This window comes from Mercurialis annua, linkage group LG7, assembly GCF_937616625.2.
Source record: "Mercurialis annua linkage group LG7, ddMerAnnu1.2, whole genome shotgun sequence".
NCBI classification, from domain to species: domain Eukaryota; kingdom Viridiplantae; phylum Streptophyta; class Magnoliopsida; order Malpighiales; family Euphorbiaceae; genus Mercurialis; species Mercurialis annua.
In genome coordinates this window covers 6657992-6726935 of record NC_065576.1, presented here as the reverse complement: position 1 = coordinate 6726935, position 68944 = coordinate 6657992, and the positions used below count along the sequence as shown (strand labels likewise).

General features: G+C 32.5%; 11 protein-coding genes across 16 annotated transcripts; 7 read left to right on the top strand and 4 right to left on the bottom strand.

Moving 5' to 3' along the window:
- Positions 1-700: 700 nt before the first annotated feature.
- Positions 701-8551, bottom strand: LOC126655388 (uncharacterized). 5 transcript variants are annotated; one of them, XM_050349557.2, is made up of 9 exons: positions 8461-8551; positions 8286-8391; positions 4764-4902; positions 4295-4403; positions 4061-4197; positions 2643-2779; positions 2275-2381; positions 1816-1943; positions 701-1139 (listed from the first exon to the last, which is right to left on the bottom strand). In XM_050349557.2, exons 1-9 carry the CDS (start codon positions 8503-8505, stop codon positions 1055-1057), a joined length of 993 nt encoding a protein of 330 aa, XP_050205514.1. In that variant the 5' UTR covers positions 8506-8551; the 3' UTR covers positions 701-1054. The 5 variants fall into 5 exon arrangements, with proteins under 5 accessions (XP_050205514.1, XP_050205515.1, XP_050205518.1 ...); XM_050349558.2 differs by lacking the exon at positions 8461-8551 and adding an exon at positions 6502-7213 and having other exon boundaries at positions 8286-8378; XM_050349561.2 differs by lacking the exon at positions 8461-8551 and adding an exon at positions 6502-6600 and having other exon boundaries at positions 8286-8377.
- A 14169-nt stretch (positions 8552-22720) lies between these two features.
- LOC126655735 (phosphoenolpyruvate carboxykinase (ATP) 1-like) lies at positions 22721-29860 on the top strand. Its single transcript, XM_050350015.2, has 13 exons — positions 22721-22830; positions 22939-23194; positions 24126-24313; positions 25256-25409; positions 26169-26253; positions 27378-27478; positions 27700-27998; positions 28166-28339; positions 28473-28538; positions 28646-28824; positions 28909-29078; positions 29242-29410; positions 29507-29860. Exons 2-13 carry the CDS (start codon positions 22944-22946, stop codon positions 29648-29650), a joined length of 1980 nt encoding a protein of 659 aa, XP_050205972.1. The 5' UTR covers positions 22721-22830; positions 22939-22943; the 3' UTR covers positions 29651-29860.
- Positions 29861-30585: 725 nt separating this feature from the next.
- Positions 30586-33197, bottom strand: LOC126655342 (uncharacterized). The gene is made up of 8 exons (XM_050349474.2): positions 33087-33197; positions 32585-32665; positions 32416-32483; positions 32154-32294; positions 31572-31613; positions 31186-31316; positions 30975-31076; positions 30586-30888 (listed from the first exon to the last, which is right to left on the bottom strand). The coding sequence occupies exons 2-8, from the start codon at positions 32662-32664 to the stop codon at positions 30760-30762; spliced, it is 693 nt and encodes a 230-aa protein (XP_050205431.1). The 5' UTR covers position 32665; positions 33087-33197; the 3' UTR covers positions 30586-30759.
- An 82-nt stretch (positions 33198-33279) lies between these two features.
- Positions 33280-42680, top strand: LOC126655341 (probable starch synthase 4, chloroplastic/amyloplastic). Of its 2 annotated transcripts, XM_050349473.2 has the most exons (21): positions 33280-33477; positions 33584-33640; positions 33755-33788; positions 33904-33982; positions 34083-34214; positions 34578-34782; positions 35283-35417; positions 36102-36206; positions 36395-36493; positions 36890-37019; positions 37710-37760; positions 37838-37948; positions 38957-39066; positions 39272-39440; positions 39555-39641; positions 40673-40741; positions 41072-41185; positions 41421-41482; positions 41573-41675; positions 41761-41881; positions 42403-42680. In XM_050349473.2, the coding sequence occupies exons 1-20, from the start codon at positions 33365-33367 to the stop codon at positions 41878-41880; spliced, it is 2085 nt and encodes a 694-aa protein (XP_050205430.1). In that variant the 5' UTR covers positions 33280-33364; the 3' UTR covers position 41881; positions 42403-42680. The 2 variants fall into 2 exon arrangements, with proteins under 2 accessions (XP_050205430.1, XP_050205429.1); XM_050349472.2 differs by lacking the exon at positions 42403-42680 and having other exon boundaries at positions 41761-42153.
- Positions 42681-46870: 4190 nt separating this feature from the next.
- Positions 46871-48967, top strand: LOC126655282 (uncharacterized). The gene is made up of 3 exons (XM_056103847.1): positions 46871-47340; positions 47430-47564; positions 47819-48967. Exons 2-3 carry the CDS (start codon positions 47456-47458, stop codon positions 48934-48936), a joined length of 1227 nt encoding a protein of 408 aa, XP_055959822.1. The 5' UTR covers positions 46871-47340; positions 47430-47455; the 3' UTR covers positions 48937-48967.
- LOC126655278 (uncharacterized) lies at positions 48945-52024 on the top strand. Its single transcript, XM_050349395.2, has 3 exons — positions 48945-50193; positions 50327-51439; positions 51527-52024. The coding sequence occupies exons 1-3, from the start codon at positions 48979-48981 to the stop codon at positions 51812-51814; spliced, it is 2616 nt and encodes an 871-aa protein (XP_050205352.1). The 5' UTR covers positions 48945-48978; the 3' UTR covers positions 51815-52024.
- Positions 52025-52102: 78 nt separating this feature from the next.
- On the bottom strand, positions 52103-52951 carry LOC126656700 (uncharacterized protein At4g04775-like). Its single transcript, XM_050351308.2, has 2 exons — positions 52650-52951; positions 52103-52456 (listed from the first exon to the last, which is right to left on the bottom strand). The coding sequence occupies exons 1-2, from the start codon at positions 52797-52799 to the stop codon at positions 52103-52105; spliced, it is 504 nt and encodes a 167-aa protein (XP_050207265.2). The 5' UTR covers positions 52800-52951.
- Positions 52952-53246: 295 nt separating this feature from the next.
- On the top strand, positions 53247-53881 carry LOC126655291 (uncharacterized). The gene is made up of 2 exons (XM_050349411.2): positions 53247-53360; positions 53468-53881. The coding sequence occupies exons 1-2, from the start codon at positions 53247-53249 to the stop codon at positions 53879-53881; spliced, it is 528 nt and encodes a 175-aa protein (XP_050205368.1).
- LOC126656699 (E3 ubiquitin-protein ligase SINA-like 10) lies at positions 53392-55237 on the top strand. The gene is made up of 2 exons (XM_050351307.2): positions 53392-54486; positions 54581-55237. The coding sequence occupies exons 1-2, from the start codon at positions 54397-54399 to the stop codon at positions 55235-55237; spliced, it is 747 nt and encodes a 248-aa protein (XP_050207264.1). The 5' UTR covers positions 53392-54396.
- Positions 55238-55703: 466 nt separating this feature from the next.
- Positions 55704-57219, bottom strand: LOC126655288 (uncharacterized). The gene is made up of 3 exons (XM_050349408.2): positions 56805-57219; positions 56647-56716; positions 55704-56432 (listed from the first exon to the last, which is right to left on the bottom strand). The coding sequence occupies exons 2-3, from the start codon at positions 56702-56704 to the stop codon at positions 55831-55833; spliced, it is 660 nt and encodes a 219-aa protein (XP_050205365.1). The 5' UTR covers positions 56705-56716; positions 56805-57219; the 3' UTR covers positions 55704-55830.
- A 3629-nt stretch (positions 57220-60848) lies between these two features.
- LOC126655280 (probable sphingolipid transporter spinster homolog 2) lies at positions 60849-68517 on the top strand. Its single transcript, XM_050349397.2, has 16 exons — positions 60849-60987; positions 61104-61235; positions 61371-61472; positions 61665-61769; positions 61875-61950; positions 62343-62417; positions 62613-62715; positions 62811-62867; positions 63169-63217; positions 64200-64297; positions 64456-64532; positions 64674-64787; positions 65464-65583; positions 66869-66997; positions 67374-67452; positions 68105-68517. The coding sequence occupies exons 1-16, from the start codon at positions 60923-60925 to the stop codon at positions 68239-68241; spliced, it is 1518 nt and encodes a 505-aa protein (XP_050205354.1). The 5' UTR covers positions 60849-60922; the 3' UTR covers positions 68242-68517.
- The last annotated feature ends 427 nt before the right edge of the window (positions 68518-68944 follow it).

Sequence of the window (68944 nt, the reverse complement as noted above, 5' to 3'; positions counted from 1 at the left end):
TTGAATTTGATATCATTTTCATCAATATATATATAGTTACTAGTTTCGCATTACGTGCTATGCACGTGGCTCGTAACGTAACTCCTCAATGAACATATTAGTAAATTTATTATAATTATATTAATTTTTTATTTATAATTAATATTAAATAGTTAAGAATTTTTGTAAAAATAAATATAATATATTCGGTTATTAAATTTTTTTTCCATACTGAATTTATTCTTGTTTTGGTTTTATAATAACCATAATTAAATAATTAACTTAATTTTATTAATAATATCTTTAAAAATAATAAGATATAAATTTAAATAATAATATATTGACCAAATATAGTATTTAATTTAGTAGTTCAATCAAACTAAAAAATAGGTATTCCTAAATTAAAATTAAAGGTATTTGGAATTTATAATGTATTTTGCTGACGTGACAGCTGACATGACATGACGTCGTCAATTTTTCTTTTAAGAATGACAGTTGACTGAAAAAGACGGTGTCAGAGGTATTTTGGTCATATTTGGAATTTAGGGGTTTTAGTGAGCGCCGCCATAAAGATCAGGGAGTTTACTGATCGTTTTTAAACATTAAGAAGCTTATTGTAAGATACCCTAAAAGTCATGAGCCGTGGCGGATTATTAGCCCAAATTAGAGTACAATATATTTTCAATAGGAAAAATGCTAATATGACTACTGAAACAATATATATTTTAACATGCACATCGGCATTTTTTCATTAAAACATTGTATATTATAATGCACGCATCAGCATTAAAAAATGTCAACCTTAGAATTCAGTTTAACCGAACTGAAACAAACCAAACTTTTCCAGTTTTTTTTCTTTAAAAACCAAATTGGTCGTCATGTTTCTAGAACCAGCCGATGCACACTCCCACACTTGTATGTTCTCTATGTTCTGGATGAGATGAAAAGATATCATATATGCTAAAACATATGGCGGAACTTGACTAAGCATATAACATCACAGCTTCAAAATCGAGTGTATATCAGGTGTACAGGTATAAATATCTCCTTCAATGCAACACAAACTTATTCCATATTATAAGAATTTCTCTATGCTTTCGTTGCCTGAGAACCGACTTTCATCGACAAACCAATAGTATCTTTCCTCGCCGTAAAATTTCCTGGAAGTTCATATAAAGAGTATAGTTATAAATGTGTATGCCAGAGACAAAATCAACACTGGTAAAAACTTCAAGTAGAAGCCAATCAAGTTACAGGTATCCAATGGACCTACCTATCCGAGCATAGAAGGCCTAATCGTTCAAAATAACAATTTTTTTGATTTTCTTTTTCATTTATAGCCCAACGTTTCAAAAATACCAATTTTGGCCTGATTTCGTCAAGCACATTTTGATTGTAATCAAACTAGGCATATTTATAATTAAAAAGTTAATTTTATTTTTATTTTTTCCATTTACGACAAAATCTAACCTTTTTTTCAATCAAAAGATACTTGTAAAGAAGTAGGCTACAATTGACAAAATTAAAAGACTTCATTCATAAATGAGAAAACCTGGAAAGGTTTGACTTTTTTTTTTAAAAAAAAGCGAGTGATTAGCTATGATTGAAATGTACTAATTGAAATTAGGCCAAAGTTGACGTTTTTGAAAGTTGGATCATAAATGAAAAAAATCAAAAAAGTTGGATATGTTTTTTGTGATTAGGCTTTTACCGATACTATAATAAATCATATTCCAATTTTAACACCCAGTAGTTAGCCGCAAGGCGATAATTGAACTCACCATATTGTTTGAATAAGAATCAAAAATGTAAAAAAAAAATCTAAATCAAACTTACGCTAAATCTGCCAGAGTTTCTGATTTGGTCAAGCCCTTTCCCTCTGCCTGTTCAAGCGAAGTATAATGGCCTATCATTTCCTTCAATGTGTACTTTGTGCTTTTCATATCATTATCCCATAGGATACTCTGAAATCAAAAACCAAAACTAGTAAGCTCACTGAATTTTTGTAGCAGCAAAAGCCTGAGAGGAAGTGTAGCGATATGGACGAGACTTTAAGGAATCCCCAATAAGGAAACTTCAGCTTGTTTCTGAAAGGGGATGCACCCAGTGGTGGAACCATGATTTTTTTTCAGCCCGGGCTTATCCTCAGTCTAGCCTGAATTTACTTCAGATTTACCTTATTTTAAAAATATTTACCTCTTTTTTTTAAAAAAAAATTGGTAGCCTAAAGGTAGTTCCGCCCCTGGATGCAGCATATCCTCGTTCCATTTAAAAGACTAGATTGCAGTAGCTGACCTTTCTAACATACTCTCTTTTGACGTCTTCCCAATGCAATTTGCCTTCAGGAGAGAAAATGGAAGCATTCCAAAGAGCTCCTCTTGCAACCATTACTGATGAAGCACCTGGATGAAAACCGGTATGAATTCCAGAGATCAGTTGCTATAGTTCAATTATCTAGAGTAGATGAAAATTGCATGAGAAGACATATATTACATGTCAGTAGGGGTGCTGATAAGATTACAAAAGCAAATTTGATGCACTATCGGGGAAAAATGGAGAAATATTGAAACTGCTCAAGCAGTTGCACTGTAACAGAGTTAGATTGGCTTGACTTAGCTGGTTTTGTCAAATCTTACTCAGTGAAACACGTGTCATTTAAGTACCTGTTGCAGATTTTATTTGTTCAAAATCACCATAATCAAAGACATCTCCATTTGCAATTACTGGAATAGACAATGCTGATACAACGTCAGCAATCTCATTCCACTTAGCTGGATCCCTTGGCCTATCGGCAACTTTTCTGAAAGAATGATAAGAAGTAAAACGGCAAACATTCTTCAGACAATTCAGGAGAAACAGTAAAATCAAAATCTGAAGTATATTCTACCACAACAATATTTCAGGACTGGAGAACTTCAGTAGTCACCGTCTTTCAGTTCTTTCTGATAGTCTCTATTATTTTTTATTTTACATCAAGCATATTGATACAAGTACATCAGCTAAAAGTCTTCTGTTAAAGTAGTTCGCTAATGCTACATAGATTTTGGCCATATAGCATCACAGGGACTGTCAGCGATATGATCCAGTGCTTATACAATTAAAATCATGCCTTTGTACTTTTTTCTCCATTAGGCGCTCATAAGAGAAGTTGTTATGGCGTAATGAAATCTGAATACTTCTAGCATGTTCTCGATTGATTTAATCCTAAGCAACCAAGATTTCCAACTATAAATTGAGCCTAAAGTTTTGCACTTTTGACTTCTCATCTACCATGAAAATTAATAACTTACACGGGGAAAGTCTGGGTATTTCTAATATCATACTCTCTAGTGTAACAGCATTTACTTGGTGGGTTTTGACAACAACCATTATGTAAAAATTCAACTAGCTCTTGCTGGAGTTCTATATAAGTTCTTTGCTTATATTATTTTGTCATCAGTCTCTTACAACTTCAAAGATCCAACTAAATTTCACTTCCATAGAGATGAATGCAAGTTTAAAATACAGGAATATATTCCGGTTTTTACCTAAACCAAAAACAAGAAAATACATATTTTGGTTGTCATTCATCGCTATCCTCTTTTATCTAGACTAGGGACTAGCTATGCACAATCTAATTGACCAGATTAAGATTTAAGTGAGTTTGCTTTAAACTTGGTTGCTTAATAATGAATCTTAAGACTCCTAATATTTCAATTTATGCATCATATGTCCACATCTCATTTGCATTCACTCTACCAGTAAAATTTTATAAATTAAATTCCTATTAAACTAGAATAGAAAAAATTACAAAAAAAAAAGCAAATAATATCTTCAACCCGCTTGTTCAATTTTGTTAAATTTTGGTTTCAATTTGACCTGCAAATAGGCTGCATTTTCAGATCAGATAGCCTAATTTAGGATCTCAGAAATCAGACATGGGGAAAAAATATCAGGACAAACATCCCACCACCAAAATTACATAAGAGGTCAATAGTGGACAATAACAACTGTTAATCAACAATCAATGAGAACAGCAAAAGGAAAAAACCAACATCTATAGAATTTCTAGACAGGAAGAAAAATGAGAACTAGACATTACCTTCCATGAACAGCTAAAGCAGAAACACCAGTTTTTTCAATTCGCCTTGCCAATTCAACTGTATCTTGTGGAGACTTCAAAAGTCGGATTTTACATGTGACTGGAGAGTTCAAGTTCCTCTTTAGTGTTGTCAAAATCTGAGTCAAAGGATCTAAAGTCAGGAGACATAAATGAACTGCAGTCATTCAAATGGAATAATAAAAAAGCAGCTTTCTGAGGGTATCTTTTGTGTACATCATGAATGAGCTCTGGTTTAGACAAAAGTGCAGCACCCATGCCCCCACTAATAGAAAATGACTTAGGGCAGCCCATATTGATATCTATAGCAGCAACATCTTTACACCTAATAAAAGAAGGCAAATTTATCAGAATTCAAGCCAAAAACTTGCAAAAGATATGAGTCAAAACCAAATTATTATGTCAGATTGAAGAGCTACGGGTACGAATGCAAAAATGATTCAGTCAAAGAAGAAATACACCTAGAGTTGCTCATTAGACAATGTTATACCAAGCATTCGGTCTCACTCATAGAATTGCCAGTTTTAAAAAATGTAACATTCATACTGAATGGTGCTATATATTCAAAGGATAATGGTATAATAGCTATACCCAATCATGCAATATATATATTGTTGAAATCCCCCACCACTATATATATTGTTGAAATCCCCCACCACTATAAAATAGAAGTGTCACGACTTACACTAATTGAGCAGCAGTTAGAGCCCTCACTGCATCAGAAGTGCCCATTTGGAATACAACCCGATGTCTTTCTTCATAACATGTTCGGAAAACAACATTTTCTGTTCCTTTCTCGACAAAATCAGTGCACCCGATGTATTCTGCATATTAATTAGTATGAACCTCCCAAATTAACTATAGAATCAATGGGCCAGTGAAAACAAAAGATACACCAAAATACAGAAAGAACTAGTTTTAGTTTCCAGCTCTACTGTAGAAAAAAGTGCTAGACTATAACCAGAAAAGAAAACTTCTTCACCATTATCTGTTATCAAATACTACATGAGTACACAAATAAATATATTGTACATCTCTTGTTAGGAAAGATGAGAAAGGCTTAACCTGTAAACCTACATTTGAAACTAATTAACCAGAACAAACAAATATACCAGTTAACAAAACTGAAAATTTGTTTTTTGGCCATTTGGATAGAGCTATTGAAATTTTATTCTATTATCTCACCTGATTTGACATTAGCAATGGTCCTATTTCCAGTGGGTCTTCCGCTAAATTCTCAGAGTCATTGGTTTTTGTTTGTGGAACTTTTGCTCAGTAAGAACACTCATCAGTAAGTTCTGTAACCGGCATAAAATGGAAAAAGGAGAATAAAGAGACATAAACACTCTGCTATCTTCTGTAATTCGTAGGGTCGACTGTAATGAGAATTTGACTCAAGTTATACTTGGACAACTGTGACAAATATTTCCGTTTTCTCTCTTACTTCTTCTTCCCCTTAATGGTGGAATGCTTCAGTAAAGTGATTTTACATAATAAACCTATACATCTCTGCAGCCCCAAATTTCAAGTGTTAATGTAACTACAAAAAAATAGACTTTCCAAATACACTATTGCTGCTGCATAGCCAAACACAATTTTTTTTCCTAACCTTCTATCTCTGCTTAATTAATGAAAGTATTTATTTAAACATTAACTGCGACATCACCACCAGAGGCAAAGTAGTCCCAGCCGGCTATATAGCACCTGCTCCATGAAGGTCAAGGCGCTAATTGTGAATTCACCATAAAACCTTCCTCTATAATTCTCAACCCCGAAATTTCTAGTTCCTTAACCCTAAGGCAAACGAAAACAGTATATAGACAAAGTTGCTACATCCATACAGCACTATACTTAATAAAATGCAGCAATTTTCAGTGTCTGCTTCACTGACAATCTCTATATCACCTTAAATGATAATTTAATTATAAACTCCCAATATTTATCTCATTTATCCCAGTGAACAAGAAGAGACTTAAAGCCTTTTACTATCCATCTCCAGATACAGAAACTTACAGCGCAGACCATTACAGCTCTCTTCTCATTTTCAAAAGATTTGTCATACTGCCACCTCTGCGAGCCTCTGTTAGAGACTTTTTTGCACTAACTTTGCCATCTTTTTCAGAGAAGTGAGTTTCAAGTTTTCAACTTCTTATCATTATAATAATATGCGTAAACTTGAGCACACACCCCTAAATAGATATACATAAAAATACAGAATTTTTCTAATTATACAAAATCAGAACCAAATGGTTGGCTAGTTTCAAATAGCACTGAACCTGGAGGTCAACCAAGTTGCAAACTTTGCTAGTGCACCTACCACAAATAATAGCATTCTAGATACAAGTGCAAACATCACAAAAGGGGATTTTTTTTCTGCTAAGCACGGGGAAGTTTTTAATGATCTTAAGCATGGAAGAAATTACCATCGTGCATGTGCTTGCATTCAACAGTTCAAGATCAATGATCCCTCCTTGAAAGAAATGTTTGCACCGTGTGAAGCTGGTAAACTAAGCGCCAATGTCCTAGAACATTGTACAACTAAATTGAATCAATACAGTAACGCAAAGTGTTATATACCACATTTTACAAAGAAAAAGCTTTTGATCATAAGTCATTTGCACATATATTGAAGTGCCCCTTCTTTCTTGTTTAACAATCAGACCACTAGTTCATTGTTACGTGCATCGCCATAACATTATAGCACAATTTTAGAGCAGAAAGAAAGAGATAGATGTTTAAGAGTGAACAGGGGATAATAAGTGATCAACTAAAGTACTTATCTGCAAATTAATTAAATTTTTCCCCAAGGGGAAATCAAATAGTGATAATATTATAAAAATAATGGCCTAATGACTAAAAAAATAGTAGTTGAAATACAACAATTGGCCAATTATTTCAACCAGCTGTCTACACTCAATTTTGTTAACAATTATGGACATTATTATCATTTTGTTCAAATCACAATCGATGATGTGGCTGTGATGCTATACCTCCCAAGATATTGTTCTTGAAACAATGTGTCAACAACTATATCCCCAAGGTCCATAGTGCCTCCTTGTTGTCTTATACGAATTTCTTTCCTCCATAGCAACTCCTGACGTAGGAATGAAGTGCAATGCCGGTAGCCGGTAAGAGCTAAGGAGACATGACAGAGAAGAGATGGACACACAATGAGGAAATAAAGTAGACCTTGCGGATGTAGCATCATCAAAACAACATTGCCATTACAACCGATAGTGATTTGTACAAGATGATAATGGAGTTCATTTGGTTACAAATACTAAATCTTAATTGAACACTTAATAAATAGCTAGAATTGTTAACCATGCTGTACTTTCGGATTGCATTGAGCATTAATTCAATAACAATTAACAGCAGGCCCATGGCATTGGGACAAAAATTAATCACAAAAGTCAGAAAAAAAAACCAAGATTTTCGGAAGCACTTCAGTAAAAGAATAAGAGCTTTATACAAGCATGAATTGCTAAAAGCCTAAAACTAATAAGTTCTTACTTAGTTAACTCAATTGCCTACCTCCTCACAATGTTTGCCTCAGTCATTCATCATATTAAAGTCCATAAAAGAGTTTCATGCTAACGATAATAATCTACACCAGTACACTGCACATTCTCGGTATGTCAAAAATAAGAATTTTAGTTAATCAATGTTGCAAAAAGCTGAATTCACTGTTCCATAAATGATTGAAAAATCTAGAGTACTTTGGAAGGCCTTTAGAGTACTTTTATAATTGAATTAAGCAACTAACATCCCTGATTTCTTTCCATTCTCTTGTGCTTTACTGTCAGTGCCAACTAATATTTCAAAACAGTTAACAGTACATGCAGCTCGTCACGGAAAATTTATCTTAAATCGAAGATTTGCCTTGCTGAAGGACCACTTCAGCTGTGATAACATAAAATAGAGCCAGATCGTTCTGAATTCACTCACAAAATCAATCACTTCACTTCCATTCAACACCTTAAAAAAACAATGTCATTTAAAAACTCTAAATCCCTAATTTCCTTACTTCTACGAACTCATTTACTTTCAAATTGCAAAGCTAAGAATCAACAGCTCTAAAGATTGAAGAACCTCTTAGCACTAATTATGTAAATTAAGAGCAGCTAAACAGCTAATGACCAGGTCAATTTACTAGTTCTAGCATTGCTTGTAAATAAAACAGTTATAAAAGCAACCAACAAAGTACCGTTAACTTTGCGTTCGCATTTTATGAACTTATGATCAATAATTTCCTCGCCGTAAGTGATGTCGGCACCGTATTCAGCCGCCATTAATCTGAACGGCAACGTTCCCTGCAATTAAACGACGGTCAATTTACTAAACGCAAAGTTTGCTTCTCTAATTGAATTATTTTGACTTACAATTCGAACCATTGGAGCAAGAACCAGCTTGTTCTTGTACTCCATCTTTTGCTTTTGCTAGAGAGCTTAGACTATGGGACACCAAGTCGCTTCAAATTTCCTTTTCTTCTCCTAAGATAGCTTGGCCCATCTTTGGACCCTACCGTTCATGGGCCTGGGTACCAGTCCGGCCTCTCCTGATCAGAATCTTAAAAATAGAGCTATTTATAGGATTGGCTTAAATGCGCAATAAATCACCAACTTTCGCGTGTTTTTGGTATTTAACATAATCTTTTAATTTTGGCAAAAAAATACATGAACTTTCAAAATTTTGAAATTAAAAATACGTGTGTGTTTCCTTTGAAATATAGTGCAATTTTATATCCAAAACAACGCCGTTTTAATCTAAAACAGTTTCGTTTTAGATCCAAAATGGTTCTGGTGTCTTCAACTGTAAATTTTTGAAAGTTCGTGTACTTTTTTGCCAAAATTAAAAGATTATGTTAAATAACAAAAACACGCGAAAGTTGGTGATTTTTGGTGCATTTAAGCCTATAGGATTTACTTGTACAATTTACTTTTTTTACTGGGTAATAGACACTCCGGATATCTAAACTATCGCTGTATTCTATTTCGTTGATCGAACTTTGATTTTTTGGATTGAGATTCCCTCAAGTTCATTTTCAACTTGAGGAGGTCATGTTTAGATCTACACCGTTCATTATAAAATGAACGGCGTAAATTAATTTAATTAAAATTGTATCTTTTTGATCTACACCGTTCATTTTATAATGAACGGTGTAAATCTGAACATAACCCCCTCAAGTTGAAAATGAACTTGAGGGAATCTCAATCCTGATTTTTTTTATTTGGATTACTGGACTTTAAAAGTATTTCAACAAAGATTTTTATGCTAATTGCGTGACACCCGAATTTTATAACCAAAATATAAAAAAATCAAACTTCAATCACCAAAATGAAACATAGTAATAGTTTAGGTACTCCCGTTGTTTATTACTCCTTGTTTACTATTCCTCTAAAACTTTAAAAGTATCTCCAATAATACTCTTTATGTTAGAGAGCATATTTTAGATTATATAGAGCTTCTTCTATATAAAGAACAATTTTATAATTTTATTACAATAGACTTTCTATAATATGACATTTTATTTAAGAAATATTAATTGATTAATTATTATATTTATTTTTTTTTGTTATAATTGTATTTTTATATCTTTTTATGTTAAAATAAATCAAAGTATATATTTTTTAAAATAAAAAAATAATACATGTGTTTTGAATTTAAAACTTTATTAAAAATATAAAAAAAAGAAGGCTTAAATGCTCCAAAAATCACGAACTTTCGCGTGTTTTTGGTATTTAACACAAACTTTTAATTTTGGCTTAAAAATACACGAACTATTCAATTTTTGCAATAATAACACCGGTGTGAATTCCAGCGTCAATTGGCTTATGTGGCACCGGAATATGCCATGTTGTCCTAACTCATGGCAGAGGTCATCCTTGTCATCAAAACTATGCCGTTTTTAATCTCAAATCCATTTCTTTACTAAACACATCTACAAAATATAAGAACTATTTTGATACTTTTTACATTCATCTCTTTAATCAAATTTACTAACACATTCATATCCACCCACCCTTCACCCAAATCAATTTAACATGTCGCCGCCGCCGCCGCCTCCTCTTTTTTCTTATCCACCCCTTATCATGTCCACCTCCGATTCCGGATCTCCCCGGCCGCAACCTCCAATCCTTCCGCCAAACCCTTCTATACTCCTATTCCCCGCGCCTACACAACCCTCCATCAATACCACGCCGTCGCCCGCCGCTTTGTTAATCTCACGATGACACCGTTGCTCTCATCGGTGTACTTCTATTTAAAATCAAGCTCAGTCCCAAATCTAGTGAACCCTAAAATAAAACCCCACCACATATAAGTGATAGAACCACCAAATCCTAGACGGTAAACACAGAAACCACAACATCTCCCAAACTGGTGAAGCTCCTGAAGACCAACAAGGCCTTAGTCATCCTACAGGGCCGCTACGCCGCCAAAAAGCCGTGATCGTCAGATCATTCGACAACGGAACTCGCGACTGCTCCTACAGACATTGCCTGGTGGCCGGAATATCAAAGCACTCGGCCAAGGTGATAAAGGACTCGGCGAAGAAGACGGCGACGAAGTCACCTGTGAAGGCAAAATATTAATTGGGTCTTAGCTTCTGTGAAGTCACGTGTGAAGACAAAATATTAATTTAAACTTTTGAAGAACAACTTTTGGATTTGTAGTTTGAATTGGATGGTCGCTTTTGTTTTAATTGGGTCTCATTCGATTGTTTTGATTTTTATTTGGAAATCCCTTTAATGTATGTGAGATTGGTATTATCATTTTAATGGGTGTGTATCTAAATTATGATAGAAAATTTGTTTTAAAAGATGAAGGTAAAAAGTGGAAAAATAGTCCTTATGTTTTTTAGGTGTGTTTGATTAAAAACGGCATCGTTTTAATGACAAGGATGACTTCTTCCATGACATAGGACAGCATGGCATTTTCGGTGCCACATAAGCCAATTACAGTCGGAATTCACATCGGTGTTATTATTGCAAAAATTGGATAGTTCGTGTATTTTTAAGCCAAAATTAAAAGTTCGTGTCAAATACCAAAAACACGTGAAAATTCGTGATTTTTGGAGCATTTAAGCCAAAAAAGAAAGCGAGTTGTTTCTCCACATGTAGAGAATCAAGCATACTCTCTACTTTAAATTTACATGAAAAAACGTATATTCAATCTCTATTTTAGTATTGAACTCTTTAAAAATAAAAAGTTAGACTTTTTTAAAGAGCCTATTAGATGCTCTTACATTTCATACTAAATTTTTTTATATATTAATTTTTTTAAAATTTTACTTTCTATACTAAATTATATTTTTTAATATTATCTTTAACTTTTTTACCATTATATTTATACACTTAATATTTATATATTTAATTTTTTGGACTTTTTTGATTTTTTTCCATATTTTTCTTCAGTTTTAAGATCAACCCAATATCAAATAAAGATCAAAACATATAAACTGGATAATTTAAATTTAAATTTTGTTTTATATTAATCTTTTTTTTATAACATTGTTTAATTTTTTTGATTTATTTGTTGCTCATAAAATAATTTAGGGTGGCGCTATTTCAGAGCAATAATTGATAAGGTCATAACAATATATTTTATTATGTTATCAATAAAAAGGGTGACTTTTTCAAAATAAAATATTGGCTTAAATGCAAAAAAAATCACCAACTTTCGCGTGTTTTTGGTATTTAACACGAACTTTTAATTTTGGCGTAAAAATACATGAACTATCAAATTTTTACATATAAGACCAAGTTTGCATTTTTTTCAAAAAACGATGTCGTTTTAAGGCAAAAACGGTGCCGTTTTATGGGGAAAACGGTGTCGCTTTATGCCCAAAATGATGTTCGTGTTATTATTGCAAAAATCAGATAGTTCGTATATTTTTATGCCAAAATTAAAAGTTTGTGTTAAATACCAAAAACACGCGAAAGTTGGTGATTTTTTATGCATTTAAGCCTAAAATATTTTGCTCTGTCATTATCAAATATAACTCTGGCAATAGCGTCGCCATGATATATTAAATTTAAAAAAAAAACATGTACAATGTAATTTTCTATATCAATTTTAAAATCAACCATATATCAATTCAAAATCAACCATAGATCAACAAAAAATCAAGTAAAGATTAATGTATTATTTTTTGTCTCGATTTAATTACAATTTTTTTAATTTATTTTATGTATAATATTATTTTCTTCGCTATAGTTAAAATCAACCAAATATCTACTAAAGATCAACACAAAATCAATCTAAAATCAACGAAAAATTAACCAAAAATTAATATATCAATTTTCTATCTCATTTTAATTTTCCTATTTTATTTCATGTACAATATCATTTTCTTCGCCAATATTCAAATCAACCAAATATCAACTGAAAATCAAAATAAGATTGGCACAATATCAACGTCTTGAAGAGATCATCCCTGAAAATGGGAATGTACTTCGCCCCAAAATTATTCGCCTATGCCATCCCTACTATCCCACTACCCGGGATAGTCGAGGAACGTGGCTTAAGAGCCATCAGAAATCGTGGCCCATACCCACGATTCCCCCAGTAAATAATTGGTCATGAAATTTCTATAAATAGAGGCCTATTGATGCTTGAGAAGGTATCATACACACATCACACTCAAATACTTATTTACTCATTTATCTATCATAAAATCCATCTGATTTAGGCATAGGAGTGGCTTTCAGACAACACCAGTCTGAGGTCATTTGAACTTACATTGTTACTTGTGCAGTAAATATTGACAAGGCGACCTTGGAAGTTTGAACAGTATCAGAAACCATATAAATGATATAATTTGCTCCATGTTACGTAGTTTTGCAATCAAAACTATAGGAAATATTTTTGTAAAGCAAACTAGTATTTTTGTTATTTATGTAAAATTCTAAAAAAGTTCTGCTATTTTATTGGCTGAATTGGGCTTTTATTTCTTTTTACAATTTTTCATGTAAATTCAAAAATATTTGACTTGAGTCCGGATATATAGAATGTAAGCCAGATTTGGTTAGCAAATATAAAATTCAGATCAGATTTGTAGGATTTGAACTTACATAAAAATTAATAAAATCTGCCAAATCCGGATAACCATAAAAAAGATCAAAATACAAGAGTTTATATTTCTATATTTTTTTATAGAGTAGTATTTGTACCAAACCAACAATCACATTTTTTATTATCTTTTTACCTAAAACCTATAAAATGTTATTGTCAAATAAAATAGTGGGGCTGATAAAAAAAATCAGACCAGTAGTCAATAACGAAAATGTAATTTCTGTTCATTCACCTAATTCTTTTTGCCCTATTTGTTTACATTTAAAATCCTGAACATGCAGATTCAAGTTGAAGGGGATAGTGCAACTTGCTACCTAATTATATATCTCCCTGCCCACAAACTGCTTTCAACAGTAATGATGACTTAAATAGTGATGATCACAAGTTTATTATTACTAGAGTCGCTTGTAAACCTAACTCATCAATTTAATTTAAAAATAATAGATTATTTAGCAATAAATGACTTTTTTATTTTCTATCATTATAACAAATTTAATATTAATATTGTAACTCTTTATAAGAAAAATGATACTTTAAATGTTAAAATATGAAAATATGTAATTATTTTATTTATTTATAAAATAAAATATATTTAGATAAACTTGTGTATGTAATCGTTACTGTAAATCATATAACTAAACCAATTTTTTTTTTTTGAAAAATATAATGAATATTCTTTATTTCTTTCGGCAATAAAATTTATTTAATAATAAAATTATGTGCTCAAATTGCAACTTGTAGAATTAGTTATGATTCCAAATCGAAATTCTCAACTTTTTAAAATCTGACCGAGCTAAAATTCTCATTTTTTTCAAAACTGAATCGAGCCAAGATTATGAGAAATTTGAAACTAAATTGTGGGTTCAGTTATTTTCAATTCAGTCTATGTTAAAACTTAATGGTAATTTTTTTTATGGTTAAAGCCGAGCCAAACATCTAAATTTTTGTTATGACATTAAAATGGATGATCAAATTTGCCGGTTCGGTTTGATTTTTTAGTTTCTATAGGTTCTGGCACACCCTTAGAATCAATACTATCTTCTCGATTTTACAAAATTATGTGCTCAACTGGTGCAGGTCATCTTTTGCTCCAGCTTTTACCTATGCAAATCTTACAGGTTTTAACTGGTTCGACAATTGCCTGGTAATTGCCAACCATTTAGATCTTCATATTATAATATGTTAAGTGGGTACTCTTTTTTTTGACTTTTGTCCATCAATTTATAAAGGGAAAAGGTGCAAAAATGACCCTGATGTTTTACCTGTGTCTCACCTGTGCCACTAATGTTATTTTGATCTCAATAATAACCTTAATGTTTTTAAAAGAGAGCATTTAGACCCTTCTGTTAACCAAACTTTTAACAGTGTTAATTTAATCTGATGTGGCACCCAAACAAATAAAAAAATTAATTTTAATATACATAAATACCACGTCATCTTCTCCTTCATTTATCTGTTGGTTGCATAATTTGTATATTACGAAGAACAGGCTTTTCTCAAAAGTATAATTTGTGGATAATTTTATTCTTATCGCCATTACTATTCCTCATCATTAATTTACTCTCATCTTCCCTTAAAGACCTGCAAGCATAACCCCCAAAAACATTCCACCCAGAAGGACACTCATTTCCATCCTAGTTCTCGGCCCTCAAGAACTCAATCGAATCCCCAGCTACGAGCTTCTTCTGATTCAAAAAATTACAGAGGAAAAGCGATACAATTTTTTTAAACTTTTGTTGTTTTTGGAAAGAAAAAATAAGAGGCAAAGAAGGATTATAAAGATGATAGAGTTTAAGTGTGCATGTGAATCAATGAATTTAAATTGTTGCTTAGTTAATAAGGAGATATTTTTTTTATTTTTTATAAATAATATTCTAGGTCACACGGACAAAAAAAAATTCAGGTAAAATCATATAATTGTATATAATTTTTTGTAATTTGTTTTGTTCTTGTTCAGATCTCAACACATTCCTATAATACCTCCATCATGGTGTTTTAGATAGGTTTGAGTTATGTGGAATTTTGGCAGATGACAGTGGAAAGAGAGTTATTGAGATTGTTGGAGATGTCAATGATGGAGAGAGAATATCATAAATGAAGAAGAAGATGGTGATGTGAATTTATTTTTCTATCTCTAATTGTTTATTTTTGGACATGTGGTACTTATATATATATATATTAAATATATTTTTTACACATCAGAATAAGTTAACGCTGTTAAAAATTATGTTGATGGAAGGGTCTAAATGCTCTCTTTCATAAACATTAAGGTCATTATTGAGAACAAAAAAATATTAGTGGCACAGGTGAGACACAGGTAAAACATCAGGGTCATTTTTGCACCTTCTCCCATTTATAAACCTCCCAACATATTTACGTAGATCAATATGCCGCAATAAGACCATCACCTTTATTTTCCCAACAAATTTCAATATTAGTTAATAAAAATTAAATTTCAATATATATATATATATATATATATATATATATATATATATATATATATATATATATATACTACCCTTTACAATTATGTGCAAATCCGCCGCCATTCACACCATCCGCACCTTTTGCGTTGAATGCATTGCCTTACGAGCTCGCCAATATGACGGAATGATGACGCAGCTGCCGCTTTTGATGGCTTTTCAAATACCTTCAATAATTTTAATATGTGCTCCCTCTTATACACATGAGAGATAGAATTCAAGACCTTTAGATTTTATGCCTCACTCCTTAGTCAACTGAATTAGAGGTCATTGGCATTTTATCTTGTTTATTCTTATTAATTGTTGGAATATCGTTTAATAATAATAAACTAAATCTATTCTAAACTGAATTTTATTTATTATATAGTATATATTGGTATAGAAAATATAAAATGAAATTTTAAAATACGACATGCAAAAATGATCTATATTTTTAAAAAAATAATATAGTAATTTTAAAAGGGAGAGGGACCACATAATAAGGTGGGATGGATTGTATTCTATCTCCTCTTAGTTTGGAACTCTCATTACATTGAAATCCCCAAGAAATAGAAATAAATATGACGAGTTGATACCTTCCCCAAACTAGACAAATTTCTGGCCATACCTTACCAATCCAACAAGTAACATCATGCATGCAATGCCTAATTGACCCATCAATATCCCACAACTCATTAACTAAACAATTGTTCTTTTATATTTCTCCTCCAACCCAACTTCGCTCTTAAATTTTCTTTCGGTTTTCTAATACAGAATCGATATTAAAATTTGTCTAATTTCGATTTATTTTTTACTTATATCTTAAGTGGTTTGTTAGTATTTTAGATTAAAATTGAAAGATCATATATTAATTTTGTTATATGACTTTCCAATTGTAATTTACTCTTCATCAATAAATTTTATTTTTGAAAAAAAAAAGTTAAAAACGTTATTTCATGACAAACGCTGCAGTAATTTTTTTAAATATTATTTACTATATTTATTATTAAATATTTTATATGATTAATGTATTATTAATTTATTGTATGGATAACATGGTGACGAAGCCACCTTATCACATTCTCAAAAAACAGTTACAGTAATTTATTGTATTATTTAGTTTCGATTATATTATTATTATATTTACTTTTAATATATATATTGACCACCTAAATTTTTAAATTTTTCCCCCTTTCAAATAGTTTGTTCGTTATTATATGGTTTTAAATTTTAGTTTCAAATTGTATTTTCGTTCAACTTATATTTTTTTTTTTTTTATTATTTCTTATGTCACTGCAATTCTTTTTTCGCCAAATTCTAACAATTCATGTATAGCGTCCAACTCAGGTCATATTTTAACCAATTTGCCAAACATATAAATATTTGACATACAAAACGAAAAATTTATGTGTCCTAATAGGACTCCAAATGACTGCCATGTTGCAATATTTTAATGAAAATAAAATTGCAGAAGCGTCTATATAAAATTAAAGCTGAAAATAATAATAATTACAAATTAAAATTGTGCTTATGGATGTAATCAGTACAATTGTTTTGATAGTCCAATAAAACTAGTAAATTTATGACTTGGGAATAAAAAAAAAATACTTGTAAAAAATATATTTGATAATTACATCTAATCAGATTACAAATTTGTCAAATATTAAAATCCCTTCAACAAAATCGTGTCCTAGTAAAAAAAAGTAGATATAAATAATGAATTCTGCATTTACCCATATATGCCTCCCCTGGCTAGGACTTTGTTCTTCTTTTTTAGAAATTTGATGGATTATAATTTTTTTTTCTTGGGCGAGAGAGTCATAAGTTTGAAAATTTTCTTTTAGCTTTGAGTTTTTCTTTTCATGCGGTCTCTATCCCAATAGATTACATTGAGTTGCATGGTTTCCTTGGCCATGACTTCTCACCTATTAGATAGCAAAATATTTTATGGATTCAAAAGATTAAGATAGAGCTTTTATTGTTATACATGCATGTGGCTCTCAATCTATTCCACCCCCATGCATAATAAAATAAAGCCTCATCATTTGAATATACTTCATCTTTTTATTAATTTTTTTTATTAATTTTTTTTGTAATTATCAATTTTATTTATATTTTCAATTTTCAATTTTAATTATATCTATTTGTTTCAATTTAAAAGAAAACAGAATTCAAATGCATTTTTAATATTTAACTCGTAGTTTTTTTAATTACAACATAAAAAAACTCAAACCTAAAATTAATAACTTTAAGTAGTACTCCCATTATTAAACTACGCATAGGAGACTTGAATTGATAAAATTTAGTCTTCATTCAAAATTGATCATATGCTCACGTTCACATTTCATTATGTAACCATTTTCTCTTTTCATCGGCTCAAGTGAGTAATTTGAATTGATTATAAAGCAACTAACATTTTTTTTCAATATATATGCCTCTTAGAATTGAAAAAAGAAATTCCATCTCAACATTCAAAGGTTGAAATTCCAAAATCTTCAAGAATGAAATATCTTAGAATACCAGAATAATTTAAAATTTTAGAATAAGATTCTTAACCATATAAACCAAACAATTGGACGAAGGAGATTTATAAGAAAAACAAAGGTGGATTTTTGACCCATTGTTGTGAGAATTAGATTATTAAAAATATACATCATTAATGATTTAACAACACAAACAGTAAATTTTAGGGTTAATGTAAAAAAAATTACGAACTTTACACATTTTCTCATTTTAATCACGCAGTTTAAATTTTTTTATTTTCATGCACGAACTATCACTTTTTCTCAAATTCATCCACTGTGCTGAGGTGACACTTATTTATTGGTGTAAAATGACCTTCACCTCAGCAAATTAAACCAATGGAGCCGTGACACCTCAGCACCGTGCATGAATTTGAGAAAAAGTGATAGTTCGTGCATGAAAATGATGAAATTTAAACTGCGTGATTAAAATTAGAAAACGTGTAAAGTTGGTGAATTTTTATGACATTAACACTAAATTTTATGAAGAGTATATTGTGTATTGTTGTTCTTTTTAGAGAATAAAATTTTAGTTTGTCTGAAAACATTAATTTGCCTAAATTAAAAAAAATAGCACAATTTAAATTTTCTCATTTTTATACACGAAATACCATTTTTTCTCAAACTCATAAACGGTGCTGAGGTGACACTCATTCATTGGTGTAAAGTGACATCCACCTCAGCAAATTACACCAATGTAACCATGACACCTCAGCACTGTGTATAAATTTGAGAAAAAGTGGTAGTTCGTGAATGAAAATGAGAAAATTGAAACTGCGTGATTAAAATGAGAAAACGTGTAAAGTTCGTGAATTTTTATGACATTAACCCTAAAAAAAATGATTCTGGGATACCCAAAGCATAATCATTTTTAATTCAATGACTAAATTTTGATTCGTTACAATTTGATTACCGTATTTTAATTTTATTTCAACCGGAGCTTTTACTTATTTTCACCACATGACAATCAGTTCTTGCTTATTTTTGCTCGAACACTTATTGCATATGCATAATTTTATTTCAACGAGTAAGTTTTACGCTAAGTTACTCATATGTGACAAGTTTCCATACAAAAGATAGCAAACTTACGCTGCATATGCATTTTCATCCAAAATTTTCACTTTACAAGGAAAAATAAGAGTTGAGCTCCATGTACGTTCACTTACACGTGATTTGAGACCCCACATATTTATTTTAGTTAAAAATTAATAAATCCTTGGCTCATCATAGCTCAAACGGAATAAGATCTAGACAACAATTTGCTAGGACGTGGGATCGATTCATTTCATAAGCTCTCTCCTATTCTCTAATTATCAAAAAAAAAAAATCATTCGCTCGTTTATTACAAAGTCAGTTGAATCTTTAGAGATTCTGGGATTTACTTAAAAATGTATTATTGAGCTAAGAATATGAATATTATCCTTGTAAGGCATAGTGTCTCCTCAGTATCAGATTCTCATTTGATACTATTTATCAGCATTATCATCTTATTCCAAGCCTATGATTCTAATAGAGTTTCGGTAGTAAAGATAGACAAATTACTGTTCATAATTTAATTTGGGTTTAATGGATATAATTCTACTTTTATATAAATTTCAATTAAATCTTTAATTAGATTTGATAATTTTAGCTGAATTTTAAAAGTTGATAATAATTATAGCCCAATTTCAAAAATTAATTAATCAACTTGTGATTTTGTGCATTAAAAATTATTTTTTAAAAGTTAAAATATGTTAAAAAAATTAAAATAAAGTAAATTTTAAAAGATTTATAGATATATTTCTCTAGTTCATTGTTAAAAATACCAAAAATATGTGTTAAACTGAATAATTTTGACATTTATTAAAATTATTGTTAATTTTATAAGCCGAAGATTATTGATTTTTTTTATTTATATTTGCAAAAAGCAGAAAGGTTTATATATTTTTGAACTATTAAATCTTTTATTTATTTTGATTGGTGAACGCATTGACTATTTGAAATATTTATGTAAAAATCCATTTAGCATGATATGCAATGATTAATTTTTTTTGGGTTTATTCAATAGTTTTATTAATCTAAACTCTATTCTAATTTTATTATTTGTGCACACGTGAATCTCCTTTTATCTATATTATATCTATATATAATATACTATACTATTCATTCGTATTAAATTTTCGAATGAGAATTAAACAAATTTATCTATTTAATTATTTTTTGAAATTTCAACTATCTATCTATTTAATTAAATTAAATTCTATTACTATTTATTTATTGATTAAAAATTAAATATGAAAGACAAGTACATTTATTTAATTATCCTTATAAGTTTTAAATGTGAAAAGAATAAAAATAGATATTTATACAATGGTGATGTTAATTCTATTTGAACCGATAAATTTTAAATAAAAATATTTTATTTGATTTAAAAATATTTTATTTGATTTAAAAATATTTTATTTTGGACCTCACATAAAAAAAATTAACAAAAAAATTTCAGCTTTTTCAGAAATAATATTGATATAAAATAGAAATTGAGTAAAATATGATTATGAATTGAAATTTTGAAAATATGATGAAAGAATAAATAAACATTACATCAAGAGAGAGCGAATCCCATACAAGTTGTATCTACTGTAACTATTGTCCATGATGCATTGATGGATTCCTTGTCGATTCATCATCATCATCCATCCAAATCGGATTTTCATGGACGCGCCCGATCACTTTACACGTATTTTTAGTACATAATCAACGGCTGTAATAATATCTTATAGTACTAATGAGCGGTCCATAATTATACTACAGTTTACAGACAGTAAAGTAGCTTGTTTATAGGTTGTGGCGATTCGAAGCCGCTTAGCTTTCATGACTTTATGTGTACCTATGGCAATAATCTCGTGGTTCTTTTTCTGGCGAAACACAAAATTAATCCCTGAACTTTTATATTTTTTTATAACTAAATCTCCAAATTCAGAGTTATTTAATTGAGTCAATAAACTTCAATGCATCCTTAACAAGCCTTTTTCTAATAATCAGGAAAAAAAGCGTTTGTAGAAAAAAATTAAACCCACAACACAACTTTATAAGAATGTTGTTTAACGCTTAAATTATTTGAGATGTATCTTAATAGTTATTCTTAATCAATTTAAAGTAAAAAGAACATATTCAGAAACAAATTATAAAGATTAGAAGGATGGACGATTGTCTACTTTATAATTATAATTTTTTTTTAAAATAATATAAAAATTCTAGTATATGCACCCGAAAGTTTATATTTTGTCAATTTTATCTAACTTATAAATTTTGAATATAGTCTTGATCTCTTTATAATTTTTTTAAGCACCCCACCATTTAAAAGTATTTTTTTTATTTATGCAACAATTTTACAATTAGCTTTGTACTATCAATAATGGTGACTACTTTTATTGGGACCCAGGTGTAAAAATGGGAGAAAAATCGGAAGTGAAACATAAAATTAAATTTGGTTAAATTACGGTTAAGATAACATTTTCTAGCTTTGTGAAGCGTGTGGGGCTACACAATAATCAACATGTTGATATGTGCAACTTTGCGCGTTAGTTAGTGAGGTGGTGTAAGTGTAACAAACCTATGGAAATTCTACTGTTAAAGCTTGCTTTCAGCTGCTGATGGTTAGAATTAAATAAAATCAAATCGAACAAAATCGACATGTTTAATGGATTAACATGTATCGAATAGTATAACATGTTTACTAAAAACAAAATCAAACCACTATATACACATAAAAATATTTATCTATTTACTAATAAATGTATATAAAAATCTAATTAACACGTTTATTAATAGCACATTTGATTTATTAAACACATTTTTTTAAAATAATACGAATCTAATGGATCTACAAGCCTCCTAAGCAAACCACAAGCCTCTATACAACCAACATGAACAAAATTAGAAAGTATTAAATTTAATATATGTGTTTTATCAGTATATTTGTGTAACATATTATGAAATTCATCAAAAAAAAGTTAATAATTAGGTTTAAACGTTATGCAGATTTAACTTGTTAAATATGTTATTTTACCGCCGTTAACGAACTCCAGTTTCTGTAACCCAAACTCATATAAAGTCAATCCAAACATGTTTAATATTATGTCGTGTGCCGTCGTGCATGCAAATCGTATCAAAAATTATCCGCCTTACTCCTGTTATTATTCTTTAAAATTAAATTATTTTTTTTGTACTTTGAAGAAGTAATAAATTTCAATCTAAATACGGAAAATTAGTAATTATTTATATGAAAATTATAAATACATATAAAGAGAGCCCATTCCCATTTCTTTGCATCTCCATCAAAAACTATTTGCTAAAAATAAAGACAACCCCACATTTGTCCAAATTACACAACAAAAACAGTAACTTAGAATTAGATTACGCAAACAAACCAAACTAAACCAGCTTCAATTTCATCCCTACAGTAGGGACCACCAGATCTCGTTCCAGTAGCTTAATCTCAACCGTCCCTTTTTCCCTTCTAAATATGAAGGGATAGATTCTCACCATAGTTAAACCCAATCTCTGGTTAAACACTAGTTAAGTTAACCATCCATCTCCACTTCGAAACCCTTTATAAAGCCACTCAGTCCCTCCTCCATTTTCGCATCACTTGTTTTTTTATTTCATGATCCATTAATTTCCATTTTCATCTCCAACTTTTATTTTTCTGGTTCGTAATTAATATTCTCTCTATTTATTTTTTAGTATATAGTTTTCGTCAAATGTTCTCAGTTTTACGTAATATGTGTCATTTGATAGTTTATTTTTATTGTGACAGAGAAAATGATGAATGGAAATGGAGCGGCGACGGTGGCGACACCAAAAACTGGTCTGAAAAAGATTACGACGAGTGACAAACACGACGGGATCTGCCAGGACATGGCGGCGCCGACGGTGCAGGTTCAGACTATTGACGAGCTGCACTCTCTTCAGAAGAAGAGATCGGCTCCGAATACGCCGATTAAAGGGATTCCCGGTGCTTTGGCTGCCATTTCTGAAGAAGAACGTCAAAATAATCAGCTGCAGTCCATCAGGTATAGATTATATACTATATAATAATAATATAAAAAATATTAGAATGAATATGAGCGGTGGGACCTGGTCCTGTGATTGTAATGGACGGCGGTGATCGATCCTATGAAGAGTTTTGGTCAGATTGAGTGGGGACACAGAAATGGCGGGGTGTTTCGAAACGAAACGTTTTGTTTGCTCCTAAGAATACGATGGTGTGTGGTATTTAATGATGGAAAATTACTAAAATACTCACTGTAGAAAGAATTGGACAAATCTCACTTTGTTGTAGGAATTAGGTGCAGTTCTTACAACACTGCATGTACATAAATGTCTTGTCACACTTAAGCTATGTAGCACTAGCACATTTACAGGACGGGGAAACAGAACATTTAAATATGAATACGGTAAAATCGTGTTATTTTAAAAAATTTCATGTTAAAAATGAAGTTCAATGTCCGAAACGTTTTGAAAATCGAAAACGCTGATTGAAGTTAAGCGTATACATGTTCATACAAAATTCTTTTTTTGTTTCATTTAGCTCCTTTTTATATATTTAACTTTTTTAAAATATATATAATATATTGGTAAATGCTTTTTAAGTATAAGTTTAGTTACCAAATCATTTTTTTAAACTAATGTATTTTGTAAAATTTCATTGAAATACTTCTCCAAGAAAATAACAAAGTTTATTTGTCCAGCAATAAAAAAATGTCCATTAAAGTAGTTTTTGAGCTTTTCTTGACTAGATTTTTAGTTTAAATTCTTGACTTTTTAGTATTTTAGCAGTTTTTATGCTAGTAAATAAGTAAAAATAGTATACTACAAATTAGTACTAATAAATTATTAGCGTATTGATTTAGACTAAAATACTTTTGTATACAATTATTAATTAAAAATAGAAAAAATATTCATGATTTTCTAAAAAATTATTGTTTATTGATTTGAAAACAGTGCATCACTGGCATCATTAACAAGAGAAACAGGACCAAAGGTGGTGAGAGGAGACCCAGCAAACAAGAGCAGCAATATAACAACTCCAAAAGCTCAGCACCATCATCACCATATTGCTGCCCCAACTATCAGTATCAGTGACAGTTCTTTAAAGTTCACTCATATTCTCTACAATCTTTCTCCTGCAGGTATATTTTTATATACGGACCGAAAATATATTTTTTTTAATTCAATTTTTGTACAAATCGAACTGAAAAAACTGAATGTAATTGAAAAACAACCGAACCTACTGGAAAACAACTAAATTTTTTATAAAATTTTAAGATACCAGTCCTTTTTTCTTTTACAATAGTAGTCCTTTTTTTTTTTTATCATTATGCCATTCCAATTAATTGCTCTATAAAAGAATACTTATTTAAGAAATTTGCTCCCCTAACTTATTAATATTGTACAAGTTTGTGCCTGCCACACCATCTTCCAATTTTTAAAGAGTTAAATAGCTAACTCTTAGTTACTTTGACTGATTAAATAAAATATTTTTTATTTTTTCAGTCAATTATAGACAATAATAGATCATTCTAGTCTTTGAATTGGGTAATTGATCCTGATGGTCACTGAACTTTCGAGTTTTTTCATTTCAGTCACTAAACTATTTTTCTTTTCTTTTTGATCACCAAACTTTTATTTTATTTCATTTTGGTATTTTCCGGCCAAAAATGCTTAGGTGGCAGCCGAAATTAATTTTTTTAACCTAAAATCTTTCCATATATGCATAATTTGAACTAAAAACTCATTTTTAAAGTGAAATTATGTATGTTTAATAAATTTTCACAGTAGAACTAGTAAAATTTGGTTGCCACATGTCAATTTCCGGCTGCCACCTAAATATTTTTGGCCTGAAATATCAAAATGAAAAAAAAAGAGTTCGGTGATCAAAAAGAAAAGAAAAATAATTTAGTGACTGAAATGAAAAAACTCGAAAGTTCAGTGACCATCAGGATCAATTACCCCTTTAAATTTGTTCATATCGTATAGTTTTATCTTTAAAAAATATTATTTTCAACTGATCAAAATATACAAGAGTGATTTTAAATCTGATCAAAATATATGAATTATTTTTGTTGGTGCAGAGCTTTACGAGCAGGCGATAAAGTATGAGAAAGGATCGTTCATTGCATCAAACGGTGCGCTGGCCACACTGTCTGGTGCAAAAACTGGGCGAGCTCCAAGAGATAAGCGTGTCGTCAAGGATGATGAAACAAGCGACGTGCTTTGGTGGGGAAAGTAAGTATTTTCTTCTCTATCACTAGGTTATTGCTCTTAGGGACAATTCTATCATCTTCGTCAAATTTAAATTTGGTCAAAATTGCTATTTTAATCTGAATTTTTAAAAATTATTATGATTCTAGGTATTAGATAACTGAAATCTATAGTTACTAGGAGTGTGAACTGGACTGTAAAACCGAAATGAAATTGCAACCATGGCTCATTTATTTGGTGAATGCAGTTTGGTTCCGTTTGTTTGTAATTAGGTGAAAGTTCGGTGTTCGGTTTGGGCATTTTGAAAGCCTAAAAAACCAAAAAACCGGATAAAAAAATTAAAATATGTATTTTACAAAAATAATATAAATATAAATATATTTATATGTTTATAATTTTTTGGTCTTTATTCGTAATTATAGTTGATACATAAGTTAATAAATTTAATTCTACATAGAAATATGCTTATAAATATATAAAAAAATTGTTAGACACTGATTATTTGATATTTAAATTAATTTTTTAAGATAAAAAAAAATAAAAGAAGTAAATATATCGGTTTTTTAACCAAATCGAACCGATTCAGTTTAGTATAGTCCAAATTTAAAGTTCAGTTCGGTTTGAAAATTTTGTAAACTTGGGTTGGTCGGTTTCAGCGGATTTCGATCCGAACAGAAGCGACCCATGCACAGCCCTAATATTCATACCTTTAGAAAACAGTAAAGTTTTAAAATTTAGAGGAAAAATAGTAATTTTGTGCTGAATGTCATTGTTATACTGCAGGGGCTCACCTAACATTGAAATGGACGAGCACACTTTTATGGTTAACAGGGAAAGAGCTGTTGATTACTTGAATTCTTTGGACAAGGTAAATCCATCATATCCTTTTTATAATATACTTTTTTTTCAATGCACTTGGTGCTGCGAGTGTGACCACCTCTCAAAATTTGGATTTGGTAGAATAAAGTGATATAAATGTGGGAAAAGATAAGCTAAAGTTTTTTTCTTGGGATATTGAAAGATAATTATATGATGGTATCATTTTTGTATTCTTCTCTAATTGGTTGGCCATACTGCATATTCCTTGGGAGGAGCAATTTTGTCTTTGTTATGTAATTCTGTTTTGTTCTTTTCTTAGGTGTAGGTTAATAGATAGTGTCTAAAATTAACCTACACCAGCAACCTGTGTCGATTAGTGAAGTTGATTACGCTTCACTAAATGGAATTAGCAGTTGGAATTAGGAACATAGCTTATCTCTGTGATTACATGACTAGGCTAGTTAGAGGTGTCCGTTCGGTATTTCGTTTTGGTTTGGAAGCGAAAAGAGTAAATCTGATCGTTTTTTAAGGAAATAGAAATCGAACTGAATTGGATAAATTTGATTTGATTTTGTTTCAGTTTCAGTTTTATTGAAATACCAAAATAATCCTTTTTTAAAATTTAAAGAGAAATAAAAAAGACTAAGATTAAAATTAGGTATTAAATCTAGATCAAATTATAATATTTCATATATTTTAACAATGTGAACCCATATGTTCAGAATTATTTATTTTAAAAACATTAATGATATATATACAGACTGTTTCAAACTTGAATTGAACCGATTTTTTTTTTTTTTTAAAATAAGTCATAATAAATAAACCAAACTGATAATTTTCGGTTCAGTTCGTTTCAGTCCGTTTAGTTGAGTGCTCATCTAAGTGGCTAGCAGTTGTAAAACTTAAAGGTTAAATGAGTTTTCTAATTAAAACTTTAGCCTTGCCCGTATATGTCTCTAATTGAGATTAGAAATGGATACTATGAATAATTGACAAATGAGAACTTGCTTTGCTTTTCTCTGTTGGAATTGTTATATATAACTTGTTAAATATTGAAGTTCAGAAACTTCCATGCACTTTGCAGTAACAATCTTTGACTTATCTATAGCATGATGATCCCTTGTAGTCTGCAAGTAAATAAATACTGATAATGGTGTGAATTTTGATTTACAGGTCTTCGTCAATGATCAATTCTTGAACTGGGATCCCGAGAACAGAATTAAAGTTCGGATTGTCTCTGCTAGAGCTTACCATTCACTTTTCATGCACAACATGTAAGTGAAACTTTAGTATTATAAGCATTTATTTACTCTTTTTTATTTTCGTTTCTCATCCACAAATGCCAAGCCTACCAGATAAGTCTCCTTTAACGAAAGTGTTAATTATGATATTGTATTTTGGATATTATACCCCCATACAAAGGAGGAAAGTCGTAAAAAAATGTGTATGGTGCATGAGCTAAGTATGTGCAATTCGATAATTGGGTGGGTGGCAGGTGCATCCGACCCACTCCTGAAGAGCTGGAGAATTTCGGTACTCCGGACTTCACTATATACAATGCTGGCCAGTTCCCATGTAATCGTTACACTCACTACATGACATCATCTACTAGCATAGATTTGAATCTAGCTAGAAGGGAAATGGTCATCCTCGGCACACAATACGCCGGGGAAATGAAGAAAGGTCTGTTCAGTGTCATGCATTATCTCATGCCTAAGCGTCAAATCCTATCCTTACATTCTGGCTGCAATATGGGAAAAGATGGAGATGTTGCTCTCTTCTTTGGATTGTCAGGTATAGTATCACCATGTCATGGTCGAGATTTGGTGTCGAGCCCAGCCATACGATATGTTGTTTCTAACTTTTTCCTCTAACACCATTTTGTTTACATTTGGCCTGTATGCTTGTTTTTTTAGGGTTTCGTTATTATTGCTGACTTCATTATGAAAATCTTTGCGTAGGTACCGGAAAGACTACTCTGTCTACTGATCCGAATAGATACCTAATTGGAGATGACGAGCACTGCTGGACTGAGACTGGAGTGTCAAATATTGAAGGGGGCTGCTATGCTAAGTGCATTGATCTGTCAAAAGAAAAGGAACCTGAAATCTGGAATGCCATTAAGTTTGGAACTGGTACGAACTAAATCCCGGTCTTTAGATTTAGCGGCGAAATTAAAAGTTCAGAGAAATTTAAATGATAAGAATCTATTGAATTTTAGCTTGCTCTCGATGTATATGAACTGATGCAATTGATTGTGATTGGCAGTGTTGGAAAATGTGGTGTTTGATGAACACACTCGAGAGGTGGATTATGCTGACAAAAGTGTTACAGGTAAATGAAAAAAATTGGAAATTTCAACTACTTTACAGCTTACATTAATTAATTTTTGATTTTGCATTAGCTGGACCAAAATGTAATGTTTTTGGGTGTTGTTGCAGAGAATACTCGAGCATCCTACCCGATTGAGTACATCCCTAACGCAAAGATACCGTGTGTTGGTCCACACCCGAAGAATGTCATTCTTTTGGCATGTGATGCATTTGGTGTTCTTCCACCTGTGAGCAAGCTAAACATGGCACAAACCATGTATCACTTCATCAGTGGCTACACTGCTCTGGTAAATATTTGTGTGATAATAACTAATTTATTCACTGATGGCAACGATATGTAAATAGAAAATAACTCTCAAGGATCAATACAGGTGGCTGGAACAGAAGAAGGTGTTAAGGAGCCGCGAGCGACATTCTCTGCTTGCTTTGGTGCTGCATTTATAATGTTGCATCCCACTAAGTATGCCGGTATGCTTGCTGATAAAATGGAGAAGCATGGCGCAACAGGATGGCTTGTGAACACTGGCTGGTCCAGTGGAAGGTACGTTATGCACTACTACTAGCGTTTTGGCATTTCGTTTTCGTTTCTAAAAACGTTCTGAACTCTGAAACTTTATTATTTGTTACCTACCTTTAAGTAATCAGTGACATTCAATCAGAGTTTCAACTAAAGCTAAATTGTGATTTGTTTGGATTAACTACAGCTACGGATCAGGTAGCCGTATCAAGTTAGCATACACAAGGAAAATCATTGATGCAATTCACTCTGGCAGCCTCTTGAAAGCCAAGTACAAGACAACTGAAATATTTGGACTTGAGATTCCACTTGAAGTTGAAGGAGTACCTTCTGAAATTCTTGATCCTATCAACACTGTGAGTATTTCCTATCTTAGACACTCTTCGCCACAAAGTTGTATTAGTTGATTTTTTTTTTATGATTCGAATTTATTCGAATTTTTCGTGTTGCAGTGGTCGGATAAGAAAGCTTATAAAGATACACTGTTGAAACTTGCTGGTCTGTTCAAGAATAACTTTGAAGTTTTCACCGAGTACAAGATCGGCAACGAAAATAAGCTCACCGAGGAGATCCTTGCAGCTGGTCCGAATTTCTAATCGCCAGAAGAGTCTGAAAAACTTGGAGAAGTTAGACTGATAAAATAAAAAGTTAGGTTTAATGTTTAGTCATATCATATATCCCATGATATTATATGAAACTGCTTTCTTGATTAATTTCATAAGAGTATTCCACTTTGGGGTCTGCTGCAATATTTGTAAAATTGTATTTGTTCTTTCTACTACTAAAGTGCCTATTACGGTCTCAAATCGATGTATTTTTCTTATCTGCCTCGGAATTTACCTTAGCTGGTTTCAATTTATCATCTATTTACAAAGGTATATTTGGAAGAAACATAATTTTGAAGATCTAATTGGTGATTGTTATGTTGACATTTGCACTCTGAATTTCCAGCATGGAATGATTTCTGTTTACAGATCATGATTCTGCTAAAGAGGAAGTTTTAAAATTTGAAACCCGATCAAGTTTTATTGCAAGAGTTCAAACATGTAGAATAACTGAGTTTAATTCGACTCACTTAGCTGTATTAAACTTTTTAGAATTAAAATTTAATTTAAAAATTAAAATAGATATTAAATAAACTAATCAAAACTCAATTGAACTCGGTAAATCTATCGAACTGAATATCTTTATATTTAAATTTGACGTGACAGTTGATCCAAGTAACTTAAATTAGAACTTCGCTCAATTCTATATCGCAAATTGAACTCAGTTACATCATTATATATGTGAGTCAAGATGAAAGATCATATACAAATTCAGCCTGTTATTTAGAACACTCTTCTCCCTGCGTTCATTTCTTAGTCGGCTATCTGTACCACCGTGTAGGAATAGTAAGAGTGACGAGATGCCGAAATAATTTTTATAGAAATTGCAATTCTATCGCAACTTTTACATGAAATTGCAATTCTATCTCATCCTTTTAGCTTAGAATGTAGACTTTAAGAGCACTTAAAAATTCTATTAGAAATACTAAAAGAAAAAATGCATGACACTGCATACTCCTTCAATTAAATTAAACCTTTCTAACACATGATCTACAATAAAACAAAGAAACCGCATACACATTGCAAATACTGATCAACATGAAGAATAAAAACAGGCTGCCGATAAACATTCTACACTACGAAAAAATACGAAAAAATGGCTACTGAATTAGCTTCCATGCCTGATTCATAATTTCATCATTAACGAAAGGACGTAGAGACCACATCAGGCAATAGCTCTCCATTTCTTCAGATAAAGATTTGAGATTTAGAGACATGACAACCTTTTCCTGTAACAAAATTACACATCATCTGTTTAAACGACCATTTACACCTCAGCATGAAAAAAAAGAAAGAGTGTCAAGAAGTTTCATGCCTGCATCGCATAATCTTGCTTGACCATACTGTAAATAATCCCCATCAAGACAGCATAATCTGTCATTGCGAGTTCCTGTGGAGATGATGGTGATCTCTCTTCCTAATGACAAAACAAGTTGAAAAATTTGGACTCAACTTCAATGAGAATGAACCTCAATCAATTTTGCCTTGAATTTAAAACGTGATGGATATTTACATGCTTTTCTCACCTGGTTAATGGTTGCTTGCTCAAATTTTCCGCATAAAGCTTCATTCTCCAAAGATAAACTTTTATTAAAAGAACTAATCGTAGAAGTTAAATCCTCCAGAAGATTTTCTAGCTCATTCAATATGCTTTTAGCTGCGACACCCATTAACATACTCTATCACCACTTTGAAATCATAAAAATTATATATATAGATTGTATGCGCAAATGCTTCCATTAAGAACGAATTAGAAAATTAATTAAAAAAGTTGAGCCAAACATGTCAAACAAAAATCGCACTGTGCACACTCCCTAAAAGCCCAAGTAGAGATCAGCAGTAAGAACTTAGAATAGAAAGCAGGCTCACTGTCATTTGATAGAATCACAAAGTAATTGTTAAAGAAGGTTACCTTTAGTTAAATGATCATGAAGTCCAAGTAGGCAAGTGTTCACTTCTGTGTGCAAACAGTTGCACAATAAAACCAGTAAGTATTAAAAAGATGAAACAAATAGAAATAAGTTAAATAACAAACAAAAGTGCAAAGCAATGAGCAAAAAAATACAAAGGTTTACTACTTGTATAGAGACAGATTTGTCGGACAAAAAACACACATGTCAAACGCAAGAAAAACATGAAGTTCAATAGCATATTAACAAAACTCATGAATTTTATACTTTAAAATACCATACTTTGGTGAACTACCACGGAAAATACAAAGATAAAGTTGCGCAAATTCAAATACAGAGATTAACTCATTTTGTGACTATTAGCTAAATGCTAAATACAAATTTAGTTCTTTATTATGTGTATTGCTGCAATGCAAAGGAAAAAAAGAAACTAACTACTGAATGAGGATTTTTGTCATCTAGCTTCGTAATCGATTACTAACAACATACAGCAAACATACATGCAGGTATAAAAAAAATCACCACCTATGTCAAAATGTTTAGAAACATTAAAACTATCCAGATAAAACAATAATAGCACTTACACTTGCTTAAATTTTGAATTCTATCTTGATTATTGATGCATCCAGCTGCAAAATATGATTTAACTCTCTCTGTTTCATTGGCTTCAATAATTCTTTTCATTAACTCAGCTTTCGTGTTTATAGGAGCCCGCCTGAGAAACTCTATACACAAAGAATTACCAAAAATAAAATTCATCAATAAAGCAAAAGAAAGGACAACTATTGGACCAACAACCAAACCAAGTATAATCATACAAATATAGAATGTAAAAATAACACATACCGAGCCCTTGATGAAACCCTCTAAGTAATCTACTTCCTACAGCACCAAGTTCCTCAATTTTTGCAATTCTTAATCACAAAATAAGCAGTAATTAATAAATATGAATAGAAAAATTGACTAAGAAAACAGAAGTGAAACTCTTTTTCATTCTCAAAATTACTAAATATACCTTGTTGAGAAGTCTATGAAAATCTGCAAAATCTTCTCTTGGAATTCAGATTTAACCTTTTCGTATTCTCGGGTTTCCATTCTGCAAGAAAAATTTTGTCGGGAAGCATGAGAACTCAATAGCTGGACTAGATTCTAACAGGCATTTTATCTAACATGGGGCTTGCTGGAAGCATTTGGACGAGTTGTTAAAGCCCATAGCTTTGTTACATATACCGTCAAATACTTAAATTTTTACACAGCATTAAGGAACAATTATGCTGCTACACACCCTGAACCAATATACTTTGGGACTTCTTCAATCATCAATTATCATTCTGTTTCTATCTACCCAATCCACATAGAAAAAATTCATATTTTTCAATCACCAAACAAACCAAAACTATCAAAACATAGAAAACCCACAAGCTAAGAAAAACAAGAAAATGGCAGCTGAATCAAGAATAATTGAAGTTAAGCAAAAATAAAAACTATATAATAAACAAATTTAAAGATGTATGTACCTGAAGTAATCTATAAGCGGCAGCTGCGACGGCAGCAACCAATAATAGCGGGCGGATCTACGAGTCCCGGCTGCCACGACGGTTGAAATTTCAGGTTATGGTTTGTATCTTTAAGTAGTAAATGTATAAGATTTATGTTGGGCTGGATAAAGGAGGCCCATTAAGGAGATATTTATTCTTTCTAATATTGGAACAAATAGAGTAATATGGTGCTTTTAGTTTGACAGTTGGTTTTGCAACGGTGATAGCATCTCTTTTACTCTGTTTCAGCAACAATTATGGAGATTTCACTCAACGCCGTGATCCTCAAACCTGCTCATTTCCCTAAACTCAACGCCACAAACCGAAACTCCGTTAAATCTCCATTACCTTGCTACTTCTGCTGCTCCAGGTATTAATAACTAATTCATTATATAATTAAATAAACTGCAATTTCCTTCAATTTTAATTTGTTTTCTGCGTTAGTTAATTAATTAATTGCTAATCCATTTCTTTAGGAAGAATGAAGAAGCAGCAGCTAATGGTTTATTTAAAGCGCCTTCATCAAAATTAGAGTGAGTGTTTTTAGTTTTTACAGCAGCTAATGGTTTATCTTTTATATATATAATATATATATATATATAAATTAAGTTTTGTTTTAAATGTGTTCTTTGTAAATGTTTGTTTAGGGTAGCAAGTAATGATAATGTGGGCATGTATCAGGTAAACAGAATTGATTTGCTTTAATTTCATTTGATTATCAGATCATTTCTAATTGCATCATTCAAAATTTGTTTGGAGTTTTTATTTATTTTGTTTTGTTTTTATTTGTAAATAGGAAAAGATTTCGCCATCTAATTTTGAATTGGAAGCGAAAAATAATGATATATGGAAGCTGTTCAAAGAAGCTCAGCAGAGTAAGACTGTTTAGTTTAGCTATTTCCATGATTTATTATGTTTTCATCAGAGTAATTAATGGTGATATTTTTGTGTTTTTTTTATGTATTATATTTTTAGATATTCTGTACTTAAACAAACAGCGCCTTTTGGCTGTCGGGGAGCTCAGTAACGCAAACAGAGAGAAAGAGTTGTTGCTTGACAAAATTGAGCAATTAGAGGCGGAAAAACAAGCCGCTGACATCGGAAAAGGTTAGGCTTGAAATTTTAATCTAATGTTATTTGAAGCATGCATATGTTTTTAGTTTCATCGTAAAAATCGCGTTGATTATGATTTTGCTGTCCAAACTGCAATTAAATTAAAATGACAAATAATTTATTTCCTCCTTGATAAATCCCTGCATAAATTACGTTTCCGCACGGGTGCTTTCGGTTTCAGTTGTCATAAATGTGACTTATTATGTGTGAAAGCTTGCAGATGGCGATATATTTTTCATAACTAGCTTAAGATTTTTAGCTGTAGTATATTTGAACCATGCTGCTTATTTAGTGCAAAAGGTTTGCTACTGCTTTAGTTGTTTGATAAACTAATTAACTATTTAACTTGAGTACCAGATAAACAATCTGTATGTTGTGAGTTGCTGCTTCGGATTGACTCAATGGTCCTCATGGGCATGATTACTGCTTCAGAGGCGTCTAATCTGAGAAACGCGGTCATGGATTACAAATTTAGTGTAGCTGATCTGCTCTTTGACAATGAGCAGAAAAGTGATACCGAGCTTTTGGCAGAACTTCGTCAATTCTCACATGGAAGCAAAAAGTAAAGTGTTTCACAAAATTCTTTACTTTTTTTCCTTTTTGCCTTTCTTACTCTCCGTACACTTAAAAATTGCGTACTAAACTCCACCTTGTTAGCGTAGCTTAAAAAGGCAACTTTATTGCATGTTCTTTATACTCGGTTTCATGACATTTAAAATAAGATGGTTATCTGTAGATACAATACAACCACTTACTGACTAATGTAAGCGCTCTTATTTCATCCACACATAGTCATTTAAACAACTACCAGGCTAGATGATACCTCATGTAGTTCCAAAATATTGTGCATTGATTTGCAGCGAACCTTTTTGGTTACTTTCCCTTTGAAAAATCAAATATAACATGCTGAATATCTGTGAATTAGTCCCAGTGTTTGGAGTTTGTGCATTCAGGAAGTTGTATCCTAAATCAATATAATTCATTATGTCACTATCCTCTTCTCCAATTATTACACTAGCTCTTATTTAGTAACAAAATCATCTTCATGTTTATTCAATTCAGGACCAGTTTACACATCGTCCATATTTGTACTGAGATGGCACCAGTGGCAGAGGTTGGATCCTTGGCATCTTATGTGACAGGATTATCACTCGCACTGCAAAAGAAGGGCCATTTGGCAGAAGTTATTTTGCCAAAGTAATCAATTCTCCTCATCTTTTGCTTTCTATCCAGTCAAATTTCTTGTGAAGGAAGCTTATTCAGAATTGCTGGAAAGTTGAATTTATTTGTGACAAACCTTACCATGTTATGCTTATGAGAATTTCATAGCAAGAAAGTTCACATATAACTGTTTTAAGACAGTGAGTAAAAAATCATTTTGCACGCATAACATTTATTTTGCATAATGCATTAAGGATCACATTAACATTCAATATGGGATCTTTGCACCAGCTTTTGATCAATGCTAGTATAGTTATGCGGTTTTGGCATTTCTTTACTAGAGATTAGTATGAAATGATTGTGTATATGTGTACACTTTCCAAGTTTATAGTGTTGATTCATATATTGGTCCTCTATAATTTTCGAGTTACATAAAAGTTGTCCTCTAGGCCCTATGGGGTGGAGGATTGTACTACTACATTTACTTGAAGTATTATAGTATAAATTCTGGGTAGAAAAATTTTGTCAGCAAAAACTAACAGGATATGGATTATTTCTTCTCTCCCTCTTCCCATATTGGACATGTAAACATTTCTTAATGATTGTATAATGAAAATATGAATCAAATTATATGTTATCTGATGCACAATTGATATAAGGTTCGATTTTGAACCTCAAACTCATAATTCAGCATCCTGAAGGAGTATACTCCGTGAACAGGTATGCCAATTTGAACCTCAGTGAAATCCATGGATTGCGAGAAATTCAAGCAGAGTCTTATTCATATTATGATGGTCAATTGCATGGAAACAAAATCTGGACTGGGTGAGCTTTGATAATTATTGTTTTTTTTTTGTATATTGAGATTTAATTAGGCTCTAATAAATTAGTTTCATTTCAGTTTAAAATTGGTATAGAAGACAAGACGTTTAATAAGTCTGAGATATTGCATTTGCATTACATCTACAATTAAAATGGTTTATGTTGATTATATTTGTATTATCACTATCCAGAGTGGTCAATGGCATCGGAGTTACTTTTATTCAACCTTTGTACTACTCATCCTTTTTTAACCGGGAGAAGATATATGGATATACAGATGACTTTGAACGGTAAGTAAAATGTTTGTTTGGCATTCTCCCAGTTGTTTTATTTCACATTGTTTTGATTCCTTCATTTTAGTTAGTCAACTTATGTTCAACAAATTACTGTTTAACTGTGAGCTGATGGTTATTAAATTTTAAAAGATTAGGTATAATGCAAGATAAAGTTTCTTTCTCCCTCAAAATCCATCATTACCCTTCAAATGATAAATTTCAAAGGAAAAATATTCTTTACGGCCAAATAGCTTCCAGTTTAGAAGATTATTCAGCAGGTTTTCTCTAATCGGACATTTAGGCTATAGTATTAACTTAAATCTTATTCTGGTTTTCTATTCCCCAACAGTTTCCTGCTGACATAGTATTTAAATATAACAGTTTGTTTTTGGTTATCTCATGTGCTTTTAGGTTTAGCTATTTTTCTCGTGCTTCTTTGGATTATTTAACGAAATCTGGGAAACAGCCTGATGTGTTACACATACACAATTGGGAGACTGCTATTATTGGACCACTCTTCTGGGATGTTTTTGCTAAACAGGTCCAAGTGAACTCTTATCCTTTCATCTGAATGAATTATTTTCAATTGGTTCTTCAGCTATTCGTCATACCTCCCCTCATGTGTAGGCATGTACTTAGTTCTTGAATTTTTTATTTAACCTATAATATTCAAATTATTTTTTTAATGTGGTTAATCATAAGTATATTGTAGTGCACTCTTATTCTGATGAAATATGACATGTCAACTGGTTTGGAGTTCAAAACTAAAAAAACATATGCTTCTGGGATAGGCCTGAAAATTTGCTGCTTGTTATGCTATGTAAAGATTTCCTTTTTAAATAGATTTTAGTGGATACAAGTTGGATCGACTGGTAAAAGCGGAGTCTTCAGAAATTTAGGTCTATAACTACGATGAATGGAACTTTAATTTCTTCGACATAAGAACTTTTCCATGTGACATATTTTCCTTTATTTTAGGTTATAACTACGATGAATGGAACTTTAATTTCTTCGACATAAGAACTTTTCCATGTGACATATTTTCCTTTATTTTAGGTTTTAGGTGAGAAAGGGCTGATATGGTGACAAATGTTGTATAGCATCAGATACTTTTTCATTGTATATCTGTATTTTGGCTTCCTTTACTGATTCTTTTGGCAATAGATCAGAAAGAATATAAGTACATTTTATTAAAATTATTTTCGTCATAACTTATTGTTCATATGTATAGGGGCTTGAAGGTACTAGAATTTTGTTGACGTGTCACGGCCTTGATTCACAGGTAGTCTTCCATATCAATTCCATTCTGCCTTCACAAGGTCTGCACTTTATAATATGCCATAGTGTATTATATATTAGTGCCTTGAGAAACCTGATAAGCTAGCACTATGTGGACTTGATCCTGGTAGACTTCACCGTCCTGATCGCTTGCAAGATAATGCTAAGACACAGTTTGTCAATATTCTGAAGGTAAAAATTGTTCTACATAATTCTATCTTTTTATTTTTTAACCGATTATTTCACTTATAATATTTGGTTTCTTCTCGGAGTTATTTATATCTCAGTCATAGAAAGATTTGAAACGGTGAGGACAACAGGGAGGACGAGAAATCTTCCTTGGTTGCTCAATAGACAATTATAAACAATGACAAGTTTAAAATGTAATACCCTTGTCAATAGTCCCTAAAAGCATAAGCTCCAAGAGTATAGAATTGGAGAAACTACCTTGTCCTACAATAAATTATGGAGCATAGTCTAATTTCGAAAGTATATACATGTCCCTCCATCCAAAGACTGTTATTATTTGTCATTTGAAGAATTTTGGATCAAACAAAATCCCTTACTGTGAGTGGCACTTTTAAACTACAAGTTTTACCAGTATCATGTGGGTGAAATGATGGTTTCGAAGAGGAGAAATCTGGTGAGTATAACAAGATTTACTAGACAAATTCAGGGAAATCCAAAGATCAAATTCCATAACCTTTTCAAGAATCAACTGAATGGAACAAAATCCAGCAAAAGAAGTGCTTTCTTTTTTAAAAAATTTCTCCATAGTAATTTTAACGCAAGAAAAAAGTATTAATTGCCAAAGATACGAGCATTGTGCATTGATACAAATCTATAAGATAGAGAAAAGGATGAGAAAAAGCTTTTTCATTTCAGCAAAATGTTCTACAGGCCTTGTGTCTGACGCTTCTTTTATTCTACTTGTTTACAAACTTATCATCTTTGATCCCTGCTATTCGCTTTAACTATTTAGAGGATAACTGCACTATGTAACTCAACTAGAGACTGATCAACGATATTTTCTTTCATCTTTACATGTTCTTCTGAATTGGCCTTGTTTCAGTGTTACGATCACTTTGGATTTTCTTTGCCTGGTCTGATCCAGCCATTTCTGATGTCTAAAAAATTGGGGAACATACAACTTTTAGCTTTATTGCCATCTGAATATTTTACTTGCTCTATTATTCGCAGGGTGGAGTTGTATATTCTAACAAAGTTGTGATAGTGTCGTCCATACATTCAAAAGGCAGATTTATTGATCATATGAGTCATGGATTGGGACCTGCTTTATCCATTCATCAGTAAGTTAGGCAGCAGTTGCCTTGTCTTTCCTCTGCCATGAGAACTGCTTAGTTGAAATTTCTTACAATAATTTGATTGGTTTATAATGTTATTTTTTAATTCTTTATTATGCAAAGGAAAATGTTTCTGGAAAATATACGCTGTTGTGTTCCGTTTTTTTCTTTGTTTAGTTTAACAGATATTTTGTTCTGCTAATGGTTACAGAGACAAGTTGGTAGTCACTCCATATGGTTTCGATAAGTCCACCTGGGATCCTTCGAAAGACAGATTTCTTCCTGAAAATTATAGTGAAGATGACATGAAGGGAAAATCTGTTTGCAAAGGTGCATTGCAGCAGTATGTGGGATTGTCCAAAAATACTTCTGCTGTTCTTGTAAGATAGACCTAAAACTTCATTTTCTGAACATATGATTTCCCATTTTTAATGATTACACACAACATTATGGCCTCATTGATACTGAAAAATGACAATGATTTTTTTTTCCAGGTAGGATGTATCATATCCGAATTAACAGATTTTGATGTGAATAACCTGAAGGCAGTTGTTAAGAATGCTGACAGGAATACTGTCCAGGTTCTCTCTTCTATTAAAATCATGCACTTTTACAGCAGAATTGACAAATTATTATGCTGTATAGTACAGAAACTTCTTACTGATTGAATTGATGGGGGTTCTTCAAAAAGTAATATGTAGGATAGACCACGGCTCAGGTAATCCTGGGATTTGAAAATCTCTGCTATCGAACCAAAAGTTGGAAAGTCGAAATTTAAAGAATTAAAACCGGAACCGAGACATAAAATCTTTGTCTTGTATTGCTCTGAAATTTCGGGACAATATGGTCTGATAATTGGTCCCGATTGAGTTGAGTTACAGTTTGAGTTTCAGTTGTCATGGATTTTTAAAATAATATGGGACGAATTTATTGTGTTAAATCTCAAGTAATTTTATATCAGGCGTATAGCTTCGAAATACATATGATATTTAAGACGATAAGTCTTAAAATATAAAATCAAATCATTTAACTACACTGTCTATCACAATAGTATCTATAGTTATTTTTATTTTTTCTGACGTAGGTTGGTCAATATATATAGTTTTAATTGCTAAAATTTACTATTTGAAAGAGAACTTCTCATGTCAATTTGATCATGTATTTTTATTAACTATTCATATGTTTCTTTTTTCCTTCAGAGTCTATAAGACCAATTTAATGAGAAATAAACGCGCACACATATTTATATGTATATATATAGATAGATATGTAGTTTCAGTTTTTTACTCTGGTGCAATACAGTACATTAAGTTAGGATCTCGGTAAAGATAACACCTAATACCAAAAGAATTTATCGGTACAATTTGGTTTAAGATAAAATCAGCAAAGATTGAAATTTTCGAATGGTTATTCAATTTAATTACAGAGTTCCAGGATCCATACTCAGCCTTAGTAATATGAGTAGTAATTCTCAAACTTTATTGATGGATTTATTACTTAGTATCACTAAGAAATATTTCTTGTAAAATTGAGTCATCTTATTTTTCTCCCTTTATTTTCAGTCTTCCATAAGCTTTTTCATGAATCTTATTTGCTTAGTGGCTGTCCACAGTTTGTCTTCATTGGAAGTGAAATACTAAGTGCAAACAGAGCACTGGAATCTCTTCAGAAAGAGCTTAAGGTACAGTATAAGCTACTCCCTTTGTAGTTTTATCAGAAGTGATTTTTTTTAAATGAAAACAAACATCACAAACTCTTCCTTAAAAGTTTGCAATAAATTTCAATCATGCATTCAGCATAAACAGGGTAAGTAACTCGGGGTCATGATTTTTCATTCAAAAACTTTGTTAATAAAATCCTGCCAAATGCAACCTGAACCAAATGAGACTTGTACTTTTCAGACGTTTCAATGGTGGAGTTCTTAATTTGCTTCCTTTACTGTGCATATTATTCGACTTTGTTAACAACAATAACTGGACCTTCTGACTAATGATTTCTTGTATGTTTGCAGGGTGAAAATGTGAGGTTTATAAACAAATACGATGAGGCAATATCGCATTTAATCTTTTCAGGATCGAACATAATATTGTGCCAATCCTTTCATGACCCTTTGCTCCAAGTGCCGGTGAGTTGAGCACCAGTCTTCTAAACGAAAGCTCTGCTCATCTAGTGGATGTGACTTTACTTCCATTTTTGGGTTCAGTTTTCATATTTTTTATTTTAAGACACAAAATTTTCTTTAAAAACAAATGTGGGGAAAGTCCAGGTACCATTGTGGTCTCAGCATAAATGTAGCTCAAAGCTTATGTCAAAATGTAGCACAACGCTTTGCTAATTATTCGTCTTATGTCAAAATGTAGCTCAAAGCTTTAAAATATGGAGCAGCTCCAATCGCACTAACATCCAACGATAACAGATTCAGGTAAATATAAAGCTCTTCTTATTACCAAATCTCCTCTCTTCTACCGTTGAATAATAAAGAATGATTCTAATATTTCGATATACCTAACAGGAATAGTGATTTTGTGGATCGCGACCAAGAGATCCCTAAATTCGCAAAGTTTATTAGCTCTACTTTTGAAAGTATGTCTCTCAGCGAGGCCGTTGATGAAATTGTGAGTATTTACCAGGTGATTACATAATAGACTCATTTTGTGTGTTTTCTTCTAAATGGTTTTTTGTCGCAATTTTGGTTTGTAGAAGAACAATCAATCAAAATGGAAGCAAAAGATAGCATATGCTATGGCGATGGACTTTTCCTGGGATGCAGATTGCTATGACATTCATGTTTCTGCTTACAGTTCCCTCAAAAACCTGTGAAGTATGTCCAACTCTACATAGATGTTCTTATGTGGTAATCTAGGGGTGTGCGTTTGGTTCAAACTAGAGATATCAAAGGCGCACCAAGAGGCGCTGGCCAGGTCGCCTCACCCGCCGAAAGGCTGGCAAGTTCTAAATGGCTTGCCTTAAGGAAAATAGGGCTATTGTTGATATTTTAAAAAAAAAAAATCAGTAATTCAATTTTTTTTAACCTGATGTTCAAAATATACACTTTCTTCAAAACAATCTTATGATCATGGCACTTTTGATAAATTTTATAGTGTAATTTCTTTTTTGTGCCTTTCTTGTGAGAGGCTGGCGCCTCACCTCGGGCACTGGCAGTAGGACTACTTGGCGCTTTGGAACATTTTTCGTCAATAATTACTGTGGTTCAAACCAAACAGAGAACTAAAAACTTAAAATATTATGTCCACTGTTCTCGTATTGGAATTATAAGTCCATGCTAATAACCTTTTGAGGTTTTAATTGTACATAATCACTTGTCAAGTTTTGTATACGCATTTGAAGACAACCTATACGAAGGATATGAGGCAAAGCGCCAGCCAAAAGGCGGAAAGGTTGATGAGTGTGAAGGGAAATACGCAAATGCCTTGTAATCTGGCCATCCCCGGTATGAAAATAAATAAGGGTAGAATGTATCTAGGGCCTTTATTTTATTTTATTTCAAAAATTTAAATTTATTGATTAAGATTAAAAGATAAATAGTGAAGAGAATATTACAGAAAAATTGCAAATGTGGCAATTATTTTCTCAAATGCCAAGCTGGACAATTTTTCACATTTTCTATCTTTTTGTGTTTTATATCTGATGACTCACTGTGTTTAATTATTTCATAAGATAACCTTGCTTCTAAGCCTAGACATGTTCCCTCTATTCTCAAATATGAACCATCGCCCACATTATATCATCATCTGGATTTTGTAATTCTTCTTCTCTAGATAAATTAAGCTTTGCAGATGTTATGCAATTGGTAGCAAAGATCCATGTAAGTGCATCAATTGTTTATTGGATTACTAGAATATAGCTAGACTATGCAAATTACTTGAGATAATTGATGCCAGGTAAAATTAAACGGCTTAATACATTTGTGTGTCCCTGTACTTTTCTCCTTTTGCTCATAAGGTCCCTGCACTAAAATATTCCATCATTAAATCCCTGCACTTTAACTTCCATCATTCTGAGGTCTCTCTGTTAAGGCGAGTGTTGACGCCGTTAACGCACTTTCAATTTTTTTAACTTTAGATCCCTGCACTTTTAAATTTTTAATGTTACGTCCCTGCACTTTTAAATGTAGAGATAGTTTATACATTAATTTTTAGTTTAATAAAACTAAATTTAAGTATAAAATATTAAAACTTATATTTTTAATGGGTATGAATTTAACATATTTAAATAATAATAATGTCCACATTTCTATCTTTTAACTATTATTTTATTGAATATTTAAATTATTTTTACCAAATATTTAATTTATTATTCATCTATAAATAAAAAAATATAATTTTTTAATTTTTTAATTATGTTGAAAAATAAAAGTGAATTTAATTTTTATTTTAAAAAGTAAACATTAACTTAGAGAAATAAAACTAATTTTAATATTTATTGTTAAATAATTAAAATAATATTTATTTTTTAAAATTAATTAATATTTTTTAAATTATTATTACTCAGCTTAAAATAAAAAACAAAATTAATTTTTTTTATCATGTCAAAAAATAAAAGTGAGCTAGACTTTTTATTTCTTAAAAGTAAATATTAAAATGGTATTCTATACCAATGCTTTTTTATTTTTTTATATAATATAACAACATTGCACTTACAGGTGTAAACAGACGTCGATCCTCATATATGTCAATTTCGAATTTGAGTGTGTTATATAAACTTACAAGAAAAAGCTGGCTACTTCATTTTCTAGAGGAGACATATAAGACGAAAGTCTGAATGGAATTCTATTTTTTTTTAATTAATTTTATCTAAGTTGCCTTCAAAAAAATTTAAAATTAATTTTGAATATATTTCGAGTAAGGATCTCATTTACGATATATACTCTAATATCTAAATCATATTTATTTTTATAAAGCGGTCGTTAATATAATATAATAAAAAAAAAAAATTTTTATTAATTTAATTTACATTCTTATTGTTAATTTAAACATTATAAAAAGTTAATTAAATTGCATCAACATCTTATATTATTAATTAAAATAATTAAATAATTTTTAAAATATATATATTAAAATAAATTTTAATTTTTTGTTTTATGAAAACAATTATAGGGACTTTGTTTCTATAAAATCAAAGTACAGGGACCTTATTTGTATAAATTTAAAATGCGGGGACCTAAAATTAAAAGTGCAGGGACCTTATTTGTATATATCAAACTATAAAAATGGATTCTAGTCTCATTAACGGCGCGTGTGCTACACGTGCTAACAGAAGGTTAACAGAGGGACCTCAGAATGAGGGAAGTTAAAGTGCGGGAATTTAATGATGGGGTATTTTAGTGCAGGGACCTTATGTGTAAAAAGAGAAAAATACAGGGACACGCAGATGTATTAAGCCATATTAAAATGAATCACTTATGCAACAATGTATTGTCGTATTAGATGTACATGAAATGTATTGTTTTATATGTTATATTTATTAATCTGTTTTTATTTACAATTTTTTTAATCTTTTTTATTTTGAAGCTTGATGGTTCCATTAATATTTATTTCAAGAAGTTTAGATTATCTATTTTATTTCGAAAAAGGCCTAATTATTTAAAAACCACTCATTTTATAAAAACATACAATTAATAAAGATCAAAATTTATTATTTATTAAATAATGAATGTTAATTAATAAATAAACAAACAATTTAATATAATTTACCTTCAAATAATAAATACTTTTTTTCTTGAACTTTTATTTTCGGTAGTTTTTGAGGATATTCACCTTTATTGTATTTCTAAAAATGGATCATTTTATTTCATTCAGACTAGCAAAACGGTAGCATTATTTTGACTTTTTTTTTTATTATTGATCAACTAATTAAAATTAAATTAAGAGAAAATAACAAGAAAAATCATAAATCACAATTGTTTTTCACCAATTGCCATTTTAGTTAGAGTTATTTCTTTGTTAGCATTATTATTTCAATTAATAGCACAAAACCCCATTTAGTTTTTATTTACTGCCATCTTCCTTAAACTTATATGTGTCCAAATCTCCACCCACATTAACTGATTTGCTTCTCCATTCTCTTTTCCTTCTCCTCTTATACGATACCACACTTTGCTACTGCTACTAACCATTATACATATTTATTATAAAATTGCAGCTGATTAAGAACACTAATTGCCATAATATGCACCTAAACTAGTAGTGTTACTTTTATTATTATCTGATGAACCCATTCCCTCCAAACCACCCACTACCAAAAAAATCTATTAAGAAATAAAAAGTGTCCATACCAGTAGCTACAAAATTTCTACTGTGAAGAAATAGTGGAGTCCTCTCAAGCCATTGGCATGAAAGAAATAGGGGAGTGTTTTCAAGTCCCAACCAATTGTTTTTGGTAGGTGTATTGTACCAGAAATGTTTCTGCTTTTAATTGTTGAAGAAAAAAGATTTGACAGGATGTACAAGAGTTAAAAGAGAAGAATGAGAAGATGGTGAAGTATTCTGAAATTATTATTTTTTCTTAATGTTAGCTTTTGTGTATAAAGTTAATTGTTCATTCTAATGAGCTAAAATTTTCAATTATAGAGTATAATTTAACTATTTAGTTATGATATTGGGTGGTGGTTGTGGTGGAGGTAGCTGGAGGTTGGAGAAGACATGTCAATTAATTTAAAAATTAAAAAACTTTCAAATTATGCTTTTTATATGTTTTTATTATATTTTTTTCCATTTATTATTGAATAGAAGCTTTTTATAACTATTCGGAAAAATATTTATACAAATACTGTCAAAAAATTAAAAAATATTCAAGATATTAGAAAAAAAAATTACAAAAATGATGGAGATATATTTGATACAATTCTGATACATATTTGATACATTTCTGAAACATATATTTCCGATACATATTTGATACATACTCAATACATTCCCGTTACATATTTGATGCATCTCCGATACATATTTGATATATATTTGATCGTTCAAAATATTTTTTCTTGTTTATATATATATATATATATATATATATATATATATATATATATATATATATATATATATATATATATTTGATACATTTCCGATACATATTTGATACATTTCCGATACATATTTGATACATTTCCGATACATATTTGATCATTTTCAATACATATTTGATTTATTTTCGATACATCTCAGGTATATCAGATAATTATTAATTTATTATTCAAAAAAAAATTGTTAAAAGATGCGTAAGTGGATTAATTTATCCTTTTCAAATATTTTGATCGAGAAAGTGAATTACATGTACTAAATTGGAGTTTAATTAACCGAATTAATTAAATTTTTAATTTTTATTTTTAATTTTTATCAATTTAATTGAATCAAACGACTAATTCGATAGATTCATTTTTATATTTATACATTTTTCGATACATATTTTATACATGATAGATACATTTTTAAAATATGCTTTATAGATACATCATGATATATATTTATACATAATAGATACATCATAATATATAATTATACATGGCATAAAAATTAAATAATTTATAAAAATTGTATTATTTGTGTATTTATGTATTTTTTAAAATTTAATAAATTTAAGTTTTTAAAATTAAAAGTAATATTATTTTTAAAATTTATGTTATATAAATGAATTATTTAGACATATGGTGTGTGTGTGTGTGTATGAGAAAGGGGGACCACGTGGCAAGGGAGTGAGAGAGAAAGAGAGAAAGAGAAACACATGAAAGAGAAAAGGATAAAAAATAGGGCTAATAATCATGGACGGTCCTCGACCTTTGCACTAAACTTCCCTAAACCCCCTCACCTTTCAAAAGCTTCACTAAACCCCCTGACCTTTATGGCGGCGCCATTCACGGCCCTTCTGAAAAAAAAAACACAAAATCGCGGCGCCGCCAACGATTTAATCGTTTGCATGCGTTTTCCTCGCCACCTGTCGACCCACGTGACCTGTCCTTTGTCAGTTGCAACAGTCCCTCTCTCTGACATGCCGGTTGACTTTTCAAATTTTAAAATCAAAAAAAAAAATTAACCGCTCGGTAACTTTTATCTCTCTTTCATCTTCTTTCTGACATACTCTTTCATCCTTCTCTTCTCTTCCCTTTTTTCTTCTGAAACTCATTCTCTTTCCTTTTTTCTTCTGAAACTCTCATTTTCACACCGCCATTGTCTCGTCGATTGCCTGTTCATCTTCCGTGCTTTCTGTGTTTTTGCATTGTGAAGAAGAAAAAATAACGAAGGAACAAAACATAAATTTAGAGTGAGAAAGATTGATTTTTACTCTTGTTATCTGGTTCATGTGGTTTAGGGTTTGATTAACGTGGTGTATTTACGCTCTCTGTGTCACAGGTTTTTATAGTGAAAGAATTACAAAAATGAGAAAGAAAGGAAAAGGAAAATCAAAGGAAAGAGAACGAACGGGACCACCTGGAACTGCTGGATGGGGTTTAATGGATGAGAGCGATAGTGACGAAGTGGTGGAAGGTATGTAGGACCACATAGTACTTTGGTTTCTGTAAATGTTTGTTATTCTATGCTTTGATTTATTAGCCGCTTTTGGACATAGGACTACAAGTTGCTTTATGTTTGTTTACTGCTGTAGGACCACTAGTTGGTTTGATTTGTTTAATCTTTGTACGAGTTGTTTATTGTTTTCACGTTTCTGTTGGTTGGCATTTACTATTATTTTTGTGTTGCTTGATGGTTGTTGGTGTGTTTAAATATTTGTCTGTTTGCAGTGTCACCAGGTTTTGAATTTTTTCAAATCAACCTTCACATTAATGGGGCATTGGGGGAATGGGGTTACCATGATGGGGAAGTGTCCACCGGCGTTTATTCTGTGTCTGGTATGACTATGAAGAAATTAGATAGATGGATGAAAAGAGAAAAAGTTGAGGGCTTAGTTGATTATTACTGGAAAGAAAAAGACAAGGAATTTCATGATTGGATTAGACCGATAAATCACGACGATGATGCTATGGAAATGGCAAGTGCTGGGAAGAGGGACGGAGAAGTGGATGTCTATGTTAGGAAACTGACCGTTAAAGACATTGAGGCTTTAGTCCCTCCGCCCCCCTCGCCCCCACATGTTGTAATTGAGGAGATACCAAATCCCAAAGATTTAGCTTATGTGTATCCCACTCCCGTGAAAAAAGTAAGGGGTAAACCATTGGCTACCAAGGCTGGTGGGAGTAAACCACTGGGTACCAAGGCTGTTGGTGAAGGTCCTTCAGAAAGTGGGGGGTCATGGATGAGTCCATATGTAAGTGAATATGTAAGTGAAGGGGCTTCTATGGTCCAGGGAAATACGCAGGCTCAGGGGAATGAAGGGGCAGATTTTTTGGGACAAACTGACACTGGGAATGATGAGGTTGCTGGTGAGCGGGCAAATGAAGAGGCAAGCGTTCAGATGGCTGATGAAGATTGCCATGATAAGGGGGATGGGGCTGCTGAAGATTGCCAACTTAATGGGGCTGAGGCTGGGGCTGTGGATGGGGCTGAAGCTGAGGCTGGGGCTATGGATGGGGCTGAGGCTGAGGCTATGGATGGGGCTGAGGCTGAGGCTATGGATGTGGCTATGGATTTGGCTGAGGCTGAGGCTGGGGCTGCTGAAGATTGGCAAGTGAATGGGGTTGAGGCTGGGGCTAGTGAACAGCATGGGCCACAAGAGGAAGAAGTTCCAATTCAGGGGCCACATGAGGAAGCTCAGGATTTAGGGGCTGACGATGGGCCGCACATGGATGAGGTAGAGGGGCTGCATGATAAGGGTCCTACTCAACAAACTCAAGATGTGGACTTCGACAATTTCTTCCAGACCCAACATCAGCCCCCTTTTGAGGGTTTATTTGAGGACTAGAACAGGGAACTACCGCAAAGGCAAAGTGAAGACCAGCCACCGATGCCCACTGAAGAAGAGCTTCATCATTCACATGAATGGGTTGAAGTTGAAGATTGGGATGATGATCTAGATGAGTACATTGTGGATCCTGATTATGACATCTTGGATGGTGATGAAGATTTGACTACCGAGTTGAGGTCAAACGGTCAGTTGCCTGAAGAGAATGAAGAGAATGAAGAGAATGAACAGGATGAAGAGAACGAAGAGAATATTGGTGCTTCGCAGAACAGGGCTGGTGGGAGACCCAAAGGTAAAGCCCAATTTGAGTCTGGTGGTGTTGACAGAACAATTCACCAGGACACTGTGGGTGGTGATTCAGAGTACGTAGAGTCTGATGGTAATAGATCTATTTCAGATTCAGAAGAAGAGGGGGAGGATTTTAATGTGTTTGATGAAGACCACGACCATGAGGGTCCAACTTTCTCTATTGGGATGTTGTTCACTGACAGGGAGCAGTTTAAGAAGGCCTGCCGTGAGTGGGGGATACACCACAGGTACCAACTGCACTTCCCTGTAAATGAGATAACAAGGGTGAGGGCAAAGTGCTACTCAAAGAGCAAATGTAAGTTCTACGTGTTTGCCTCAAAGCTGCACCTCAAAGATCCCAATGACAACACATTCCGAGTGAAGACCCTTGATCTGCGCCATACATGTCCTAAAGTGAGCAAAAACTTCCACCTGACTAGTGCAGTCCTCGCCGACAAGTACTTAGAAGAATTTAGAAACGATCCTGAATATAAGTCTGAAGTGTTTGTGAAGAAGATTCAGACGGACCTAAAACAATCAATAAGCATTCAGCAGGCAAGAAGAGCAAGAAGGGCAGCATTGGACAAATTGGAGGGTGATGAAGACCGGCAATATGAGAAGCTGTATGACTATAAGAGGGAGGTTTTGAGAACCAACCCAGGCAGCACGGTGGAGTTTAAAGAAGCAAGGGGGAAGTTCCAGGGAATGTATGTATGTTTTGATGGGTTGAAGCAGGCCTTCGTGAATGGGATGAGACAGATTGTCTGTCTGGATGGGTGCTGGTTGAAGGGTAAATACGGGGGTCAACTTCTTTCTGCAACAGGGATTGATCCAAACGACTGTATGTACCCCTTAGCATATGCCTGGGTTAAAACGGAGAACACGGAGACCTGGATGTGGTTTATTGGGCTACTATCAGTTGATCTGCACCTTACGAATGCCGCTGTTTTCATGTCCGATAAACAAAAGGTACAATCCTATCTTGATTAATGTGCTGTATTAGATTTTTTACATTAAGATCAGGGTCCTTTGGTGAATAATGTACAAACTATAGGGTGTGTTATTGATTGCATGGGTGATTATATTTCGTGCGCTTGTGCAGGGTTTGTTGAATGCTGTGAAGGAGTTGTTCCCATATTCAGAGCATCGATTTTGCTGGAGGCATTTGTGGGCCAATTTCAGGAGCACATTTCACACGCAACACATGAAGCCCTTCATCTGGAACATTGGAACAGCAACATACAAAGCAGCCATGGATAGAGCAATGAAAGCTCTGGAAGACAAACATGACGCTGGCTACAAATGGATCAAAGAGAGGGACAGGAAACACTGGTGTAGAGCGCTGTTCAAAGAGGAAGTTAAGTGTGATATCCTCCTAAACAACCTGGCTGAAGCATTCAACAAGTACATACTTGCTGCAAGAGAGAAGCCAGTGTTGACAATGTTCGAAATGATAAGGACGCAGCTTATGAAGAGGATTAATGACAAGCAGAAGTTTGGGGGAAACATGGAGGGTGAGCTGTGCCCAAAGATCAGAAAGAAGCTTGCTAAAATCATTGATTATGGTTGGAAGTTCACCGCAGATCCTGGTGGTAGCCCTCAGTGGCAGGTAGAGGGCCCAGGGGGCCAGTTCGTGGTTGATTTGGCTAACAGAACATGCACATGTCGAAGGTGGCAGCTTAGTGGAATCCCATGTTCGCACGCTACACCATGCATATATGGAAATAATCAACGGCCTGAAGAGTTTGTGGATGATTGCTACAGTGTAGCTACGTATCAGAGGGTATACAGCTATGTAATCAACCCTATGAATGGGCCAGACATGTGGGAAACAGACCCTGAGCCGGCTAATATCATACTCCCACCATCCCCAGTACATAAGAAGAAGAGGGGCAGAATACCAACGGCCAGGAAAAAAGAGGCGGAGGAACTAGAGAAACAAAGGGTTGAAAAAGCCAAGGAAGCCGCTGCAGGTAGGAAAAAGTTGCCAAGGAAAGGAAATATGAGAATGACGTGCAGTTTATGTGGTCAATATGGACACAATAAGAGGGGTTGCCTAAAGAGGAGTGGGGGTCAGTCAACTCATGAGGTTGGTGGTCCGTCAGCTGAAAGAGTGCCTGGTGGTCAGTCTGTTGAAAGAGAGCCTGGTGGTCAGTCTGCTGAACGAGAACCTGTGCTTCATGACTCTCCAGTCACCCTCCGCTGGATGATGGATGTAAGTGAATGTGTGGTTTTGTTGTTTTTAGTTTTTTGGTTTATTATTCCTTTAATTTTATTTTGGGTCTGTGTCTTTCCATGACAGGGTACAAGTCAAGTCGTTCATAGGTCACCGAGTAGACGTGACACCTTTCCATTTGTGGATCAAGCAGTTCCGGCGGAACCTCCGCTTGCTGACCAAGGCCAACCAGACCAGAACCACCCAGGTGATGCAGAAGAGAATGCCTTCAACAGCCAACGGAGCAGTGTTGACGATGGAGCTCCGTCCCAACCTATCCCGACGCAAGCTGAAAAAGGAAAAGGGAAGCGGAGAGCTAAAGATGTTCCCTCTAGATACATGAACATCCTGAGGAAGAGATCCAAAAAAATGTAGTGCTGGAACATGGATTAGTGGTAGTTATTTTGCTAATTATTATTGTGGTGCACATAGGCAGTATTTTGAACCATGCTTTTGATTGTTTTGAGCCACAATGTTGTGGTTGTTTTAGGAATGGAATGTTATGAAACTTAGGAATGTTATGTAATTAATTCTTGAATCAGTGTACAGACATGAAAATTCTTAATATAAAAGTACTCTACTAAAGACTTCAGAATCGAAATTAACACCAGAAAAGTTGAGTTACATAATAAAACGATCAATAAGACAAGTTTCACAAATGATTTATAAGCCTTCAGTTCCCCTATTATTTTCTCTAATCCGAGCAGCTGTGAGTTCATTCTTCAATTCTCTAATCTCCATCTGCAGTCCCCTATTTGCAGCATACAAGTCTGTTAGCTCCAGCTCCATCCCCTCAATTTTGTTAGCAGCTTTAAGAAGCTCGTCCTCCACTTCAATTGCATCAATTATACTTGCTCTGTCAATCAAATGCTTCAGCTCGAATACATCTCCTCTGAGCTTTTCCCCTTCTTTCTGTAGCTCTCCATTTGATCTCTTCATAGTATACAACATGTGCTTCAGGTGAGGAGCATATTCCTCGTCATACCACATGAAGAAGGGGCATCGATTCACCCGCATCTATACACAACAATTGGCTTTAGAAAATGCCATATAAAAAATACAAACACATTGAATAAAACCCTAATATCCAAATGACTCAAATCAGAAACCCCAAAATTACCGTTTTACAAACCCTAATATCCAAATGACCCAAATCAGAAACCCAAAAAATTGTCGTTTTACACAAGAAGAAGAATTTCATACAACTAACCTTAGCATTTGGACATCGAAAGAATCGCCTCCCAGGATGCTTTTCAGTCCAACACACCATGACCTTCGCCTCCAATCCGCATTTGCATTTAGGAACATTGCACACAGGGAATCCATCTACATAATCCTCTTCTGAAAATCCTTCGGCCATAATTAGGAGATCGACACAAGAAAGAACCCTAAAATCGACACAAATGGAAAGGTGTCACGTCTATAACAGTTTATAACAGTTTATGTTTGTCTATTGTTTTTTAGCAACGATAAGGTCAACATTTTACATAATCACCTAAGGTACTTATCCTATGTTTTAAATATCGTCCACGGTACTCATTCTTTTATTTCAGGATCAACCATGGTACTTCAACTTTTAATGAACTATCACTTAAAGTACTTAATCTTGATAATTAAAACAATAAAGGTTCGTTGGTAATTAAAAAAGGGACATCTGTCACACCTGACAACGAAAAGCAAATCTGAACCCTGCATAAATGAAGGTGCAACACATTATTCAACTGAACAACCCCTTTCTGAAAACCCTCGTCTCATTTTTTTTCTTACCAGCCTTCCCATAGATCTCCACTCCCAAGACACAACGACAATGGAAGGACAAGCTAAACAAGTTGTGTGCGACTGTGGAATTCCATGCCGTATGCAGATTTCCTCCACCGAACGAAATCCAGGACGGAGATTTTACGGCTGTTCGAAGAGAAATGTAAGTATTTTAGATTTTACGGCATTTCGAAGAGAAATGTAAGTATTTTTTTAAAACTTAATCTTCATTTGTTGCCATTTAACTGTCGTTTGACCTACACTACACAGAATCAATGCGATTTTTTTGCGTGGGTGGATAACGACATGGCCTATCAGATGACGATGGTCAGGAATTTGAAAAGTGAGGTTAATGGCATGACTGAAGAACGCAACAAAGCTCTACTGGAACTAGTTCATGCCCATACTCAGGTGGCGGCTAAAACTGACGAACTGGAGCAACTTAATGAGGCCTTCGAGGGATTGAAGGAGTCCATTGAGATGTACCACGAAGAAAATGTGCTTATGATCCAGGATAGTGGTCTGCAACTTATGGAGATAAACACTCTGAAGAAACACGTCAAGCTGATGGAAGTCAAGTGCTCAGACATGGAGAGGAAAAACAAGATCATGAGGCTTGGTTTTTTTGTGGCATTTGCAGTTGCCGGTTGCAGTTTATCCGTTGCTTGTTTGAAGAAAAAATGATGCATTTTCTATTAAGTGACAATGGCTTGTGTTTGTGCAGTGTTGTTAGTAAACTGCGTTCCAATAATTTTTTGTATTATCTTAAACTCATTTAATTTGCTTGTTGGGAAAACTTTGTGTGATTCAAAAATTTAAATTACAGTACTGTCGTTGATTACATAATTTAAGTGCAGGTGCTGTCTTTCATAATTAAATATAAGTTCAGGTGCTGTCTTTCATAATTGGTCGAAATGTCAAGGGCTATATTAGACTTCACAGAGAAATAAACCGCCAAAAAAATGAAAACTTAATGGCAAAGATTAGCAATGGGTTTTCCAAGAAACCCTTTCATTACACCCGTTCCATCAGTTGTATTGTTCCAATGCAGCCTCTTCGTTAACCACAACCACTAACACAAAGGGCATGTAAAGAAATTGAAGAGTCATGATGGTAACTTATTTAAATAGGCAACCACAGCAACTGATTCAACCATTTCAGATTACACAAATTGTTCTTATTCTCAGAAAAACCAGAAGATGTCCGATAATATTGTTGTGTCTTCACTTAATATGGAACTCATGGATTGCCCAATATGCTGTGAACCCTTAACAACTCCAATTATTCAGGTTTTTACCCATTTATTTATCTTTACCGTTTACTGTTATTTATTTCTGTAATTGTATTGTTTAATAATTGTATTTTTTCTGTAACTATATTTAGTGTGAAAATGGGCATGCAACATGCAACTCATGCTCGGAGAAGACTCAGAAGTGCCATTCTTGCACCCTGCCTATCAGAAGAATGAGGAACCGGATTCTTGAAGATGTTGCTGACTCTTTGAGAGTTTGTTGCTCGTTCAAGAATTATGGATGCCCAGCAACTGTGAGGTACCCCGAAAAGAGCAACCACGAAAAGTTCTGTTCTTTCATAGAGTGCTCATGCCCCATTGAAGTTTGCAATGTTAAGGGAACCTCTGAAATGATTTATGCTCACTGTAAAGTGATGCATAAAGATTTTGTGAAGCCGTTTGTTTTTGGTCGTAAATTCCCTGTTTCTGTTCGGCTGAATGATAATTTCTTTATTCTCCAAGAGGAAAACACAGACATTGTGTTTGTTCTGAACAACACAACGTGTTCTTATGGGAATATTCTTACAATCTGTTGTCTTGCACCGTCACAAGCTGGATGCTGCCCCTATGAAATTGAAGTGAATGCCAACTCAAGTCACAAGTTTCACAGTACTACCCAGAACATTCAAGGCACCAGCAATTACTATCGTTCTTTTTTAGGGTTCCTTCTTGATAGTGACCACGAATTTTTTGCTGACGGTATGATCAAGATGGAGTTTTGTGTTTATCGCGCACCGGAGCTTGCTTAAGAGGATGACCTGTTTATGTAGTCTTGTTTATGTATTTTTTGGTTAATTTTGGTTAAGATGGATATTTTTGTTCTTGTTTTTGTTCTTGTTCAGGGTTAATTTTGGTGAAGATGGATGTTAATGTAATTTTTTTCTAAACGTTCTGAAATGTTTTAATATTTAATGAAGTCAATTATTAATCTTACTTTTATGCTTGTTTATATGTCTTTACGAATTATATTTTACATGTTCTGTAAGTAGTGTAAGTAATGTATGTTCTATATGTTTTATGTATATTTTTTTGTCCAGCGTAACAAATATCAGGGTCCACTACTCAATCCATTTTAAAAAATCAGGGACCTTATGTGAACAAAAGTATAAGAATGAAAGACAGTGGTCATGCATGAACCATACGTATTTCATTTCTCTAAAAATAAATTTATAAAATTTCCAACATATAAGTGTCTTTGAATAAAATAACAACATATCAGGAAATAATAAACAATGCTAAATTATGAAATAGCACATATAAAAAACATATAAGTGTTTTAAAATAAAATAACAACAATATCCGGAAATACAAAACAACGCTACATTTATTTGTTCTTTCGTTTTTATTTGTTCTTCTGTTTTTTGCTGCACCCTTCTTCTGGACCTTCAGCCACATCAGATGGGCCTTCAGCAGCAGCAATCTCCACTTCCAAGGCTTCTACTTGGCCCTCATCTTCAGTGCCGTACCACTCTAGCAACAATAATTCATCACCTGGACCTTCTTCAACTCCCGCGGCATCTTCAACTGCCTCCACTGGACCATCTTCAACTGGCTCAAATGGACCATCTTCTTCAATTTCTTTCAATTCTAACTTGGGTCCACTCTCAGGCACCAAATTATGCACATCATCAGAGGTTAAATATCGAACGTAGACATCAACCACACCTTCTTTTAGTGCAGCCCTTGCCATCTCCTCAACATCTCTATCATGTTCAAGAGGTTTTATCCCTCGATGATAGTCCAACTCTGGCTGCCTCCAATAATACATAACCAGCCCCTTCACTCCAATTTTTTTGGCCCACAAATCAAGCCTATTCAGTGACAGTTGGGAAATGTCAAAACATCTTGCACACACGTCGCCCCACAAATAACCACCTTCTCCAAATTCTCCATCATAGTGCAGAACAATTTCCAGGATCTGAGAATCCACTTCCACAGTACGGGCTGTTCAAACAAACAATATGGAGACATTCATTCACAGACATTATGCAAAACAAATCAACAAATTTTACAACCAACTTGAGAATAACTCCCCCCAAAAAACATACCCATAAACCTAAAAATTTACAATAAACCTAAAATCACAATTTCAAGTACCCAAAAACACATACCCAAAAACCAACAAAATTACCCTAAACACTAAAATTAAAATTCGAACCTGGCCGTTTCTTCCCTTTCGTCTCATCACTGCCGAAGAAGATCTTTTCTTTTCCCATTATCTTCTTAGCCTGTTTTACCATATAAAGATATCAATACCAAAAAAGTGTGCACATGACAGTAACTTTACAAAAATTGATCAACCATTTTTTTTCATACCCGGATTTGTTCTTCCTCGAAATGCAACGCAGGCGAACTACAGAACGAGAGAAAATGAAGAGCAACCAAACGACGATGACAAACGTCTAGGTCAGAGGAGATGGGAAATAGAAAAAGACTGATTTCAAAAACAAATATAATGAAGAAGAAAGAGTATGTCAGAAAGAAGATGAAAGAGAGAGAAAATTTACCGAGCGGTTAATTTTTTTTTTGATTTTAAAATTTGAAAAGTCAACCGACATGTCAGAGGGAGGGACTGTTGCAACTGACAGTGGACAGGTCACGTGGGTCGACAGGTGGCGAGGAAAACGCATGCAAACGATTAAATCGTTGGCGGCGCCGCGATTTTGTGTTTTTTTTTTCAGAAGGGCCGTGAATGGCGCCGCCATAAAGGTCAGGGGGTTTAGTGAAGCTTTTGAAAGGTGAGGGGGTTTAGGGAAACTTAGTGCAAAGGTCGAGGACCGTCCATGATTATTAGCCAAAAAATAGAGAAAAAGAGGGGGGACCACGTGATAATAAAGAGAAAGAGATAGGAAGGGACACATGAGAGAGAAAAATGGATCACGTGGGAAAGAGAAAGAGGGACTATGTGTCTTTTTTCTATTGGGATGGCATGGATGTAAAGTTTTGATGTTTTGTGGCATGAATAGAAAATAAATTAGTTAAATGACAATTAGTGTAATTGGAGCCCAATTTTTGACATTTTTGTTGTTTTCTCTTAAATTAATGTACTTATTTTAAGTAAGAAAAATGCATAAACATTTCAATCTTTTTTATTACACGACATTAATTTTAGAAGTTATATAATTTTATTAAAATAACGTATCTTAATAAGTATTTCATACTTGCATTAAGAAAAGTAACATCAACGAAAAATTTGAATTACAAACAATAAAATAATTAAGAATAACAAAATTAATTTAAAATTATCGCTGATTTAAATTTAAAATAATTTTATAATGATAATAATTGGAGATAAAATCTGTAAATAATATGTTATTAGATTTTAAAAAACATTATCTAATACATTAATTAATTTATTAAATATTTAGAAGTTGACTGTATTTTTTGATACAAAACATATTTTTTTTGTTATTTAATAATTTAATTAATACTTATATAATGATGTTGAAAATTTTGTAATATGTTTTTAAACTACTATGAAGAAAAACATTTTATGTTATTAGTTTGTTTGGTCACTAATGGAAAAACATAATGTATATTTTAATTGTACTATATATATTTTTTATCTTCATATATATAAATTAATAATTGTATATTATAGAATGATTGCATCGAACTATCTTGAACATAATAATCTCTTTTTAAATTTAATGATTATATCTTAAATTTTTTCAATTTTTTTAATAATTAAATAATGATAAAAAAACTTTCGAACAACAAAGCAAATTTTGATTAAGAGGAAAATACAAAAATTACAGTATGAAAGCTCCATATTAAGAATTCGTTCTATCATTTTTTACCTTTACATATGAGAAGTTTTTATTTTATTTTTATATGGTATGTATGTTAAAATTTAGTGAAGACATAAAAGTATTAAGTATGTATATATATATGATAAATATCTTCATAAAACATAAAATAAAATATGAAATATTTCATATTTTAAATTTATTATTGCAATCTTTTTATCCCCATACTGAATATATTATTTGAACTTATTAATTTATTATACCTTAATAACAAAAGACACATATATTAATAATATATTAATATTTCATTATCTATCAAATTAATTAATTTTTCAAAAATAATTAGACATTAAAAATAATCTTTAAGGACCAAAGTATAACTTTCAAGACCTTTTAAGAGCAAACATGTTACTTTTCATTTTATTTGGCTTATTATTAGGCGGAAGAGGAAAAGTCTTATGCATATGCACACACCACAAAGGCTTAATGGCTGAATACATAGTTTGACCCCTGAACTTGTACTCTTTTACCCATCAAATCCCTAAACATAACGTCTCTCCTATCGAACCTCTGAACTTGTCAAATAATCCGATTTGACCCCTGAACTTGATAAAAACGTAAACATTGAACCCCTCCGTACACAATTTCTTCTAGAATGTTTCAAGTGACAAGTGGCCCGGAGGGGTTCAATATTTACGTATTTATCAAGTTTAGGGGTTAAATCGGATTATTTAACAAGTTCAGATGTTCGATAGGTGAGACGTTAAGTTTAGAGGTTAGATGGGTAAAAAGGTACAAGTTCAGGGGTCAAACTATGTATTAAGCCAAGGCTTAATCTACTTGTCGTATCATTTACTTTATTTAATTGTTCAAGGCTTAATACATCTGCGTGTCCCTGCACTTTTCTGTTTTTGTACATAAGGTCCCTGCACTAAAGTACCCCATTATTAAATCCCTGCATTTTAACTTCCATCATCGCAAGGTCCCTCTGTTAAGGTTCTGTTAGCGCGTGCAGTACACGCGCCGTTAATGAGACTAGTATTCAGTTTTGTAGTTTGATATATACAAATAAGGTCCCTGCACTTTTAATTTATACAAATAAGGTTTCTACACTTTAATTTTATGTAAACAAAGTCCTTATAATTGTTTTCATATAAAAATTTATTTTAATATATATATTTTAAAAAATATATAATTTTTTAATTAATAATATAAGATGTTAATGCAATTTAATTAACTTTTTATAATGTTTAAATTAACAATAAAAATATTTTTTAAATTTATAAAAATATTATTATTTATTATTTTTTATTAAAAATGGAAGCAGTCAGCTTTGTTTTGTAAGTTTATATAACACACTCACATTCAAAATTGACATATATGAGTACTTTTTTTTTGAGAATACGTCTGTTTACTTCTGTAATTGCAATGTTGTTATATATTATTTAAAAAAAATCATTGATATAAAATATCATTTTAATAATTAATAAATACTATTAAAATTAGTTTTATTTAGGTTAGTTAATATTTACTTATAAAAAATAAAAAATCTTGTTCACTTTTATTTTTTAATATAATTAAAGAATTAATTAATTTTATTCTTTATTTAAAGTTAAGTAATTTATAATTTAAAGATTTAATAAAATTATATTAACAATCATTTTATCAAAATAAATATGATTTAAATATTAGAGTATATTTCGTGAATGAGGCCCTTACTCAAGAAATATTCAACATTAGTTTAAAAAAAAATATTAAAGGTAACATAAAAAATTATTAAGAAATTAGAAATTCATTCAGACTTCCGCTTGATATGTCTCCTTTAAAAATGGAAGTAGATAGCTCGAACTTGTAAGTTTATATAACATACTCAACTTTGAATTTGACATATATCAAGATCAATGTCCGTTTACACCTTTAAGTGCAATGTTATCATATTATTTAAAAAATAAAATTTATCGGTATAGAATATTATTTTAATTATTTAATAAAAAATATTAAATTCATTTTATTTCTCTAAGTTAATGTTTATTTGTTAAAAAAAATTAAATTCACTTTTATTTTCAACATAATAAAATAAATAAATAATTTTTTTTATTTATAGATGAATAATAATACATTAAACATTCAGTAATAATGAATGAAATTTTCAATAAAATAATAGCTAAAAGATATAATTTTTGACATTATTATTATTTAAATATGTTAAATTTGTACCCTTTAAAAAATATTAGTTTTAATATTTTATACTTAAATTTAATTTTATTAAACTAAAAATTAATGCATATTTATACATAATCTCAACATTTAAAAGTGCAGGGACGTAACATTAAAAAATTAAAAGTGCAGGGATCTAAAATTAAGAAAACTGAAAGTGCGTTAACGGCGTCAACACTCGCCTCAATAGAGGGACCTGGGGATGATGGAAGTTAAAGTGCAGGGATTTAATAATGGATATTTTAGTGCAGGGATCTTATGTGCAAAAACAGAAAAGTGCAGGGACATGCAGATGTATTAAGCCATTGTTCAAGATACGGCAACCATTTAACATGTTTTATTGGCGTTTATATTTTCATGTCGTTTGTTCCTTAGCAGTATAAGTATTTTTTTTTTGTAAAAGAACAACATTAACAAAAAGAACCACCGTTCAACGGTCAAAACGGTCGTCGGCGCCACCAGTCCGCCATGACTCTCACTTCGATAACAGGCGATTCACCTTCCCGTCATCCCTCATGGTTTACTCCCAAAAAGTACATCTTCAACTTAATCTTTTACCTCAGAAAAAACTTAATCTCTTACGAATTTTTCAATTGCGAGGCAAATTACTTCTGTTTTATCATAACTGAATTATTAGCTGATTTTACAGGCTATTGATACTATTTTGTGCGATTAATTTGATAAATTATGTGGATCGTGGCGCAATTGCAAGTAATGGAGTCAACGGCAGCATTAGAACTTGTGATGATAAAGGAATTTGCAGCTCCGGTACCGGAATTCAGTTGCGTATTGCATAATTCAATTACTAATTTACCAGTATATTATTAATTCTCTTTTAGCTAGCTCTTTAAATGATTACTTGATTCATTTATTGATGTTACTGTTAGATTGTTAATTAAATGTGTTTTGATTTCAGGGGAGATTTTAACTTGAATAATTTCCAGGATGGTATATTATCTTCTGCATTCATGGTTGGGCTTCTTTTGGCTTCTCCGATATTCGCTTCGTTAGCTAAGAGGTGTGACATTTCAGAACCCTAAATATTGGAGAAATAAGATGAACTGAAAGTTCATTCTGCTATTTTATATTTATTATTGAGTATGTAAGATAATAAGACTCTCAAAGTAGTAGTTAAGTGTGCTTTAGTGTGTGATGCAGTTATCGGTTACCTAATTTGGCTTACAGCGTCTTGTTTATTGTCGGCTTGCAGCCATAATCCTTTTAGGTTGATTGGAGTTGGATTATCTGTTTGGACATTTGCAGCAGCTGGATGTGGTAGTTCATTTGATTTTTGGTCCATTGCAATTTTCCGCATGTAAGTGTGAAATGTGTTGTTGCTTCAAAAGGTTCATTTAGGTTCAATTGTATGCACATTATTTTCTTGGAATGGTTGTTTACTGTGGTAATCTTGCTTGTTTAGGCTAGTTGGTGTTGGCGAGGCTTCATTTATTAGTCTTGCAGCTCCATTTATCGATGACAATGCCCCTGCTGCTCAGGTCTGCTTTATTTTGTTTCTTTTCACCCATAAGAAAATTTCTCTCTTCTTCGTGTTGATTGCAGTGGTCGCAATTGGGTTGGGTTGTTCACATTTGTTCCGGGTCATTTGGATTTAGAACACTTTCGAATTATTTCGGGGTGGCTTTGTGTCATTTCAGGTTTTAATGCCGTAATAAATTTTGATGAATTCTTTTCACTTATTGAATCTCAAGTCGGGTCGGGTAATTTACATCATGAAATTTTTCAAAGGCATCAACATATTTAGTTTCTAGATGGGTTTGGATGTTTTTTTTTCTTGGTCGGATCAGGTTAGTGGGTTGTGTCAAAACTAGTAACCTCTTGTTAATTATTTCTGTGTATTGAATCTCGTCATTTTTTATTGTGGTTCCAGAAAACAGCTTGGCTTGCCACATTTTACATGTGCATACCAACCGGAGTTGCATTAGGCTACATCTATGGCGGTCTTGTAAGTTCTTATACTGTAATATGTTTTCAGATATTTTATATCAAGCAATTTTTCATTTTATAGATGAAACTGTGTGTCTTCTTTAGTTTTCAAGTTGTGGAATTGTTTATTTTCCAGCAGAACTGCTCTACTACTTGTCAATTATGGATCTTTAGATAAATGTCAGCTCATCTGCTGTATTTCCTCAATATTTAGGTCGGAAACTATTTTAACTGGCGCTATGCATTTTGGGGAGAAGCTCTCCTGATGCTTCCATTTGCTGTTTTGGGATTTGCAATGAAACCTTTGCAGCTTAAAGGTATAATTTTGATGATTAATTGTCTTCACTTTGAAAGTCCGATTTCATATATTGCATGTTTTTAACTTTGGCCCATTGTGGACCTTTAACTACAGGTTTTGGGCCTGATGAATCAAAGAAGGCGTTGACGTCAATTGAATCTGTAAATGAAGGTTTGATATGTCCTACATTCTTCATTTGTCGTAGTAATATTCATTAGTGCACAAATATGATTATGTGTTGAAAGTGATTCCTTTACTTCAATGGATGTTGGGGCACCTATGCTTCTTTAAACTTTATGATCTTACTTCTTATAAAACTGATAGGCTTTGATTCATTGAATAGATAATTTTTTTTTAATATGCAAGGGGCAGGCTGCGAGTAATTGTGCCTGCCCTCTACTCTGCAATATCCGGGGAGCACTTTTGTTGCACTGCTTTAGACCTTTATTAAACTATTATTTTCTTGGTACAGAGGATGGCAACAAAGATACGAGAAGTCAATCATCTGTTAAAGCTTCAAAGTGAGTAGCTCTTGTTTTTCAGTTAGTATCGCTATCACCTTTGGTATAATGAGTGATTTTATAATCTTTTAAATTAAAAATTGCAGCTGAGTACAAAATAATAAAAATATCTGCCATCTATTTTCCTTCAAAGGTTTCTTCAGGGCCATCTATTTTTACTAGTAATCTTTAGGATATTCGACAATAATCAAATATTGAATTTTGAACTATATTTTTGACATCCATCCTTGCACAATACAAAGTGGTAGATAATAGATATATCTTGTTACAAAATGCCAATTGGGCTCAGAGAGTGTTAGGCCAAGTGACAAATAATATTGGAATCCAACTTGCATAAAATCAATTGGCTTGTGGCCTTGTGCTAAATATCATTAACCTCCACTTATGATTCATTTGGCTTCTTTTTAATTATTTGATGGGCGATTCATTGACATCTCCAACACTCATCCTTAAGTGCATCTGGGTATGGACCAGTTGCCACTTGCTTAACATGAATGAGTAATTCTTCCATCTTTAATATTTTTTAGCTCGTCTCTGAGGTCCAAGATCATTAACGGGTCTGGCCTTATCTGCTAGTCCAACTTCAAGTCTTCAAATACAACCCAAAATCGTCCGATAATCCATCTTTAGTATATTTTTTGATTAGTCTCTGAGACCCAAGATCATTAACGGGTTTAGTCTAATCTACTAGTACAACTCCAGATCTGTAAATACGAGCACGGGATATCTTCTAGCCCAACACCAGATCTTCAAACCCGAGCCTAGTTCGAAGGTTAAGACATTTGATGCCCTGATTCCATATAAAATCTCAACAGACTCTGAAAATGTTGGACCAAATGACAGAGAATGGAGTTGGAACCCATCTTGCACATAACTAATTGGCCTGTGCCACTTCTCTTTAATTAATCGACAAATATTCATTCGCACCTCCAACACCAATCATTTTTCTGTTCTTGATTATCACTCTTATTTTGTCTGGCAGGTTGAAAAGTTCCCCTCCATTCTTGCGTCAACTATCACAATTTTCAAAGGATATGAAAGTGCTTTTGGTTGACAAAGTTTATGTTATTAATGTTCTAGGTGCCTTTTCATTATTCTTTTCATTCTGATCTTACAATTGATTTCTTATGCAATACTCGGCTTCACCGTTTTATAATATTTTGATTCATAGTTTTTTTGGAGCTTTTGTATGAATTTTAAGTGATATTTCAGATTAGTTATTTGTTAAGTAATTTCAGGTTATATATCGTACAATTTTGTAATTGGAGCATACTCATACTGGGGACCAAAAGCGGGTTATAATATTTATCATATGGTATTGTTTTCTATGAATTCTCATCTTCTTTTGCTTCTAATATATACTGCATTTGTCATTGCAAGTCCTTGTCAATAATTTTTATGTCTTGTTAGTCTAATGATATTGGTGATGCTGATTGAGTTTTATGGCTTTTCATAGAGTAACGCGGACATGGTTTTTGGAGGTGTTACGATTGTTTGTGGAATTTTGGGTACTTTAGCTGGAGGCCTCATTCTTGATCGTATGGATGCTACTATATCTAATGCTTTTAAGGTGAGCTGTATATAATATATTATGGGGTTCTCTATAAGCATGTATTAAATTAGTTCTTAAAAGTAAAAAAAAAAAATCCCTTCTCAAAGTTCAAGGATCACAGCTCGATTGCATAGGAATTTTAAAATGAAGAATTTAATTATTTCAGGTTGCGTCAATAAAGATTTTGAATTTTAAATGAGGAGAAATAATGTGCTTAAACCAATATTTTAATGTGTATTCAAAACCATAGCTTCTACGAGACGTTTCCACTTTATTCTTCTATTAGTATTTTGCCCAAAATTTCAAATTTAGCCGAATAAGTGATGCTATGCGTTTCTAATTTCATTAACGTATTCAGGATAAAACAAAATCCAAAATTTGAAAGGCAATCTTATGTTTTTTTTTTTTACTGTTGGCTATACTATTTAATTTCATTTTGTCAAGTTAGTAAACATTTACAGCCTTCTACCATTTTTAAAAGTAAATGAAATATCAAAAGATATTAAACTTTAAAAAATGGATATTTTTAAGGAGAACTAATTGAAGAGTTAAATTACCCTACGCATATCCTAGCTTAGTTGGGAGAGATTTTCTTTTATGTGAATCTCTGGACTGGAAAATAAATTTATTCATTTGCATACTCCCTTTTCTGTTGTGTATTGTACTATGAGGTCGTTTTCTGCTTCTTCCACAGCTTCTCTCTGGAGCAACATTTCTGGGTGCAATATTTTGCTTCAGTGCCTTCTGTCTGAAGAGCTTGTATGGTTTCATATTCTTGTTTTCCGTGGGTGAACTACTCGTCTTTGCCACACAGGTAATTTTCTTATTGAATGAGTTGTAATTTGGACGAATTTCCATTATTGAACAAGCTAATGAAAAATGTTACTCTGCATACATATAGGTTGTCAGTGTACAACATAACAGTCTGCTTCTCCTAAAAAGTTAACTTGTACAGTTGTACTAATGATTGAGACAAGGCTCAATAGATTGACACTACTTTTGCCGATTAGAAATAGTATCTATTTTAGTCATTATGCCATTACTTGTGAAATTGATTTTTTGTTTACTATTTAACTGTCACTTCGTGAAACAGTTCTATGTTTTAGATCTCTCTTTTTTGTATGTTGGTAACATGATTTTGGTGCCTGATTTCTAGCTTGTGTTAGAATAATGCAGTTGCTATCTTGCTTGTAAATAGCAATTTTTTTGTCATGCTTGATATCTATCTTGTGCCGAATAATAAACTTCGGAATGGATATCTTCAGGGTAATTAATCCTGAAGATCACTGAACTTTCAAATTTTTTCATTTCAGTCACTAAACTATTTTTTTTTCATTTTGATCATTGAACTTTCATTTTGGTATTTTCCTGCCAAAAATGCTTAGGTGGCAGCCGGAATTAATTTTTTTAACCTGAAAACTTGCCATATATGCATTATTTGATCCAAAAAGTCATTTTCAAAGTGAAATTATGTATGTATGATAAATTTCCAAAGTAAAACTTGTAAAATCCGGTTGTCACATGTCAACTTTCGGCTGCCACCTAAGCATTTTTGGCCTGAAATACCAAAATGAAAAAAAATGAAACTTTAGTGATCGAAATGAAAAAAAAAAAGTTTAGTGACTGAAATGAAAAAATTCGAAAGTTCGATGATCTTCAGGATCAATTACCCATATGGCTGAATACATAGTTTGACCCCTGAACTTGTACCCTTTTACCCATCTAACCTCTAAACTTAACGTCTCACCTATCGAACCTCTGAACTTGTTAAATAATCCGATTTGACCCCTGAACTTGATAAAAACGTAAACATTGAACCCCTCCGTACACAATTTCTTCTAGAATGTTTCAAGTGACAGGTGGCACGGAGGGGTTCAATATTTACGTATTTATCAAGTTTAGGGGTTAAATCGGATTATTTAACAAGTTCAGAGGTTCGATAGGTGAGACGTTAAGTTTAAAGGTTAGATGGGTAAAAGTGTACAAGTTCAGGGGTCAAACTATGTATTAAGCCTTACCCATATCTTCATCTAAAACTATGCAGATGCAATGTGTCACTATTTAGATATAACTGAAACAGTATGGTGTTTCTTTTGCAGGCTCCAGTTAATTATGTGTGTCTTCATTGTGTCAAACCTGGTATGAGACCTTTATCTATGGCTATCTCAACTGTGTCGATTCACATATTTGGTGATGTGCCTTCTTCACCGCTTGTTGGGGTCCTCCAGGTGTGCTTACGACACTCTTTCAACCCATATTTTATAAGTCAAAGTGTATTTTGTGAGGTGTTAAGAGTCACATGCAAGTAACATGAGTATATGATGTTTAAATGAATTGACAGTCTGATCCTAATAAAATGACTTCTCAAAGTTCTTCTTTATAATTCTTTTTGTAATATTATCAACGGTCATTTAAAGGTGACACACTAATGCATTATCATTTCAGCTCTTTAGAAATTTTTGGCTTCGGCTGCTCTGTTTCATAAGCTGGTTGCCTCACCAAGTTTTGTTCAAACACAATTGTTTGTGTTTGGATTTCCTGCTTGGCCCCCATAGTGAGAATTTGTTTATCAGCTTTTGTTAAAATCTCTCAAATGCTATGTAGGATCACATCAACAATTGGAGGGCAACAGCACTTATTCTGACAGCTGTGCTGTTTATTGCTGCAGGAATATGGTTTATTGGTAAGTAACAGAGTTGGTAACGTATTCTTAAGTAGATGATCCATTGATCAATTTATACTTGTTCCGTTAATATTCAAACCCTCAAAGTCTACACTGTTTTCTGTAGAATGCTCAGAAAATCGGTTATTTTTTGCCTGTAGTGGTTTCGCTAGAAAAAAATGTTGCTTACAGAAACTAAACAAAATTCATAGCTTCAACAAATGTTGGTTTTTTCATATCTTGTTCTATTTGTTTATGCTTCTCATTTGATTAAACATTTTGGAGATAAATCAAAGTTTTAGTTTAATATGAGTATGAAATGTAAATTAGGTAGTGAAATACCTAGGAGTATACAAGAATTCATGGTGGGTTCTTGTAATGAGATTTAGTTGGATATTTATGGTGATAACAGTGAATCATGTGCATCATGCCTATGTCCAGATACCAGAATAAGATGTTTTAATCAGCACAAAGTCTTATAATCATCTTACATCAGCCCCAAAAACCACGTTAAAAATCTCTTTCCCTATTGTTTTAATTACTTGAGTAGTAACTAACTATGGCATTAGCAAGCACAATTTTAATTAGGTAGGAATGTTTTTAGTAACAGCTTTTTTTTTCTTTTTTTTTTACAATTTAGTGCAATAGAATTGAATCACTTGTGCTTGTACAGGCATTTTTCTCAACAGTGTTGACATGTATAATGATGATGGTGGGGAAAATCAAATCTGTGAAAATGCAAATGACAGCATGGAGCCATTGCTTGAAGAAAATCAGGCTGAGATGGCAGGCATTTTGAATGAAGCATAATGTAAAAAATCATAGAGTTTCAGCTTCAGAGTACTTCAGCAATATCTACAACCGGTATGCATCATCCCAATTCCGGGGTTTTCATAGTTCGCTTTCTGTACATAGTGCCGGAAACGTGTACATATTTAAAAGGAATGAAAGAATTATCAATTCTTGTTCCACATATTCACATATCTTGTTCATAGTTGTTGAATCTCAGAAATGTATATTGAGAAAACGGGAATAGAGTAGTAGTCTTAATGGCAAATAGAGGCGAGCTATTCCTTAATTGCTTTACTGGGAACGGAGTTGCAAACTATCTTCTCTAGTTTTAGCAAGTGACATGGAATAATTATAGAATCTGAAATCCTCATTGCATAAAATGTTGTCGGTATCAGTTGATTGTGATGTTTGTTGATTTTGATTTAAGATTAATGAGAGTGTTTAAAGGGAAAAAAAATCATCTTCCTATTGATACTATACTGCATTAGTCGCTAAATGTAGGCAATCTGTTTCCGAAACTAAAATGAATGCATTCTGAATCGCAAGAATAGCATTTGTATCAATAGCTGTTTGTCTTCTGCATCTTTGGTCGACATAAGTGTATGTTATGAAGCTGGAAGGGACCCGACCAGGTGCAACATTAGTCATGTGTATAAATATTGTTATCGTAAATATATTAAACGCGGTGACTTCGACTTTATCTTTCATGCTAATTCGTCGA

Bases quoted from the DNA above. Each gene is read 5' to 3' on its own strand.
- LOC126655388 (XM_050349557.2), bottom strand. From the start codon at position 8,505: ATGGAGTACAAGAACAAGCTGGTTCTTGCTCCAATGGTTCGAATT. The intron at 8,392-8,460 runs GTAAGTCAAAAT...GTTTAATTGCAG, and splicing joins TTGCTCCAATGGTTCGAATT to GGAACGTTGCCGTTCAGATT. The intron at 1,944-2,274 runs GTCAGCTACTGC...TTTTGATTTCAG, and splicing joins AAAGAGAGTATGTTAGAAAG to AGTATCCTATGGGATAATGA.
- LOC126655735 (XM_050350015.2), top strand. From the start codon at position 22,944: ATGATGAATGGAAATGGAGCGGCGACGGTGGCGACACCAAAAACTGGT. The intron at 26,254-27,377 runs GTAAATCCATCA...TTTGATTTACAG, and splicing joins ACTTGAATTCTTTGGACAAG to GTCTTCGTCAATGATCAATT. The intron at 28,539-28,645 runs GTAAATGAAAAA...GTGTTGTTGCAG, and splicing joins TGCTGACAAAAGTGTTACAG to AGAATACTCGAGCATCCTAC.
- LOC126655342 (XM_050349474.2), bottom strand. From the start codon at position 32,664: ATGGAAACCCGAGAATACGAAAAGGTTAAATCTGAATTCCAAGAGAAG. The intron at 31,077-31,185 runs GTGAGAAAAGCA...TTTTGTCATTAG, and splicing joins AGCAAGCAACCATTAACCAG to GAAGAGAGATCACCATCATC. The intron at 30,889-30,974 runs GCATGAAACTTC...ATTTTGTTACAG, and splicing joins AGCAAGATTATGCGATGCAG to GAAAAGGTTGTCATGTCTCT.
- LOC126655341 (XM_050349473.2), top strand. From the start codon at position 33,365: ATGGAGATTTCACTCAACGCCGTGATCCTCAAACCTGCTCATTTCCCT. The intron at 34,215-34,577 runs GTTAGGCTTGAA...CTTGAGTACCAG, and splicing joins AGCCGCTGACATCGGAAAAG to ATAAACAATCTGTATGTTGT. The intron at 39,067-39,271 runs GTAAGTTAGGCA...TAATGGTTACAG, and splicing joins CCTGCTTTATCCATTCATCA to AGACAAGTTGGTAGTCACTC.
- LOC126655282 (XM_056103847.1), top strand. From the start codon at position 47,456: ATGAGAAAGAAAGGAAAAGGAAAATCAAAGGAAAGAGAACGAACGGGA. The intron at 47,565-47,818 runs GTATGTAGGACC...GTCTGTTTGCAG, and splicing joins TAGTGACGAAGTGGTGGAAG to TGTCACCAGGTTTTGAATTT.
- LOC126655278 (XM_050349395.2), top strand. From the start codon at position 48,979: ATGCCCACTGAAGAAGAGCTTCATCATTCACATGAATGGGTTGAAGTT. The intron at 50,194-50,326 runs GTACAATCCTAT...GCGCTTGTGCAG, and splicing joins TCATGTCCGATAAACAAAAG to GGTTTGTTGAATGCTGTGAA. The intron at 51,440-51,526 runs GTAAGTGAATGT...TTTCCATGACAG, and splicing joins CCCTCCGCTGGATGATGGAT to GGTACAAGTCAAGTCGTTCA.
- LOC126656700 (XM_050351308.2), bottom strand. From the start codon at position 52,799: ATGGCCGAAGGATTTTCAGAAGAGGATTATGTAGATGGATTCCCTGTG. The intron at 52,457-52,649 runs GTTAGTTGTATG...TGTTGTGTATAG, and splicing joins TTCGATGTCCAAATGCTAAG to ATGCGGGTGAATCGATGCCC.
- LOC126655291 (XM_050349411.2), top strand. From the start codon at position 53,247: ATGGAAGGACAAGCTAAACAAGTTGTGTGCGACTGTGGAATTCCATGC. The intron at 53,361-53,467 runs GTAAGTATTTTA...TACACTACACAG, and splicing joins ACGGCTGTTCGAAGAGAAAT to AATCAATGCGATTTTTTTGC.
- LOC126656699 (XM_050351307.2), top strand. From the start codon at position 54,397: ATGTCCGATAATATTGTTGTGTCTTCACTTAATATGGAACTCATGGAT. The intron at 54,487-54,580 runs GTTTTTACCCAT...AACTATATTTAG, and splicing joins TAACAACTCCAATTATTCAG to TGTGAAAATGGGCATGCAAC.
- LOC126655288 (XM_050349408.2), bottom strand. From the start codon at position 56,704: ATGGGAAAAGAAAAGATCTTCTTCGGCAGTGATGAGACGAAAGGGAAG. The intron at 56,433-56,646 runs GTTCGAATTTTA...TTGTTTGAACAG, and splicing joins GAAAGGGAAGAAACGGCCAG to CCCGTACTGTGGAAGTGGAT.
- LOC126655280 (XM_050349397.2), top strand. From the start codon at position 60,923: ATGACTCTCACTTCGATAACAGGCGATTCACCTTCCCGTCATCCCTCA. The intron at 61,951-62,342 runs GTCTGCTTTATT...TTGTGGTTCCAG, and splicing joins ACAATGCCCCTGCTGCTCAG to AAAACAGCTTGGCTTGCCAC. The intron at 62,418-62,612 runs GTAAGTTCTTAT...CTCAATATTTAG, and splicing joins GCTACATCTATGGCGGTCTT to GTCGGAAACTATTTTAACTG.